This window comes from Lepus europaeus, chromosome 9 (assembly GCF_033115175.1).
Source record: "Lepus europaeus isolate LE1 chromosome 9, mLepTim1.pri, whole genome shotgun sequence".
In the NCBI taxonomy this organism is placed as follows: Eukaryota; Metazoa; Chordata; class Mammalia; order Lagomorpha; family Leporidae; genus Lepus; species Lepus europaeus.
Window position 1 is genome coordinate 87701382 of NC_084835.1, and position 72089 is coordinate 87773470.

Consider the following 72089-nt stretch of genomic DNA (forward strand, 5'->3'; position numbering starts at 1 on the left):
TCTGTTAAAGTGTAGAAACTCTGGGGTTGGAATTGTGTAGCAGTTATCATAGAGTTATCCATGTGATGCCTTCTACTACCTCTGCCACTAGTTCAACAAAAGAATTTGCTAAATCAATTACTGGATTTATCTTGACTTTAGGTCACCTCTTTTTGAGATGGGTGTAATAATTCATAGCCTACTAATCCAATGGAGTTACTTATAGAATCAAATTACATAAATACATGAAACTTTTTATTAAAAAGTATGAAAAATTTAAATGCATAAATATCTGTTCTAATTATGAATACTATTAGATTGTGATTTTTCTGAGGGCTGGAATTGTAGCATAATGGATAAATCTTCCACCTGCAATGCTGGCATTCTACATGGGTGGCAGTTTGAGTACTGGCTGCTCTACTTCCCATCCTTCTCCCTGCTAATGCGCCTGGAAAAACAACAGAGGACGGCCCAAGTACTTGCACCCTTGCACCCATGTGGGAGACTCAGAGAAACCTCCTAGTTCTTGACTTCAGATTAGCCCAGCTCTGGCTGTTGTGGCCATCTGGGGAGTGAATCAGTAGATGGAAGATCTGTCTCTGTCTCTGTCTCTCTGTGTAAGTCTGGCTTTCAAATAAATAAGCAAATCCTTTAAATTTTTTTTTGTGTGTTAGCTTTTCCATTATCTATTTCTAGAAAATACATACACATGATTTGACTCATGACTATTTTACTTTATGATGGTAAAAGAGCAATATGCCTTTAGTAGAAAACCTTATTTCAAAATTTGATACTTTTCCAGGGTATACGATACTCTCATAATGCTAGGCAGTGGCAGCAAGCTACACTTCTCAGAGAACTACTCGATTATGAGGATCAACAATCAATTCTCTAGGGAATGCTGTTTTTAAGCTGTAATGTTTGATAGGTTAGGTGTATTAAAAGTACTTTCACTGTATGACATTTTTACTTACGATGTGTTTATTCAGATATAATCCCATTGTAAGTCAAGGAATATCTGTATAATAAAAGTTATAATTTATTGCAATATAATTTAACTTGAAAATGTGTTAGGTGAAGCATGTTTACAAAACACATGATGTTTTTTAGTCTTTTAAAAAATCTTCTTAAAATATTTTATTATTTATTTGAGAGGTAGAGTTACAGAGAAAGGTTGAGACAGAGAGAAAGGTCTTCCATCCATTAGTTCACTTTCCAATTGGCTACAACAGTTGGAGCTAAGCTGAACCGAAGCCAGGAGCCAGGAGCTTCTTCTTGGTCTCCTAAGTAGGTGCAGGTGCCCAAGCATTGGGCCATCCTCTGCTGCTTTTCCAGGCCATAAGCAGAGAGCTGAATTGGAAGAGGGGCAGCCAGGACACTAACCGGAACCCATATGAGATGCCTATGCTGCAGGCAGATGCTTAGCCTACTAAGCTACAGTGCCTGCCCCAGTCATTTAGTCTTTATAAAGTAGATACTAAGACTCCACATAGTCTATTTAACTTCTTTTTCATAGAAATTTTTAATCATCACAAAATTATTCATATACTGAACAACAGGAAGTCACTAATTTACATTTATAAAATTTAGGACATGGGGCCGGCATTTTGGCATCATGGATTAAGTCACCCCCTATAGTGTCTGCAGCCTATATGGGGACCAAGGTAGAGCCCTGGCTGCTCCACTTCTGATCCAACTCCCTGCTAATGTACCTGGGAAAGCAGTAGAGGAAGTCCCAAGTGCTTGGGTCCTTGCACCCACATGGGAGATCTGGAAGAAGATCCTGGCTCCTGGATTTTGTCTGACCCAGCCCCAGCCATGGTGGCCATCTAGGGAATGAACCAGCAGATGGAAGACTTCGCTCTCTGTGTCCCTTTCTCTATAACTCTGCCTTTCAAACAAATAAAATAAATCCTAAAAAAAGATTTGGGACCTTTCCTTTGTTAGAATCCTGTTATCAAGGAGTATCTCCTCTATGTAATAAAGTAGCAAATTTCTACTATGAAACAAGTAAATTTTTTAAAGTTCTGGAGATATATGTATAAATATAAGATTAATATGTTAATGGTTTTGAAGTATGTAATTCAATGTCATTAATTCTATTCACAGTTCTGTATGACATTTACCCCTATTTCTAAAACTTCTATATCACCCTAAATAAAACTCTGTACTTATTAAATAACAACTTCTCACTCTTTTTACCCTTCATCCCTTAGTAACCTCTAATCTATATAATATGAATATATTTATTCTAAATATTTCATATAAATGCAGTCACAATATTTATTTGGCCTTTCATGTGTCAGAATTTGATGTTTAACATTTTGAGAAAATGTCAAACTCTTCTCTACACTAGCTGAACCATATTACATTGTCAACAGCAAGAACTCTAATATTTTCATATCCTTGTCAACACTTGGTATTTTCCACTTTTGTATTATTTTCTTTTTTATTATAGCCGTCCTAGTAGCTGGCAAGTAGTATGTAGTTTTGAACTACACTTTGCTGATGATTAGTGATCTTGACTGTGTTTTCTTGTGCTTTTTGGCCATTTGTATGGCTTCTTTTTCAGGAATATCTGTAACACAAGTCTTTTAAGAGGAACATTTTAGAAACTAGAAATGGAGATACATAGAGATACAGATATTATATTTTAAATGAAGGGAATGTCCGTCAGTGAGAAGAAATGGGCCAAGAAAGTAGTACAGTTAAAAAAGATTTTAACCTCCACCTCCCTGCTAATGCACCTGGGAAAACAGAGGAAGATGGCCGAAGGCCTTGGGCCCCTGCACTCACGTGGCGGATATGGATGAAGCTCCTAGCTCCTGGCTTTGGCCTGGCCCAGCCCTTTAGGGAGTGAACCAGTATGTGGAAGATCTGTCTCTCTCTCTCTGTAACTTTGCCTTTCAAATAAATAAATATATCTTTATTAAAAAAAAAGATTTTGACCATCATTTCAAGAAAAGAATGGCAAGAAAGTATACCCTTCAGAGATGCTGGAGATTATTTTAGTTGCAAAAATCAAAAAACATTTGTACAAATAGTCAAGTCAAAAGGAAAGGAGAATATTAAAAATGTATTTGGCCCAGACTTCTCCTCTCTGATGCTAAATTCTAAAGATAAAAGAATTAATACTATACTTCATAAATTCTCATAATTTATTTTGCATTTCAAATTATAATCTAGAAATATTCTAAAGTAATTAAAGACTAACATAATGAAAAATATTTTAAAATTTCTCTCAGTAACTACTAGATTAACTGAGCTTCTTCCAGGTTTCCCACGTGGGTGCAGGGGCCCAAGGACTTGGGCCATCCTCTGCTGCTTTCCCAGGTGCATTAGCAGGGAGCTGGATCGAAAGTGGAACAGCCAGGACTCAAACCAACACCCATAAGTGATCCTGGTGCTGCAGGCTGGGGCTTTAACTCACTGCACCACAGCGTGGTCACCTCTTTCTACATTTTTTAAATTTTCCAATTTTCTTTAAAAAAGTATAGATTACTTTATAAAGGAAAAAATCTATTAGAAACAGATATGCAATGTTAGTGAATTTCATCTGTCAGAATTTATCCACTGTTTATGGAATTTGTATTTTGTGTAGCTATCTTGCAGAAGCAATGTGAGTAGAAACAGGCTGACATTTTAGCGTTGCAGAGTAAGCTGCCGCCTGCGACATCAGCATCCCATATGGGCACTGGTTTAAAACAAGGCTGTTCCTCTTCCAATCCAGCTCCTTGCTGATGCACCCGAGAAAGTAGCAGAGGATAGCTCAAGTCCTTTAGCCTCTGAAGCAATGTGGGACACCCAGAAAAAGCTCCTGGCTCCTGACTTTGGCTTCGCCTAACTCTGGCTATTGAGGCCATTTGGAGAGTGAACCCATGGATAGAAGATCTCTCTCTGTCTCTCTTTAATGTTTTCTCTGTAGCTCTGTATTTCTAATAAATAAATAAATCTTTAAAAATAGTTGTTTCTTGAATTCTGCTACAAGTCTCATATTTTAATGTACAAGAACAGATGTACTGCTCATTTTAAATCACATAATGTTTAATATTTATTTTCAAAGATAAGACATGCAAATCAATAACATAATAAACTTTTATGATAGAGCAGTGTCATTTTGTTATGGTTATTTGTAACGACTCATCATACTTCTATTAGTTTTTCATGAATAACATGCAAATATATATTAATAGCTACAATTTCCAGTTTCATTATAATATCATTTCCAAAGTCATTTAGCTCATTGTCTAGAAATAGGAAGTTATCAAAGTTTGAACCTCCAGAACTTATGAATTATAACCAGAAAAAGCGGAGCAGTATTTGACCTGCAATTATTGCCTTGGACAAGACTCACACATTCACTCCTGCACATGCATTATTCGTGAGCCTGTAACTGGATGGTTCACTACCTATGCCAATTGCTTTTAAACAGTTTGATTCATCAAATGTATTCTGAAAAGAAGTTTCTTCCTAAAAAATTGAGAATTTAGCTCCAGTCAGTGCCTTTTTTTACCTGAAATTATGCAAACTTTCCATTTCTGATGACAATGAAAATGAAAATATGTCTAGAAAATGGTATGCTTCAGTCCTAAATAAATGTATATCTTTCAAATGACTGAAATAATTTTCTTTCTATTCAAACATGGACATATATACACACATAATTCTTAAAAGATGAAATCTTACCTAATGTGAGTTATGCAACATGAACTAAGAAAGTAAGAAATATCAGAATAACTTCCTATAGTTAATACCTTAAATATAAAATTTGCTACTAGTTTTTCTTACAGTCTTATTTATGATTATAAAATATTTATATTAGTCAGAGTGAACTCCTGGGCTTCCTAATTTATACTCACAAATATACCTTTGGGTAAATCTTCAAATATTTTTTGCTAATATACAGGGATTATTTCTGTATGTAGGAAGAATGCTGTGTAGGGGAATTGTCCAGGAATGGAAATTGTGCTACCAGCTGAAAGTAGTCAAAATCTTACCTTTCTGTTGCCAAAGTAGGATTTGGTTATACTTGCCCGTTCATGAGATGTATGTTGAAATACAATGACTTTCCAAACATCGGATAAGGCAGCATGTTTCCAGAAGGAATGAGACATTTTCTCTGTTCTTACAAAAACAAAAATCTAATGGACGAAATCACGTCATAAGCTGATATTTATTGTCCATCTAGTATGTGCCAGTCTTTGTTTTAAGTGACAGCCCAAAGGTAGGGCAGTGCTATTTGTCTCTGAAAGATGAAGAAGAGAAAGAATTTGAAGTGAGTCTCAAACGACAATAGGATGTCACCAGGTGAACTGGGGCAGAGGACATTTAATGGAAGAAACAACATGTGCAAATTCATATCTGTGTTAACACAAAGGAAAAATTCAAACCAACTGAATAGCTGTTATACAGAGAACTTGTGGCAAATAGGCAAGTCTGGGGCTGAGTATCCATAAGAGAAAGCTTGTGGAAAATTAAGAATTAATTCTCTTCTATGACAGCTATAATGAGTAATAGACTACTTTTATTATTCAATTAAATATTTAACATAATACAAGAAATGTATTATTTCATTGTTTCACAGAAAATGGATGATAAATAAGAACAAATATGAAGCAGTATCATATGCAAGTTCACTGAGCTAATCAAGAGTAGAGACTCCAGAATTGTTTTTGCTGTTGACCCACCACACATACAAGATTTCATATGGTGTGCTAAGGAGTTCTAGCTTAGATCTAGTAATTGTGCACTGTTTTTAACTAATCATCCCTTGGGTTCTGAATGCCCATCTTCTTTGATAAAGTCACTCATTCATTCAGATATAGTTCCAGGCCAATTACATACTAAGCATTATTGGTGATTTTGCATAGTCTATCATAGAAGATTGTTGTGCTTTCCACATAAGTGATGAAGCCATGATGGAAACATTTTTATTAAGGATTGATGTACAAAAGTAGCAGATGAAAACTCTGTCATGGAGGCAAAAACAGTGAGCTAGGAAAAGCATTACAAGAATTGAGACAATCTCTTTAAAAAATGTGTTGGGTTAGGAGGTATTTTGAGATTCCAACATGTATCCAAGGTGGTGAAAGAAAAAAAATAGATCAAGTATCTGTAACACAATAAGATTAAGACTATAAATTGGTTGGACCATGAGAAATATGGCAAAAGAGGTGGCTGGGGGCCATAATTTGAGTTGTCATGTATTCCAAGAGATCTTTACAAGGTACAAATTCAAACAACAGGTGCACCTTTTCTTTCTTTTATTGTCCACACACTCTTTGTTAAATTGCTTGCACAAAAAGTAAAATTTTTAGTATAATGTCCAGATTTCTGCTTCTCTTGAAAAATAAAAAGAGGGATCTCATGAGACCAAATTAATGGATAGTATTTTTATTTTTTTGCTGAAAATTAGTTTCCTTATTGAAATGAATGTGCACATTCTTAAACTGGGTCTTTCCTTTATGTTAATTGACTATTCTGTTGGTTTGTGCTTGCAAAACTTGATCTAGGATCTTGGATTGCTTCAAGATCACTCATGTTTCTCTCCATTTGGCCCCCAAATCTCCATACAACTATTTAAAACCTAGTGACTATTGATGGAATGCATTATAAATTGTGTCAACCCAGGGATCTCAGAGCTGATTTTCTAAAGAATGAAGGCCTCAGGTCAAAACTAGAAATAGAAGCAAGTAGAGGAGCTGGGATGCTGTGGTGGTAAATAAAATAACAGAAGTCTACTTGCATTTCAATGTTTTATTTCTCTTGTGTTCCTTAAAAATGGCTAACACAAAAATAGGTACAGAATATTATGTTAAATAAATAGAAACAACTTCTATAAAATTGTTTTCTAAAGTGTGTGCTAGTGGTATCAGATTCCATGACGTTGTCCCCAAGTAAAGAATTTTAGAGTAAACCAATAGTTTTGGAAATGTCATTTTCATGTTAAAATTTTGAATGCACATCAACTTATCAAAATATCTTAGAAGATATAACAATCAATTATCTGGCACAAACTGAGTTTCTTACAATCAAAACAATTCTCACACTACCTAGAGTTATCACAGGCCCCACAAATTATGAATAAAGTCCTTTAAGTCTGAAAGGAACTATCTAGAATTTTTATAGACCCCACAGGTAAAGGTCTAAGTCTCACAAGTTAGACTACAATTCAAATCCCAACACTAACTTTTGGGTGACCCCAAATTATCTGCCCTTCCTTCTAACAAACTGCCAGTTTTGGAATTCTGATTATATTCCATACTCAGGTTTGATAATTCCCTAAAATAACTCCCAGAACTAGGGAAAATTCTATAATCCAGATTACTGCTTTATTATAAAAGATAAATTAAGCAAATAGACACTTGAAAATATGCACAAGCCAAGCTGTGCGTACATACTTTTTATTATGTTACAGACATACTTCATAAAAGTCATATTTATTTAACTTGGTGTGTTTTGATAACCTTTATGCATTACATGAACAGATTTTTGGAAATGTTCATTTGCAGAATAGCAAGACACTTAATGGGAATACCCAAAAAAATGTGTTATCCTTTATAAAGTTAAGCAGGAATACAAACAAACTCTGGTTCTATCTCTGATACAACCAACTGGTTCTATGTAGCCAAATGTGTATGCTCAGTGCTTTCTGATATCCGATCACACCTAAAAGAAAAATTAGGTATTAAAAATACATTTTTCAGGGGTCAGCATTTGGAGCAGTAGCTGAAGTCACCACTTGGGTTGTCCACATCCCCTGCGTTCCTGGTTTGATCTCCCACTTCCCTATTGAGGCACTTTAGGTAAGCAGATTATTTGCTTTCCTGTGATAGTTTTGATGTTCTCTTTTGTAAAATGAAAGGCCAAACCTAGGAACCTGTACCACTCAGAGGGTGTGTGTTTGGAGTACAGAGTGAGTTATGACACCAGCAGAGGAAGGAAGCACCAGAATGGGTGGTTGATCCACATCACATGGATGCTCTATGTCCAGATGAGTTGTATTTAGAACCTACACCACTTTGATGAAGGTCACTGTTCTTTGCTCTGCTGCTCTAGTGGTGAGAGAGTCAGACACTGAATTGCTGTTGTAGGAAAACAACAATGACCTAGATCTTATCAGTTATGGAACTTTGGGGTTTTATCTGGCCACAATGCAGGCAAAGCCAAGAAGTCAATTACGATTATTGAATGTGTAGTATGATCTGAAAACTATGCTAGGAGATTTCAACTGCTACATCATTTAAGCCTCACAACAATTACATGGGTTATGTGCAATAAATTGTCCCTAATTTATTGGCAATAAAACTGAACCCTATTTAGTGGTAATCTACTCAAAACCAGACAGCCAATAAGCATTTAGCTTATGCTTAAACTCAGGATTATGTGACTTACAAGCTTGTGTACCATGTGTTGTGTTTCCCAGATAAAACATGTTGGGGCTTAGCCCAATTATATTCATTTGGAACCAGTAGTTCATAATTTTAGTCCTTTCATTTGGCTTTTCTAAACCTGTGAGGTTTTTGTTTTCCTTTGATGAACAGATTTGTTCATAAGGCAAAGCAACAGAGTACCTTATACATGTAGAAACAATTTTTAAAACAACACAAGCACACAGGAAAGTTGGTGCCACAAAACTTCATTTTACTTCACCAAAGTATTTATTTTTGTCTGTAATACATGAAAGTCTTCTAAATCCTTTACTTATGCTTTGAGCAAAAATGTTCACATCTCTTCTCCATACACACTAAAATTCAATAGAATTAGGTTTAAAAGCAGTGTATTCTTTGAGGCAAAATAAATTATAAGCAAGTCTTGCATATAGTAGCTAGGTAAATTGATTTCTTGGTACCAAATGTCCTTTCCCTGATTTGTTGATAAAATTTTAATGTTATACATTTTTGAACTATTAAATACATCCTCCAACCATGGAACTTTCAATGGTATTATGGTTTCTCCTTGTATCACTTATTTTGTTGAGACTTTCACATTATGTTCAAAATTGGGCAGATTATGGTGATGGGAAATAGAATATTAACTGTTACCAAAGGGACCTCATTGCATTATCTTTATTTGCTACTCTGAACATTAAATATAAGCATGAAAACCAATGAGGCTATCTTATATGTACTTTAAGGGAAATTGATTAATAGAACTTCAAAGCCTATTATAATTTGGATTTAATATCTAGATACTATTTTTTATGAATCTAGAAGTCTACAGAAAAATGCAAGAAGGCTGCTTTAGCAAATGAGATAAAATTACACTAAAATCTAGGTGGTGGTCAGGAGAGTTTAGTAGACAATGATAATCTCTGTGGGCCATGGCTGGGCAAAAATGATTGACAAAATAAGGGCAGTTTCATAATAAAGCAACATATACCAATCTGTGCATTCAGAGCTGTTAGTCATCTATTCAGATTTCCTTCCTGCTATTCTGTAAAGAATATGAAAGGCCAAATTATTTTGTGTTTGAAATAGCCTCTTAACTCAAAATGTACATATGCTGATATCTGTGTCATGAAAACTGACCAGCAGTGTCCTCCTCTCTGGTCTGCATCATTAAAATTCTTCTCACTTTCACTGTTTAATATGTACACAAGACAATGAATATGTACCAAATAAGTTTCTACCTTATTGTTGGTCTATTACTATTTTAAAAGACTAAGAACAATGATGAGTAATAGGAGTAAAGAGGTCAAATCAGAGTCTACATTTCTAAAACACGGGTGATCAAAAAGGTGTGATAAGATGGTAGGTGTTTGAGCTGCTATGAGGTTTCCAGAACTTCAGCTGACATCTACTATTTGTTTACTACTAACTAAAATTTTATTCTTAACCAAGTCAATTTAATCAAGAAAATTCATATTCTTAAAATTCATTGAATGTGTGTGCGTGTGTAATTTTCCTTGAATTTAAAATGGCAAAATCACAAATCAAAGGTAACAAAAATGAAGCAGTATTTCGAAAGTATGGGTCTTACCTGATGTCTATTCAAGCCCTGAAACTTAAGTCTACTCCAATTTTGTTAAAAAGGGATGCTCATTCGGATATGGTGACCCCTCCACCTCTCAATGAGACTTTTGTCTTCCCATAATCAGCAGGAATGAAGGAGAATCGAAAAGGGAATAACTCTCTAATTACGTGATTCAATGACATTTAATGCTTTATGCACATACCATTGGTAGGAATATGAATCTTGCATTGGAAGACGTGTCATGTTGTGTCAGCATGATGCGCTACAATAATGGTAAAAAATAGTTTTCAAGAAAAATAAAAGGAGATAACTATATTAAATTTTTTTAAAAAGATCAATGACTGTGATGTCCCTGGAAGATTATGATGAAGCCCTTATTCTAAACAGCGATTTTATTTTTCTTAAGCCTCTAGTGCACAATCATCTACATTTAATTTATATGACTTACTTCTTTCCTAGCAGTATAGTCTAGTTTGTGGAAAAACAATCTCCTACTTTCTTTGTTACCCCCTCAGAAACCAAGGCAGAATACAGAATAGAATATAAGCATACAGAATATTGATTGCAATCTACTGAAAAAGTAGCCACTAAACTGAACCATGTAATTGAAGATAACTTGAAAAAACCATTCAGTTGCCATCTAATCTTGACTCCCTTCATCTATGTGGTGCCAATGTCTAGCTAAAGCCCCTTAGATACAATTGAATTTACAACTAAGTTGGCTTCCCTGTCAAAGATGTAAAAGGGTCTGAATATACACAGGGATGGAGAATTTAACCAACACAAATGTGAGTTCTGCTGACATGGTTGACCCAACCTATTCACCTGATATCTTAGAATAAGCTTGTGTCTCCCCAACAGAGACATTTTTTTTTTGCCATTGAACAGCAGTAAAGTCATTCATGAATTTCTACAACTCATGCAATTCATTGACATGGAAATTTTTGTAAAATATCTACAGGTCACTCAACTTTTGAAATGTGCAATGGTTAATTGTATGTGTTAACTTCAGTGGACCAAAAAAAAAAAAAAAAATGGCCCAGATTGCTGTTAAAATATTTTTTAGGTGGACTTGAGAAAACCTTTCTAAAGGACATTAGCATATGAATCAGTAAACCAAGTCAAAGAAGATCACTAACACTATTGCCTGCATGCATCATCCAGTACTTTGAGGACCTGAATATGTTAAAAGGGCAGAGGAAGGATGAATTCTGTCTCTGTCTCTGTCTTCTTAAACAGGAACACCCATCTTTCCCTTGGACATCAGAGCTCCTTGTTCTCAGATCTTCTTTAATTTAATCACACCACCAGCTCTGTTATATCTCCAGCATACAGACAGCATTATATATTAAATATATATGCATATATATATGAATTATAGATATTGATGATATTGATTATGATAATGATGATGATGATATGAAGGTTCTGTTACTCGGGAGAACCCTAACCCTAATACAGAATTTACTAAATAAAGCAAAGAAACTTGCATTACTTAAAATGAGAATATAATTCTTAAGAGAATTACGTGGGGAAGAAGTAAACTAAGCAATGAGACCCAACTTCGTTGATAAGGAATCTCACTGTACAAGGAACATAATGAGATGGCTGATGATAAGGATATAAGTGTGTGTGGAAGGTAAGTATGGTCACTTGTGGAAAGAAGACAGTCTAGAGACAATAAACCTAGAACAAAAGTTACAGCGTATGCCCAGCCAAACTCAGTCTCCTGTTCGCTGGCTTCTGTATATTCTTGTGAGGAGCACCGTGAACTGCATCTGGCTTGACCAACAGATGAGAAAATGTAAGACTAAATGCTGGGGAATAACCCCACATATATGCATGCCTGCACAAAGATGTACTCACATACACACCACTGAATTGGACCTAGAAAAGCTTTCATGGATAAGTTAACAATGAAAAACCTTCAGCAGTCTTTGGTCCCTTTACTATCTTTGCATTCTACCCTTAACTGTGGAAAGGCAGCCTGCTTCCATTGTTCCTCTGTTTAAGTGAGATAAGATCCTCTCTCTGTACATATTTCCCCTTTATCTTCACAAGCCTTGTGTCTCAGCTTGTTCTTTGTGCTTAATGACTTTATTTCTGGCTTTGTTTTGCTTCTTCATATCTCTTTGGGTTATAAGATCTTTAATGATTTCAGGACTTTGTACTTTTTTTTTTCTTTCTCTCTTGGAGTCCTTTCTTTGTTCATTAATAACTGGTTGACTTAAAAAAAGAATGTGTCCCAGGAATATAAAAATCCTATTTTTTTCCTTCATTAGTTCAACTTTTTTAGAAACCAGTAAAACTAAAATTTATTTTTATAGATTGTTTTGGTTATTTAGTGCTATCTTTGCCTTCAAAGCCCTTCCCATCAACAACACAATTTCCTTCACCTAAGACTTAAATTGACAAATCTCTTTGTGCAAGATAATTTTATATTCAGTATCATCTGTTTCATAATTGGCACAATTTTGTCATATCACAACTTGGTGTCTTCAACTAATGACATTGGACTGCTTATTAATAATTTTCAATATTAATGACCCTGTGGGTTCTTGCCACATATTCAGAGAAGAATTCTGAATACTGGCTCAAATAGACCAGGCAACATGGTAAGTTTTTATGCTTTTTATTCAGTGAGAGAAATGTGCAGGAGAGTGAAGATTTTATTTAGGGGAGAAAGAGAGGTCTAGAAGCTAAGTTGGGTCTATACCAAGCAGAGAGCAGGCCACAAGTCACGTGGAGCAAACATGCAAGCAGGAGAGTAGAGAGTGGGTAGCCCGAAGGCTGCATGCCTGCAGGGCAACAAGGGGAGGGCCCACCTTGTTCCAGGTCTTTTATTTACTCCCAAAGGGAAAGTGGTTAGGTAGTCTGATTGGCAGGTGGGTGTTCAGGTGGGGTCAGGTATGGGCATGAGATCACACAGGAGGTATGGTCTCCAGCTTACAAACCTGATTTTATCCTATCTGCCTGCCTATATCACTAAGTCCAGTTGTGATATCATTATCAACCAGGAAAATAACAAGAAGTGGAATAAATTACACAAATGACAAATAATTCCAAATTTTGAGAAGTTAGCCAAAACACAAGGTTGCCATTGTAGAAATGACTGAATCAAAGGTCTTATATCAGAGTTTAAAGAATCAACACTTAGGCATGCTGACATTACAAAATCGAATCCAAGCAAAAAAAGACTTTCTTAAAGTCATTCTGTACTTCCAGAAATGTGCTCAGTGTATCAGGGATACAAATGAAGTTAAAGTGTACCATTTTTTATCCCCAAAGAGAGGTGAGATTTACAGACAAAAATCAAAAGGAGAATCAATACAAAGTCAATCTATTGAAGTGGGAACTGTGCAGCGGAAGGCTATATTAGGGAATTCAAGGAGGAGAGAGATTATCCTGTATGGTGACACCATCAGGGAAGTCATTGTTGTGTATTGGAAACAAATTGGCTTCTCGAATTCATGCAGATGTTTGAACTCTGAAATCATATGTTAAAAGTTGATGGATAACAGTAGAGATTTGGTGTGATTGTGGCCTGTTAGAAATGGGGCTCATGGGAGGTCATTGAGATATAGGGGTTCTGTCCTTGGAGGGCAGCTCTTCCAGGAGGATTAGTTATTTAAGTAGAGCTAACCTTAGCCTCTATCTCTGCTTCCTGGCTCACCCTGTGATTGTTTTTATGCCAATCTTTATCACACACTAGAGTAGTGGGCCCTCCCAGTCTTGAACTGTGAACTCCAAAGCATAAGCTGAAATAAACCTTTTCCTTCCCAAGAAATTCTTCTTAGGTATTGTAGTTAAAATAACAAAAGGCAGACCAATACAGCCATTATGAAAGGTAAAGGATACATTTAGAACAGAGTTACATGGAGAGGGCACTGTATTCACCTTCTAGTCTCTGAATTCCTTTTGTAGACATAATGAAGGAAAGAAGATGAATTAGTCACAATTATGATATAATATTTGACTTCAACCCCTCCATAGGCCAAGATCAAGAAACTTAAGTCTTATTAACTATCTTGTGTCTAAAAATATTAGAGTCACAATTAAGGTTTTTTTTTTTAATTATTTTGTAAAGATTTATTTATTTTTTTTGAAAGAGTCATTGACAGAAAAAAAAATAGCTTCCACCTGCTGGTACATTTCCTAAATGACTGAAAATGTCAAGGTGCAGGCCAAAACCAGGAGCCTGGAGCTCTTATCTGGGTCTCCCAAGTGGATGGCAGGAGCCCAAGTACTTGGGTCATCTGCTGTTGCTTTACCAGGCCAATAGCAGGGAGTTGCATTTGGTAGCCAAATAGCCAAGACTCAACCTGGTACTCTGACATGGCATGCTGACATCACAGACAAGGGCTTAACCAGCTGAACCAGAATGTCAGTCCATGTTATTTTTTATGATTAATTCTTTTTCAAAAAATGTATTAATATAAAGAGAACATATTTCATGTATTTCATAGATACAATTGGTAATTTTTAAAAGACTGAGTATGATCAACCAGAAATATATCATGCTTGCTTCAAGAATGCCAATAGAAACACAATTAATTCCTGCCTAGCACAAGCCATCCTCTTCCTGAGAAATAGATGCAGTTAGTCTTACAAGTACTTTGAAGACATGCTTAATGACAACCTATTTCCCTGAGAATATGATGTTTTCAAAATATATATTTTTAATATTCCTCCATGCTAACAAAATATTTCAGTAAAACCTTCCTCAAATAAAAAATTGTATTAATCAATAGCAATAGGTGTTTGCCCTAGGGATTAAGACACTGCTTTGGACACCTGCATCCCCTGTTAAAATGCCTTGGTTGGAGTCCAGGCTCCATTGTTGACACCAGCTTCCCTACCACCGTGTAGGAGATGTGGATTGGGTTTCAGTCTCCTGGCTTCAGCCTGATTCAGTGCCTGCTGTTGTAAATATTGGGGAGTGAACCAGTAGATGAGAGGGAGGTCTCTGTCTTTCTCTCTGTCTGTTCCTCTCAAACATTAATATATATAAACCCGTTTTTGAGTACTAATCAATGAGTTAAGTACATAATGTTGGATTAAGTGTTCTGTACATTTATGTATGTGACTTTGCATTATAAGGTAAAGATTTTTTGTTAACTAGTAAATATGTTCTTACCTTGAAGAAAAGAATTTCTTTATCAAGAAATTGGATTAATGTTGAAAATCTTTGAGCTAATATTATTAATGTGTGAGCTCTTGTACTGGAGTTTTATGAGGTTCTGTTCCTGGTATCCCCACTTTCTGATGATTATTGGTGGCACTCCTCAAATGCTCAGGTGTCAAAGGCTGGGAAGGGGCATTAACCATCACAGTAGCATGAATTGAAAAATTAAACCAAAAAGATGAAATTTGGCCATAATGAAAGCAAAGCATTCCTACAATCTTAACAATCCCCTAAGATGATCATTCAAATAACTAAAATGTTTAAAAATTCCATAATTTCAAAAATTTAAATGTTAGTTAATGATCTGCTCTCTGAAAATATCCCAAATAGGGAGTGTTAAACAATTTTGTACCAAGATGCTAGAATGTAGTGGGAAAACCACTATGATAAATCACAGAAGCCACAAACATTACTCACGTATTCCTTTTGCGCCCTGACACCTTCCAAGTCCAACCTGGAGCTCAAAGATGTGAAACATTTTGATCATGTAAACAGAGATTATCGAAAAAATAAAGCAAACAAACAGAATGTAGTAAGGATTAGTGCTGTGAACTTCTAATGACCCTCCCCTTGCCTTTCAGAGGACAATGACTAACAGTATATTATTCCCATGGATGTACCTCACCCATTCGTTGTTAGGAACTTCAGTAGTAGATTTCTTATATATTACCAGGTTTGTACAAAAGTAACCACATCCAAACCACCTACCTAAGCAATATTAGTAGTGTCCTTTTACTTCCTGATTAAAGTGAAAAGTGCTTTAAACATTCAGCATAAACACATCTGTTTATTTCTTTCTTAATTTGTGAGGCCACTTTGCTGGCAGAGACCAGAGTAGAAGAATCCAAGATGTATTGATCTCTTTCTTCATGACTATTTAATCGGTTAAAGTGTGCACCACTTGCAAGTGCCAAGATGCTGGTTACATTTTAATAAATGTCCTCTTTGGTCGATCAATACTTCTCAGCCCAAAAATAAATAAATAAATAAAAGTGCTGTTCTCTCATAAGTTAATGGGAAGAAAATCTTTTTACTATCGTCAGTCATCATGACAAACAAGAATATGAAAAGTGTTAATGAAATGACCAACTGTCTATAAAATAAAAGACTTGCAAGACAGTCTCCTTTCTTCCCTTAATTTGATGAAACAAAATGGAAAATTACACTAGTGCCTATCCAGCGTGAAATGATGTTAACAAGCAGAAAACAAATGCTATAATGAAGGACTTCTAGGATGTACTATGTATAGTCTTACTTGTAAAGAGGGAATTACTGGGCAGAGCTCTAGCCCTGAGCAACAACCCACCCCCTACTGAGGAGAATCACAGCTATCATCCTGTCCCTCGGGAAGTAGTGCCATTCGGCACAATACAACAAATTGATGTTCACAGCATAATAATTATCCATGTGCTGCAAACAATAGGCCACACAATTACCAACCAGGGCAATGCCCTACACAGGCAAAGTGAAGTTACTAAATGAAGTGATTGTATAGATAATTGAGGCAATAGCCCCACAAAAATGGATGCAGACAACTTGTTATTTATTGAACACTGTTTGGGAAAGAAGAGTTACAAATAACTGAATTTTCCAGAACACCAAAACTCACCATTTAAGCAAAAAATGTTTTATTTTCAAAATGAATTCACTGTGGATAGATGTCTTATTTAAAATATGCTATTAATTCTTTTTCCTTGTTAAACAGTATTTTCTGTGTTATTATATTTAACAGTTCTCCTGTTTAAACAAACAAACCTTTTGTTAAGCAAAGGTAGCTCAGAAAGTGTCTGGATTAAGAACTCAATCAGATTCATATAAAGCTTCCCCATTTCCTCCATTAAGGTGATATGAGGATATCTAAGTACACTTATAGAGTCATCATTCCAAAAACCTCAACACATCCCTACATAAATACTTCAAATGTGAAGCAATGAAGACCAAGCCAAAAGAATCCCTACTATCACATGGAATGCAATTATAGATTATAGATGTTTTAGATAGTTTAATGCTATTTTTGTTGAACTCTTTCTTCCTTACTAGCGATTTGATCATAGTGAGAAGAGACAATTGTGGGGCTGAAAAAGTAGCCTACTTTAGTGATTATGGCCTTGTCCTGAAGCTCAGATAGCCCTAATACAAACGTCATCCAGCGACGTAATTACTGTGTGTTTCTCGAAATCTCATTTAAATCTTTCTAGTAGCCTGAATTTTCATCTACAAAATAGAAGCAATATGAATTTTTATGTTTATAATTCTTATAAAGATTTTCCATGCAAAATATTTAATATTTTCATTGACTTTTTTAGGGCTTTATAAATATTAGCTATTGAAATAGGAAAATGTGGAAACAAAGAAACAGGGATAAAAAAATGAGTAAAGGAAGTTGATTTTGAGATCACCATGCCATTGGCATTCAAAGGGATATAAAATTACTATGGCTAGACCATCATATTACCTAATATAATCTATTCTTTATCAGTAATTGTCTGGTGGGATTTATCATTACCATTTCATAGATGAGCAAACTGAAGCTCAGAATAAAGAAATACTATAAGATAACATTCAAATATATCTTTTTTTTTTTTTTTTGACAGGCAGAGTTAGACAGTGAGAGAGAGAGAGAGACAGAGAAACGTCTTGCTTTTTCGTTGGTTCACCCCCCCAAAGTGGCCGCTACGGCCTGCGCTGCGCAGATCCGAAGCCAGGAGCCAGGCGCTTCCTCCTGGTCTCCCATGTGGGTTCAGGGACCCAAGCACTTGGGTCATCCTCCACTGCCCTCCTGGAAGAGGAGCAACCGGGACAGAACCAGCGCCCCATCTGGGACTAGAACCCTCGGAGTGCCGGTGCCGCAGGCGTCAAATATATCTTTTAAATATATTTTCTTTCAACTTTAAATTCATTGTGCTTTTCACCCTCTCACAGAGCCTACATGTGTGTTTTCCTTGCTACTAATCTCTCTTCTTCCTGACCCACTTTCTTCCTCCCCTGCTGTGTTTTGTGAACATTTCCTCCTTGTAAAATATTGAAATGAAGCAAAATTAAAATCCGATCTCTTTTCTTAGAGGTTGTACAGTCGACTGGGGGACAAGAGCATGTGAGAAGATGCATACTACAGGAAGAATTGACTTCTCCCATAGGGATATGAATGGACCACTGTTATTCCAGTACCTGAAATGTGTTCTCTCCATTTCTGGGCTCCCCAGTTCTGATATCCAGCCTTCCTTTCATTCTCAGTTCAGATTTTTTTCTCCTCTTCCATAATTATGCACCCACAGTAATTCTCCCTCACATGAGCCCATCTGTAATTTATAGTTTATACCTGAAGATCCTGTTAAGACACACAATATTCAGCTCTACCTCGAGAGTTTTAGATTTAGTATTCAGGTTAGTTCTAAGAACTTATGCTTTAACAAGTTCCCAGAATATCTTGCTCCTGCTACTCCTGGGAGCATTCATTGTGGACCCTTCATTATCATAGCAGTCCAGTATTCAGCAAACATTCTACCCTGGTCTTAGCTAATGTTTCTCTTGCATACATCCAATTCTTCTTCCTTGGACATGAGTTCCTTGAATCCATTTCTGTTTATTCTTTTTACTATCTTATAGATAATAGCACAGTATGCCAGTCAATAGTAAGTGTCCAGAAAAGATGCTTTACTTGATCAGTGGATGGGTGGATTGATTTACTGAGAACTCAGTGGCTGTTTCTCTCTCACCACTTTGGGACTCCACCCAAAGCAGCTATTTTCTGAACATGGATGTGAGTATAGATAAATATTTGTTTTATCATATCTTTCAAATAAGACCTCCCAAGTAAGGCTATTCACACACCCTTCCTCATGCTTATTTGCAGAGTAATACATAGTTGCCTTGGAAACACTCATTCTGAATATTATAAATTTTCTATAATGGAAAAATCTTGCCTTTACATTATAATTTACATTTTCCTCATTTTTGTGTTTTGCTGAGAATACATAATGAGATTCCAATGCTGATAAATGTCTTTTTTGAGGACACAATTATTGTGTTCATGCATTACTCTTTTTCCATAAACCCATTTTTTTCAGTCAAGTTTCTGAAGAAAATTATCTAATAAAAATATAACATTTTAACTAATTGTATTAAACTTGTGTTTCAATCTTCCTTCCCTATAGGTTCCATTACTTTTTTGCTAGTTCCTTTTTAAAATATTAGTTTTATTTTATTGTCCCTTTCCTCCATAAATCAGAGTTAAATTGTCATTTCCATGTTTCAGTTTGTGAAACAGCAGCATAAGCATTAGGCAATTTTTTGGGGAGATGTCACTAAATACTTACTAGCCTTAATTCAGAATATTTGCATTTTCTGCTAGATTCAGCAAAGTCTCTATCAGTTATTGTTACTGTTTACTCACCTTTGAGTTAGACTCTCCCAGAGTGCCAATTATGTCCTGAGAGCAAGACTACCTACCACAAGGTGAAGAACAAGTTTGACAATTATCCTATTAACGTGATGTATGTTTACATGTAGATGGCCAAGCCAGATAATTCAGTACAAATAACTCACCCAAAGGACTTATTATCTGGATTGGTTATCTACATAGATCAAATTAGATCTTAATAACTCCCAAATCTCCACTTTACTTTATGTCCTATAGATATAACCAAAGGTGATTCTACCTGTTCTGGCCTATGCATGTCACTTATCAATGTGTACAAAAGTGGAATCAACTTTCAGAGTTACTACATATTGACAGGATAATTCTTTCTTTAACTTTTATTTAATAAATATAAATTTCCAAAGTACAACTTTTGGATTATAGCGGCTTTTCCCCCCATAGCCTCCCTCCCACCTGCAACCATCCCATCTCCCAGTCCCTCTCCCAACCCATTCTTCATCAAGATTCATTTTCAATTATCTTTATATACAGAAGATCTATTTAGTATATACTAAGTAAAGATTTCAACAGTTTGCACCCACAAAGAAACACAAAGTATAAAGTACTGTTTGAGTACTAGTTATACCGTTACTTCACATAGTACAACACATTAAGGACAGAGATCCTACATGGGGAGTAAGTGCACAATGACTCCTGTTGTTGATTTAACAATTCAAATCCTTGTTTATGGCGTCAGGAGTCACCTGAGGCTCTTGTCATGAGTGTCCAAGGCTATGGAAACACTTTGAGTTTGCCAACTCTGATCTTATTTAGAAAAGGTCATAATCAAAGTGGAAGTTCTCTCCTCCCTTCAGAGAAAGGTACCTCCTTCTTTGATGGCCTGTTCTTTCTACTGGGATCTCACTCACAGAGATCTTTGATTTAGTTTGTTGTTGTTTTTTTTTTTTTTTTTTGCCAGAGTGTCTTAGCTTTCCATGCCTGAAATGCTCTCATGGGCTTTTTAGCCAGATCCGAATGCCTTAAGAGGTGATTCTGAGGCCAGAGTGCTGTTTAGGACATCTGCCATTCTGAGTCTGCTGTGTGTCCTGCTTCCCATATTGGATCGTTCTCTCCTTTTTAATTCTATCAGTTAGTATTAGCAGACACTAGTCTTGTTTATGAGATACCTTTGACACTTAATCCTATCATTATGATCAATTATGAACTGAAACTGATCACTTTGACTAATGAGATGGCATTGGTACATACCACCTTGATGGGATTGAATTGGAACCTCCTGTCACATTTCTAACTCTACCGTCAGGGGTAAGTCCAAGTGAGTATGTGCCAAACTGTTCATCTCCTCCCTCTCTTATTCCCACTCTTATATTTAACATGGATCATTTTTCAGTTAAATTTTTCAGTTAAATTTTAACAAATAAGAATAATTATGTGTTAATTAAAAAGTTCATCCAATGGTATTAAGTAGAATAAAAAAATACTAAAAGGAATAAAGTAGTAAGTTGTTCCTCTACAATCAGGACAAGGGCTGATCCAGTCATTGTTTCTCATAGTGGACAGGACAAGTCATGAACTATGAAGTTCAAGAACTCTATATCACAACTCTAAAATAACAACTAAGGGGTTATTATTACATTTACTCTACTTGAATCGTCAGGTATGTGTGTTTTGTTTGTATATCTATTATCTCTTTTTTGCATAATATGAACTCTGGGATTGGTTTAATATCTTTCTTCTGATCATTTATATACAGAAGCTTCAACTGGTCAATGAAATGTGTATTGTATTTGACCATGTCCTAGCTATGAGAATATAATGAAAGGAACATTGAATTAATCTAAGCATCCCCTTGTTAAAATTATTTAAACAGGTATCCTTTCTTTTAGAATTAATAATACCTAGATTTCTTAAAGATAAAGAAGATAATCTTCATGTATGGACCATTATAGCCTCTCTGAAATATGAGAGATAATAAATAATTAAAGAATCATGAACATATAGTACAGAGGTTAAACATGAATGCTGTAGGAAATAAGAAAATAACAATAATAAGGAAGACAATAATAAGATCACTAATTCACTACACTGAGATCACTAGAACTGAAATTTTGGTTCAAGCTCCTAGAAATGGTCCATTACATGCTTTATATATTTTTAATATTTTATCATACTTTAGAAAGTGCTTTGGAAATTTGTCATTAACATTATATCATAAATGCTTCCAAATATAACTGTGACTATAACAAACTTGTCATGCATTTGCCATTAGTCTATTTTTTCACCACCTCCATGCTCCTCATCCCTATGGAAAAGTCACTGTCTTTCTATTCAAGCTCTGGAACCCTGTGTTGTGTTTCTACCATCTGTGCACACTACTTGGATTGAACTCTTCTTGTGCCTTGAGTCCTGTTACTTGGATTCTGACACCATAGATTCTTTTCTCACTGCCTTGGGCTTGATGAACTATTCTGGGATGACTGCTTGAATAAATATCTTCTTCACCCAGCTCAGACTCTGACATTGGTGTCAAGCCACCTCCTCTGGTGGATGTCCCTCTCTCTTCTCTGGGGTCTGACTCCCCACATCGAGCTTCTCTTTCTCCTGCTTTCAGGTGCATGCACTATTTGAGCTCTGACATTCCCACTGAGATAGCAGTGACTTTCCAAGCCCTGAATGAAATTTTACCTCTTTCTGCCAAACCTGAAGGCTTTATGACTGAGATTGTTTTGGGAAGAGATAAAAAAGGGCAAGTTGAAAAAGACTAGGATGAAAAAAAAAAAAAGCTTTCTTTTCCTAAAAGAAACAAAAAAAGTTAACATTAATTAAGTATCCACTAAGAGCATGGCACTATTGCTGAGTATTTACCATGTTAGCTTATTCAAGTCAGGAAATGCCCCCCTCTAGAGCATGTATTGCAATTATTGCTATATTGATTCTATAACTGAATCTTAGAGACTTTGAAACTATTATCATAGTGTAACTATAATCCTAGAATTTGAACAGTACCCTATCTAATATCAAACTATGTTCTTAATTATAAGCAAGAATGCTTCTTTGTCTATAGTTCTTAACCCTTGGTCTCTAAATTGCTACTATAAAAGAAAAACAATATCAGTTTTTCAATATTAATTGTGTGGTTTTGCAAAATTAATAAAGCTAACAATTTTACTACTTCATCTTTATTGTATTATAATAATCATATTTAATTATTTCCTTTTTATTTTTGTTTTATCTTGTCTCCTAATGCATCTTATTTATTTTTAATTTTTATTTTGTCACTTAATCTTATTTATTTTATGCCCTTCTCTCTATTTTGCTATTTTACTTTTTAGTGTGTTTTCTCAAACACTGTTAGCTATTTACATAATATATTTTTATCATGTTTCTATAAATGGAAAACAAAAAGCACATAGAAAGAGTGCCTATGAGGTCATCAGAAGAACTAAGCAAGACGACACACATGCTACTCCTTGGCCAACTATTTCTGCTTCTCAACGTAGCACCCATTTTTTTCTCCATAGATGAATTACATGATTGATTGAAAAATCAATTCACAACAAAAGTATACCCTACAATAGTTAACTCCTATAGCAAATGACAAAGCCAAAACTTTTTTATTTCCCTAACATTGGGGTCAAATTTCAAGCAAATCATCTTAAGTATAAATCAAGCATAGCACAGACAACACAGACAACGATTTAAGCTTACTAGGATAAGTGTGGAAAGGTAAAAGGCCTGGAGGCCTACCTATTTTTTTTCCTAATTTCTTTGCTCTACACTAATATAAAATGTATATAATTCAGTTATTCTCAAATTTCAGCATATATCAGAATCATCTAGATAGGTTGTTAAAAACAGATTTCTAGGGGCAGCATTGCAGCGTAGTGAGTTACGCTACTACCAGTGATGCATGTATCCTTTTCAACTTCTGGTTCAAGTCCTGGCAACTCCACTTCTTATCCAGCTCTCTGCTAACATGCTTAGGAAAGCAGCAGAATATTGCCTAAATAGTTGGGCACCTGTACCTATGTGGGAGACCTAGATGAAGTCCCTGGCTCTTTGCTGTGGTGACATTCGGGGAGTGAACCAGTGGATGGAATATCTCTCTCTCTCTCTCTCTCTCTCTCTCTCTCTCTTTAATATAACTTTGCCTTTCAAATAAATAAATAAATAATTTTAAAAAGACAGATTCCTGGTCACTACCTTCAGGGATTTTAATTCAATATGGTCTAGGATAGGGCCCCAAAATCTACACTTTTGCTTAACTCTCATGTTTCTGTTACTGCAGAACAGGATTCAGAGTTTGAATAAAAATATCCACAATACTCAGAATGACAGAATCCTGTGGTATGTCTCTTGTTCTCTACTCTCTTCACTAAATTAAAAGACATAATAAATGTTTATTCTCAACTTTTTTACTATTCCCTAGTATTTAAAATATTTATCCTTAAGACTTCTGTTATGTGGCTGGGGAATAGAACTTTTTATTTTGCCATGTCCAAAGACTAAAGGGAAAATGATGCCTTGATTCAAAGTTTGACCTTGCTCATTGTCGATGCACCAATTTATTCATTTTCTATGACTAAGAAAAGAACTCTCACAACATGCATGTGCCAGTAATGGGCCTGAGATGGCAATATTTTAAAATAGAAAGAGGTTATGATATTTTTCTTAATTATTTAGGCTGCAAAATCACTGTGTATGACAGTTTTTATCAAAGGGGAAGTTTTCAATGTAAGGGCAAGTGTGAATGTATGTGCATATGCAAGACATGCATTCCAGTGGCTACCCAATATATTTTTTCTAAGAATTTTAAAGTTATGTCATTAGGGAATCTTTTTTTTTCCCTTTAATATTTATTTATTTGATTACAGAGACAGAGGAAGGGAGATCTTCAATCTGTTGGTTCACACTCTGGATGGCCACATTAGCTGGGGCAAGACTAGGCCCAAGTCAGGAGCCAGAAGCTTCACTGGGGTCTTCCACGTGGGTGGCAGGGGCCAAGCACTTGGGCCACCTTCAGCTACTTTTGTCAAGCCATTAGCAGGATGCGGGATACGAAATGGAACAGCCAGGCCATGAACCAGTGCCCTTATGGGATGCTGGCATCATAGTCAGGGGTTTCACCTGTGGGGCCGCAATGCAGATCCCTTTGAAAGGACTCTGAATAAAATGATAATATCCAGCTAAGAATATGCAACCATATATTAAAAACTGCCCAAAGTAGGTGGATTAATTTCCCTCAAGATTAAAGAACATTTGTACATGAGAGGACACACTTCCCAAAGCCAAGCAGACTGAAATTGGGAAGGCTCATATCCATAGACATGAGTTTAGTTTCTTCCAGCTCTTCTCTTAGATATTGAAAAGGTTAAAATTGGTTGTAACAACTGAGCATTTTCAGACAGTTACAAAGCTATTCTTAGGCAAATAAAAAATGAAAATGTGGCAAATATTGCATTCATTTAATTAAGAAAGATGCTAAAGTATTTTGAGATGTGATGACTTTGAACAGCCCTTGTCTCTACTGTTAAGGAACTGGACTGTTAAGGAATAGTGTTTTTTGTCTGTTTCTTCATTCTATTTGTTCAACTATTTACTTAGTGTACAGTTAATCTCAGTATAAAGTTAACTGAAAATAGTTCTTTGTAAAAATAATAATGAGAATAGGAGAGGGAAGGAGAGGGGAAAAGGGTGGGAGTGTAGGCATGGAAGGGAGGGTGGGTGGGGAGAATCACTATATTCCTAAATTTGTATATATGAAATGTATGGAGCTTGTAGACCCTAAATAAAATTTAAAGAACAAAAAAGAAAGTGGATAAAAGATATCATTGAGTGGGGCCGGCGCTGTGGCGTAGTGAGTAAAGCCACAGCCTATAGTGCAGGCATTCCATGTGGGCACCAGTTTAAGTCCTGGCTGTTCCACTTCCAATCCAGCTCTCTGCTATGGCCTGGGAAAGAAGTGGAAGATGGTCCAAGTCCTTGGGTCCCTGCACCTGCATGGGAGACCTGGAGGAAGCTCCTGGTTCCTGGCTTCAGATCTGATGGGTGCAGCTCTGGCCCTTGCAGTCAATTGGAGAGGGAACCAGCAGATGGAAGACAACTCTCTCTCTCTCTCCACCTTTCCTTCTCTCTCTCTGCAACTCTGACTTTCAAATAAATAAATAATTCTTTAAAAAAATAAAGATATCATTGAGTATTTAAAAAAAAAGATGATAAAGAGTTCAAATAGATACTTGAAAGACAGACATATAAGAGGGTACCTCAAGCAATTTGTGGAAAATAGATTTAAAAGAGAAGTTAATTTTAATTCAAAGAATTTTGAGTTCGATACATATGAAATTCCTTCATAAAATTCATGGAAAATGTATGTTATGAAAAATCTGTGCATAGATTTCAAAAATTTTACACCAAAACAAACCTTTTTTTGTTTCATTTTTCCCACACATTGAAGTACTCATACATAATCAACAGTACTAAATGAATTTGTTAGAAGATATAAAGCCCATTAATATTTTATGAGGACAGTGATATGTGATATTTATTCTTATGATTTTTATGGGATAGAATCAATTGTACCTTAACTTAGTAAAATTTATTTGTACTTCCATAAACAAGAATAATTTGCATTACTATCAGTTTTTAACAATTTTACTTCTTCATCCACAGAATTATAGCATAGTCTCTTCCATAGAAAGGCAGTGAAAGATACAAACACCTATAGATTCAGACCCCAGAAGGGTCCCTAGACAATGTCCAACACTCTAGAGAAATGAAATACACAAAATCTTGTTGCCTGTGTCTAAATCTTAGTGACTTTTTTTTTCTATCAGCAGAAACTTACTTTCCTTTAGTTGCATTGTCCTTAATTGTTCATAAAGATCATCACAGCTTTGTGTAAAGGCTCTAAAGGAAAATGGGACTGGGGAAGATGTCACAAAGTGAAATGTAACCTGCCCCACCCTCTATGCCTCTACCAGGAGTCTATTCTTGTAGCACAAACAAACCTGTGGAAGAGAAACCAACTCCATGAGTTTCAGACTGCTGTCAGTATCTGGACAGCCTTGGTGTACATATAAGCAGTTCAGGGGCTGATGCTGTGGCGTACTGGGTAAAGCTGCTGACCACAGTGCCAGCATCCCATGTAGGGCACTGGTTCGAGTCTCAGCTGCTGCTCCACTTCCAATCCAGCTGTCAGCTGTGACCTGGGAAAGCAGTGGAAGATAGCACAAGTCCCTGGGTTCCTGCACCCATGTGAGAGATCCAGAAAAAGCTCCTGGCTCCTGGCTTCGCATCAGCTCAGCTCCAACCATTGCGGCCATCTGGTGAGTGAACCAACAGGTGGAAGACCTCTCTCCGTCTCTCTCTCTGCCTCTGCATCTCTGTAGCTCTGCCTTTCAAATAAACAAATAAATCTTAAAAAAAAAGCAGTATAGTGGGTGGTTCCTGACAAGTGAGTCAACATTTTTTTAGAGGATAATGCTCTCACCAAAAGGCATGAATGACTAATATTTGAATTTTGAGTGAAAATAAACACTGGTGCTGGAGAGCCTTGGAGCAAGTCAGAGTTAGAAAGAAAATTCATGGGAGTGATGTGGTGTGGTATAGCCACCTGCTGAGATATTTAATCCTACTTTGCTCCCATGTCTACATACCTAACTAAAGAACCTGAGAAATCTTGAGAATATGGTACCACTCAGGTGGATACCAAGCCACATTGACCAGGAGCTGTTATGAAAACCTGCCTTGATTTCATACCTTCCTGCTAAAAGATGTTATCACCCTGCCATTTCTCTGAAGGAGATAGGGTGATGACCTGGAGAACAAAGCAGGCTGACAGGCCTGAAATGTGCCCTGGGTTTTGCTGTCGGAGAAGACATAGCTCAGAAAGTGACTCAAGAAAATACTGTCCCACATGGATGCTGATAACACGCAATCACTAAAAATCACTAAAGCATTAAGCTACCTTTGTCAGAAACCTTAGATCCTAGTTTTTTTTTTTTCTTTACTGATAAATGCTTTTATTAGCCACAATGATAATGGTGCCAATAATAATCTAGTTATTCAAGCATCTGGAATGATTCTTAATAATTTATGATTTCCATTTTTTGTATAAAATTCAGCACAATTCAGCCTAAAAAAGAGAAAAAAAAGAAGTTATACACAGAAAATGAATTATGCACCAAATTGTAAATATTCCATTTCTTTTGCTGATCTGAAACTCCCCAAAGAAATATGAACACTTGATTTAAAATTCAGCTGCAGTGACATTTCCTAGCTGGAAAGAATACTTGCACAAATTCACAAGAATTTGCAAAAAGATAACTTTTTTTGGTGGATACTAGTACATTCTAATGTGTTTTTAAAAACCATCCTGGGCTTATATTCCCCAAAATGAATAAAATATTTCTTAGTGGAAGCTTATTCTGTGGATAGACTTTTGCAATGTTTCAACAAGAAGGGAGTTTGCATTGCCATGGATAACCTCACGATAGCAGGGAGGCCTGTGGCAGCAGCTTCATACCCGGAGAGCAGTAAAAGTCATATAGGTGCTTACTACTAACTGTTAAAGACATCTTGGCCAAAATTGTGGTGTGTCACAACTGAGAACTATAAGCCCACTAAAATAAAAAAGGAAACTGGAAAACTCATCTGTTATGTGTTCAACTGGGTTTCTAAATACAAGAAGTCAAAGAGACTAAGCTCAGAGAAACACTGCTGACATATTACTAGTGACTATTTTTGTTTGTTTCTTTAAAACAGTCCTCAGCTATGGAAGGATTAGCTTCCACTCTTGACTGCAACGATATATGATGTGTGGGGAACCAAATATAGATAAACCAACTGTCCAAATACTTTGAACATAGGGAAGAATAAGCAGCAAGTGAAACTGAGCTGACATCCCTCTTTATTTTTATGTCACAACGTACAGATACACAAAGCACCCTAAATATCAGCACTGTACTGAATTGTTGATACGAATGATTTGATATTTTGCCCATCAGCAATAGATGCTTGGCTAATAACAGCTTACATTGATATTAAATTATTTAGCATTCATTCAGCAGATATTTATTAGCTATATATTTGATACATTATAGGTGTAGTATATGGCATTTTCTATGTGTAAACTGAAGATTGGAACTAGTTTTCTAGACTCTCGTATCATTAATCATAATTAGTTGTCACTCCAAAGGAAGTCTACAGATTCTTATGGTCAAATCACAGTGGCTTGTTAGAGTGGGTGTGCAGGGGTGGGTGTTTGGCCTGTGGTGTGCTGGCTGAGTCCAGAGTCTCACACTGGAGTGTCTGCATCCCACATATGGCTGTGACTCTGGCTTCACCTCTTCACTTCAGCTTCCTGCTAATGTAGATCATGTGGAGCAGCAGAAGGCGCGAATAGTTGGGCTCCTGCCACCTATCTGGGAGACTTGAATTCAGTTCTGAGCTCCATATCAGTACCTCCCAGTTCCAGCCACTACAAAAGTTTGGAGGTTGAATCAGTGAATGGAAACATCCTCTCCCAATCTCTCTCTCTCTCTCCCTTCCTCCCCCCTTCCCTCTCTCAAATTGGTAAATACATATTAAAGATGCATATTCTAAAGCTGTAATACAGAAGACACTATAGAATAATATCTGGGATAGGTACCTAATAATAAGTAATATTTAACAAGCACCCAAAATGACTTGCTTTTAGCAACTTCTTCCCTAAAGATGCCAGGACTCATGGGTTGATTGATTTATTTCAGTTATAGTATTACCTGATATAACCTTAAGTGCTGTTTTCATCTGGAACAGAAGCCTTGTCTGGCAGCACAAATTATAGGAAGACAGGACAGCAAACAGTGAGAGGCATCTCAGAGAAAGACGTCTGCGTCTGGAAGAAATATAAAGTTAGCCAGAGAGTGAAGACTACGAGAGAGAGTTCACTACAATGTAGACACAGACATGCGTGCCATAAGAGGTTGTGTCCTTCTCTGATTTGCATAAAATACCAATGTCGGCAAGTTTTATATTTTTATAACTGATTCACAAGGCAGATTTGTATCAGAATGTGACTGATGAAATTCACTTAAAATTCTCCTCTTCTTCTATTGCCTTTCCAAAGCTCTTCTTTTCTCCTTATCTGTGTAGTCCTGTCTCTAATGGATTACTAGTTCTCCAACAGCCCCTAGGAACACAAATATTGTAGTCTCTAATGGTAGTATAGGCACCTAGTGATCACCCACTGAGGGATGACACATCAGCTCTGTCATTGAACTCTCAGTCCCTCTAAAACAAGTCTGCACAGGCTGTTGCCTACCTATCTACCATGAAGACATACCCAGCTACCCAGCTCTTCAGATTTGTGGCCAAAATAGTCTTACACCTATACTGCTTACTTCAATTTGGACTGTTTTGAAACTTACTGCATCTCATCTGTAAGATTGGGCTGTGACAGGAATGAAAACTCTCATGTGACCTTTGTTTTCTATGCATTAACGTGTGTTCCTCAGTGCAGTCAAATCAAGTTTTTCCATATTATCCATTCACCCACGGTGAGATGGCATATTGAATGACCCTAAAGAATGAACTAATTAATTCTAACAGGGGAAATAAATCAATCCTTACCTTTTTTGTTTTTGTTATTATTTATAAGAAAATAATTGACCTCTTCTTCCAATTTTTGAATAGTTTAGTTGTGCTTGAAAACTTCAGAAAAGCAAAAGAGTGGTCAACCAAAATAAAACTTGCATGCAGATTTTCATCCTTTTCTGATTCTAATACTTTACATAATATGTCATTGTTAGATAACACAGAGTATTTATTACATGGCAAGATGGTATGCAACACATGCATGTGTACTTTCCAATGAAATGCTGGCATGATTGTTATTGACATTGTAACCAAATACCTATCATCACAGAAGTGCTGAAAGTACAAAGCCCTTTTTTGTCCCATGAAGTATATCTAACAATTATTTCTCTTTCTTTCCCTCTCTCCCTCTCCCTCTCCCTCTCCCTCTCCCTCTCTCTCTCTCTCTCTCTCTCTCTCTCTCTCTCTCACACACACACACACACACACACACACACACTCCTCTTCCTCTACCCTCTGGTCACCCTTCCTCTTTGGTCTTTGGTTTATCAATATATAAAGTAGTAAATGTGATGACTCCTCCATATATCTGCTTTTCAGATTTTATTCACCTCTGACCTATAATGGTCCAATTTAGCTCAAGTACTTTTATTTATGCTATTCCCTAGACCTATACATTTTGATCAAAGAAATGACACTCGCTGTTCAGTGCCTTCAGAGAGCACTTTGCAGGTACCATCCGTTCAGAAAAAGCAGTCACCCAATACATGAGATTGTGACAAGGTATAATGTAATGGTAGTTATGCGAACCTCCAATAAACCAGTGCTACTTCACAGATTACTTGGAGAGAAAGTCTCTTAGCGTGCTTGAAGAAGTATGAAATGAATTTCATTTCCTTCTCATTTGCCTTGCTTCTGAAAGGTTTCATGCAAGATATGTGACCAACTATTATAGTACTAATCCATCCATGACAGAGCTCAATTTTCTCTGAGAATTTACTTCTGAATGGGCTTCCGAAATACTTGAAAGCTCAAAATTAAAGTACACTGAACAGAGCAGCCACTGAGCTGTGGACAACTGTCAGTCAAGAAAACCAGTTGGAACAAAATGTAAATTAGATTTTATTTTATTTTATTTTATTTTTTTAACGCGATCTACAATGATGAGGTGGTAAAGTTTTATAGCCCATTTCCAAACAAGAACAATAAGAAGGGAAGTGGTGAGAACTGTTGTTGTGAGCTTTTCTCATTACTACAAATGAAAATGGGAGCTTGTGTTGTGGAAATTCTACAAGTGAAGTGCAAACACTGTGGTTTGTTGCATGCACCCTTTGTTCTGGTGGGTGAGGAAGTGGGATGAGGAAACTCTACGCCTGTCCCTTGAGATGATGTGTATAAAACAACTAACACTGCATGTGGCATTCAGGTGTTCAAGAAGTAGCAAGGGCAGCAAAGGAAGTTTTGTTTCATTGAAACAGTAGGACTTTAAAAAATTTAACATTTTTTGATTCCAGAAATTTGGGAAGTTAGGGATCCACTAAACAAAATTGGGAAAATGTGGCTGACATAATTTTTAATGTATGGGGAAAAGTTCCTAAGCTACTAAGACAAAAACTTCCAGTTAGTTCCTCCCATGTATTCAAGTCTAATTGAAGTATAATGAAGATAGAAAAAAGTCAGTAAATCTTGTTTCATTTAAAATTTGTATGTGTGATTGAAAGTCAGAGGGACACTGACAGAAAGAGACCTTCCATCTACTGACTGACTCTTCAAAGGCTTGCACCAGCCAAATCTGGGCTAGGACAAAGTCAGGAAGCTCAATCTTTGTTTCCCGCATGGATAATAGGAACCCAAGTACCTGAGGTTTCACCCGCTGTCTCTCAGAGTGATGTAGGCAGGCAGATAAGATAAAATTGACTGGGTTTGTGAGCTGGAAGACCACTCCTTCACCATGCCCCTGTGTGATCTCATTCCCCTACCTGACCCCACCTGTATGTCCATCTGCCCATCAGGCTATGTAACCACCCCCCTTTGGAAGTGAATAAAAGTTGGAACACGGTGGGCCCCTCCCTTTTTTGCCCTTGCTGCCCATACCTTCGGGGTGTGTGGCCTTTCCGGCACTAGCTCCCTGTTTTCCTGCCTGCATGCTTGCTGCATGTGGCTTGCTCCTGGCCTGCTCTCTGCTTGGTATGGACCCAACTTAATTTCTAGACTTTGCTTTCTCCCCTAAATAAAGCCTTCACCTTCCTATGCATCTCTCTCACTGGATAAGAAGCTTAAAAACTTAACATGTTGTCTGGTCTATCTGAGCCAGTATTTAGAATTCTCTGAATATGTGACAAGAACCCACGAGCTTATTGATATTGAAAAAATATTAATAAGAAAAACGGTATTAACAGTGTGCAATAGCAGGAAGCTATGGTCGAGAGAAGCTGGGACTTGATCATAGGCACTCTGACATGAGAGGATGGTCCCCAAGTGGCGACTTAAACACTGTGCCCAAAACCTACCCCTAAAGCCCATTTCTTGATCTGAAAATTCAACCTTCTAGTAACAATGTGGGGGAAGAAGGATAGAGATGAATGCTTTTAAGAAGTTCCCATTTTCTAATGTAAGCAACAAAGTCAGTATCAGGCAGCTATTGCAAATGGAAAATATGTTTTCACTGACACAACAGAGATTCAATGAACACATTCACGTGACAATAAACCCAAATAACCCAAATAGTACCTATCTGAATTAGATACTTCTTGAGTGTTTTTATATTTGTTCTTTTTGAGAGACTTGGGCCTAACATTTAAGTAGTGGAGATGTAAGTGACAACCAAGCACGTGTATTTCTAATAATAACTTTATAAGAAATAGCACTCATCATGTAAGAAGAGTTTATTCAAGGGAGTGTTGTATTAGTAACACAGAAATAGAGTAAACCTGAGTGTGATGATACCCAACAGGGGAATGAAATGAGGCTCAGTGTAAGATACCAGGGAGGGTTACCAGCACACTGCATTCTGCTACTTCTCCATGGTTCTGTTCTCTGTTTTGTTTATTTGCTTGCTTGTTTGTTTGTTTTGTATAAATAGGGAAATTTGTTTTCCTGGACCAAAAGCTCAAATAAGGAATAGAATGATTGTTCAGAATTTCACAAAGCTCTAATCATTCCCTTCATACAGGGTCTAATAGATGAGTACTCAAAATAGGTCAATGATTTTCCAGGTCAAGAACTTTCCCTCCTGGAAGATAGGAGTTGAACAGGAATACTGCAAAATTATCTCTCTATATATCTCTCCAAGATGACATTTTCTTGTATTTGCCTAAGACTCCAACTCAATCTTTGGAAGTTCTCTTTGTTCACTACTTGAACTAAAGATATGCCACAACAAATTCATCTGCATAGGTTTCTGTGTTCCCACCCAGGAACACAAACTAGAGAGATGGAAGTCTTACATAAGAAGAACCAAAAAAAAAAAAAAAAAAAAAAAAAGGAGGGATCTTGGGTCATGAATCACAGCAAGAAGTACCATTCACCAAACATCTGCATTAGACACTCACAAGAAGAAATTAACTTTTATTATATTAGCCTGTGATGCTTAGGCTTAACACAATTTTTCAATGTCTACCCTGAGTAATAGATCAGAAAAGCAAATATTATTCCTGCTTTGATTATGGATACCAACACTGAGACTTAGAAGATACCATACTTCTTTACTCCAATCTCATTTTCTTCTTTTTCTTATGGAAGTCCTCATACATTGGAACCAAATAGTAATAACAGATAAGAAGGGAGACCTACAACATGAAAATCTCAGTTAATGCTGTATGTACATCAAATTCATAACATTCTGGAAGGTGTACAGTGAAGTTATTACCATTTAGCAAGTAAGAAAATTGAGAAAGAGATGTAAAATAATTTGTCAAAGTCCAACCATTTAGGTAAGTGCTGGAATTGGAATTAAAACTCAGGCTACATATATCCACATCCACTTACACCTCCAGACAATAGGGGCTTTAGTCTTTGTAGTAGCTGGTCAACATAGTGAAAGGGCAGAAGGGGAAATACATCTAACCTGCACATCTGCTTCCTGATTATAATTTTATTTGACTTTTAATATTTGTATGTACTGATTGAAATATACCAGTGACTTTCCTGAGATCTGCCAATTTGCAGTAAGCAGAGAACTTTTTCAGACATGAGTGCAGGGGAATGCATGATTGATATGCAACATCAGTGGACTTACCTGCACCTTGTTTTGAGTTGTGGTGCAAAGATCTTAATTGCCATCATGTTAGTAACATTATAGAAGCAATCTCTCAGCTGCAATGTCTGAGAATGTATTCTTTTTTACTCCTTTCCATTGTAATGAGAGAGAATGGACCAAAGACAGGCTCTCATCCCACCAGGTCAAAAGAACCAGTGTTAGCAATACAACTCTTCAAAATAGGGAAAGAAAAAAGACAGGAAAATAGTAATAAATAAATATGTTTTGCTTCATTCATTTTTCCTGTATTCTCTCTTGAAACCACTGCAGCCAGTGGTCTTTGATGTCATTCTGTGCCTTTCCTTCACCCTTTCCTTTTTATCCACTTCTTTCTCCTTCCTCTCCTGTTAGTAAAATACTTTATCCTTGATCTAAGTAGCATTGTATTAAGAGTAAGATATTGAGAAATCAGAAACGTTGTCTTAGAATAACTATTGCCACCATCTTTATTTTTTGAATTTTTTAAAACTAATTTTGTACTACTCTTATTTTTTAAGATTTGCTTATTTATTTATTGAAAGAAAGAGTTATAGAGAGAGAAAGAGAAAGAGAAACAGAGACAAAGACACAGCGTGAGATCTCCTATCTACTGGTTCTCCCCCCTAAATGGCTACAGTGGCCAGTGCTAGGCCAGCCAGAGGGCAAGAGCAAGAAGCTTCATCTGGGTCTCCAGCGTTGGTGTCAGGGGCTCAAATAATTGGGTCATTTTTTGCTGTTTTCCTAGGCACATTAGCAGGGAGCTCAATCATAATGGAGTCATGGGAACTTGAACCAGAATCCACATAGAATGCTGACATCAAAGGTAGAAGCTTAACCCACTATGCTCTAACACTGGCCCCCAATATCTCTGTTGTTGAGAATGCCTCTTAAATTGCATGAGTCTCAATTTCTTCAGAGATAATTAAATCAGTGATAATTGATTCAGTCCAGTTACTCATTTAAAAACAAAAAGATTTATTTGTTTATTTGAAAGAGTTACACAGAGAGAAGGAGAGGCAGAGAGAGAGAGAGAAGTCTTCCATCTACTGGTTCACTCCCCAACTGGCCGCAACAGCCAGAGCTGCGCCGATCTGAAGCCAAGAGCCAGGAGCTTCTTTGGGTCTCCCATGCTGGTGCAGGGGCCCAAGAACTTGGGCCATTTTCTACTGCTTTCCCAGTCCATAGCAGAAAGCTGGATTGGAAGTGGAGCAGCCAGGTCTCGAACCAACGCCCATATGGGATTCCCAGCACAGCAGGCAGCAGCTTTACCTGCTATGCCACAGCACTGGATCCCAGATACTCTAAATTAAAACTATGAATAATGATTATAATATTAAAATACGTTGAATTTGGGTCTGGCATCGTGGCACAGCCAGTAAAGCTGCCATCTGAAACTCCAGCATCCCATCAGGGTACCAGTTCTTATACAGGTGGCCCCACTTCTGATTCAGCTCCCTGCTATGTGCTTGGGAAACCAGCGAAAATGGCCTAATTCCTTGGGCTCCTACATCCATGTGGGAGAACCAGAGGAAGCTATTGGCTCTGGACTGCAGACCAGAGACTGGCCCAGCTCCAACCATTGAGGCCATTTGGGGAGTGAACCAGCAAAAGGAAGCACTCACTCTCTCTTTCTCTCTCTCTCTCTCTCCCTCTCTTTCTGTAAACTCTTTCAAATAAATAAATGAATATTTTTTTAAAATGTTGAATTTATACACATTTAAGTTTTAGTTAAAAAAAAAACTGTTAACTTCCATTGACATCTCATACCAAACACTGTATGAGAACACATTACCATTCTTTCCTTCGCCTTGTGTATACCCAGTGCCCCATGTGGAATGCTTGTCTGTCTGTCTATCTACGTACCATTATCTAATCTATCAACAACCATCTGTCTATCACATTTTTGTAACTTACCTACTCTGTCTTTTCTTTATTTTGTCATTAGCTCTTTCCAGATCAATTAAAGAACTATGCCATATTACTTATCTCCAAGCTCACAGCACATATTTGTACTGCCTACTTGGCAATACATATTATTATGACATATATAACATTCTATTTTGATTTTGCATTGTTAGAAAATTTGAAAATGCATTTAAATTTTTGGAGATGTTAAAAATTTTATTTATGTTTGGTTGATACAAGCATATAATTAGGAACACCTTCTTATATCCACACAAGTATCTAGCAAAGAACTTTGAACATAATATCTGTCCCTAAAATGTCTAATTTTTAATAGTGGCAAAAATGATGCAGTGTTGACAATCCCATTACCCAGCAGGTGCTGTAGTTGGTTGATGTTTATGACCTTAATCAGGAGTCGTCTGTGTTTCTTTAAGAAGGATATTCAAAAAGACTAAGTGAGCTAAGTCAAAATCCTACTGATACTGATTATAATGTTCACCATTTGCACAGAATTTCCTGGAATTCCCTTAGTGTTTCCAGAGGTATCCAGACATTTTGTCTTCTTGGATGTAGATGACTGAGGACTGAGAAGATGAGGGAAACCAAGGAATTCTGACACAGATTTACCATCAATCGTCTGTTGCCCACTTAATTATGGTTTGGCTACCTGTTACCCTCTCATTTAGCCCCTGTAATTATGGCAGCGTAGAACAACATGGAATTCTGTACTGTCAGCTACAGGAAGTAAAAATTAAGCATGAATATTTTTCATCTGCCAAGTAAGTATTCTTATTCCATGGGCATAGTATTTTTTGTATTTAAAATGACAGATCCTGTCACAAAGGGTCTTAAAATTATATTGAAAAGATACCTGTATTACAGCAGAGGTTAAAAAACTCATTTATTTATAAGACTCTTAGGTCCTGGAGAGGTCTTCTGCCTCCTTCTCCCTGAAGACAGTTAATATCATTGAAAATAAAAAAGCTGTTATATTATAAGACAAGGTACAGTGGTATTAAAAACAAACACAGGCGGGATGGTGCCAGCAATGTACTCCAATGCTACTAAACTGTTGTCTCTAATTGGAAAAAAAAGGTGTAGGTGATAGTTTTTTGTTTTTCATGTTTCTGGTTTTGTTTCTTCCAGCTATTTTTGCACACAGATCCAATTCGTTAAGTTACACAAAATAAAGTAGGCAGCATTTCATGGAGTAGCCAATTTCAGGAAAAATAAAACCACCCAAGGAGTAGATGAAGGATGTGAACTGATCATGAAGCCAGCTGGAAGGACAGCATGTCTTACCTACACTACAGAGGCGCTTGCAACTTTCAAAAGGCAAGGAGCAATAAACCCAAAGAGCTGGTGAAAATGAAAGGGGAGAGTTATTCATTCCCCTGCAAACAGTGTGGCCTTTTATTGCCTTCATCCCTGAAGCTTTGGAGCTTAGTGAGGAACTCAGACACTGATCTGCACCTGTTGAGCACACAGTCCTTCAGTGTGATGCAGAAGCATTTTTGCCTCACCTCAGAATGCACTGGGGATTCCTCCACAGGATTCCATGGATCTTAGGCCTGAGCTACTAACTCACCAAGTGAGACCAATGGTAGCTAGTGCTGCCAAAGCAAAGACCGTGGACTAAATGGGTCTCAGAACTTGAGTGGGGCTAGAACCAACTCCCACAGAATCGTGAGTTTGTCAAGAGTCATGTGCAAACCCATTAGCAAACTCGTCCAGAGAAAAGAATGTCAAGCCGAAAAGCAATTCAGTGAGAAATGTTAGCATTCTGCCTGAGAATACAACTGGTAGGAGAACATAGTATGTCTAAGTCCTTAAGCAGCACAGAATTCCATTTAACTTTTCTTCCATAAGCCCGGGGAGAAACTGCTGGAGGGTGCTCTATAATTCCTCTGCTCCAGGGATTCTCGACCTCAAACCAAGTTTTCAGCTTCATTCATTCTGCTTGCTTATATCTGAAGTAAAGGTAAATTATATCAGGATTTTGATCAGACAAGACCACCTTGGATCAGTAGGTGTGTTCAGAAAGATTTTCACGCACTGCTATAGAATAGGTATTGCTCAAAGTGCTAGGGAGGGGCCGGCGGTGTGGCAAAGAGGGTGAAGCCACTGCCTGAAGTGCTGGCATCCCATATGGGCACAGGTTCTAGTCCCGGCTGCTCCACTTCCAATCCACCTTTCTGCTATGGCCTGGGAAAACAGTGGAAGATGGCCCTTTGGGCCCCTGCACCGCATGGGAGACCCAGAAGGGGCTCTTGGCTCCTGGCTTCGGATAGGCACAGCTCCGGCAGCTGTGAAGCAGCAGATAGAAGACCTCTCTTTCTGTCTCTCCCTCTCTATGTCTGTAACTCGTACCTCTCAAATAAATAAATAAATTTTTAAAAAGATTCTTCATAGAGAATCCACTGTCTATACTCTCAAAACGCCTAAAATGAAGAAAGAAAGGAATGACACACATTGAAGAGTCTACAAGCAATCAAGGTATGCAAGGGACTGCAAATGTTTATAAGAGGAGTGATACATTATTTTATTTAAAATATAATTTTTTGGTTTTGATCTCAATTATCTGAAGAAAAAGTGCTGGATTGTATTCTATTTCAATGCAAATCTAGTTATAAGCATACATTAATACATTTTTTTTCTAATTCTAAAAGAATATAATACAGGGAACCAGCATTCTGACGTAGCAGGTAAAGCCTGTGACTGTGGTGGGGGCATCCCATGTAGGTTGCATTTCATGTCCTGGCTGCTCAGCTTCAAATCCAGTTCCCATCTAATGTGCCTGGGAATATTGCAGAGGACCCGAGTGCTCTGGTGCCTGTGCCTACATGGGAGACCTGAACGAAGCTCCTGACTCCTGGCTTCAGCCTGACCCAGGCCTGGCCAATGCATCCATTTGGGGTGTAGACCAGCAGATGAAGGATCCTTTTTCTGTCCATTGCTCCCTCTTTCTGTAACTCTGCCTTTTGAACAAGTAAATGAATCTTAGGGAAAAAAAAAAAAAGAATGTGATTTAACCAAATTGTGTTCATTATTTAGGAATTTTTGGAGTTGGAGAACAATGCTTATTGATGCCATCATTCTGAAATGTTTTTGGTTTTTTTTGCAGTTTTCATGGTTTTATTTAAATATAAATAAAACTTACATGTGAACTGTCCATTCTGTTTCTTCACTGCACATCTTTGCACTGGGACTGATCAGTCTGCCACCAGAGCTACTCTTCCGTGATGGTTTTGCAGTTCACAGAGGAGTCTTAGGAGCAATCCCAACACATCAGAAGCACCACCAGCTGGTTGACATTATGAACTAGGAACTTCCAGAAGATATTAGGCTTTGTTTTCTTATTGCTCTCATAGCCAATGTTGGGCATCAAAATCTGTACCCCGAATCTTCTCCACACTCTGTTGTCAGTACCTCTGGGTTTCACCCATTAATGCTTAATCTTGTCACATCGGTCTGAGTAGTGCTGGATGGACTTCTGCGTCCTCTTTTTGAAAATCTTGGGCTGTACAAGGTATCGGAGGGAAGCCATGATGCAGAGTAGACAATTCTAAAGGCAGCATCAAGGAAAAGAAGGGCTGAAATGCATTCTTTTTCTTTTCTTTTTTTTTAATATTTTATTTATTTTGAAGTCAGAGTTACACAGAGGGAGAAGGAGAGGCAGGAGAGAGAGGTCTTCCATCAGCTGATTCACTCTGCAATTGGCCTCAACAGCCGGAGCTGCACCGATCCTAAGCCAGGAGCCAGGAGCTTCTCTGAGGTCTCCCACGCATGTGCTGGGGTCCAAAGAATTTACCCGCTACACCAAAGTACTGGCCCCTGAAGTGTATTCTTTCAACTGTGGAAATAATTCCTCAAAAAGAAGTGCTAAAGAAGTTGTCATTAAAAAGGGATAAAATGTTTATTTTCAGAGATCTGGGATGATAAGTCATACAAGGCCAGACTGTTCACAATTCATTAGGTCACATTTGGAACAGGAAGATAGAGCTGATATAGGGTTTGTGGTTTCAGTCATGATAAAGCTATTTCTAAAAGTTCTCCTTCATTATCCGTGTTGGCCATTAAGAAGGATTTCTTAAGGTCATACATGGACATTTACACATCACCTAATATCTAGATTACTGGTAAAAAACTTTGTGAACAATCCTGTGACAATTATTAACACACGAAATTGTAGAAGATGTCTATTTTCTTCTCTCAAAATGGCTGCTAGTGAGTGACATAATCTTAATACAACCAGGTTTCTTCTTCCTTCATAGTTCGATACTATCACCAATGTTTTTTTTCACACATTTGAGTGTGAATGAGATCAGATTTCTTTTTTTATCTTCTATTTAATAAATATAAATTTACAAAGTACAGCTTATGAATTATAATGGCTTCCCCCCATAACTTCCCTCCCACCTGCACCCATCCCATCTCCTGCTCCCTCTCCCATTCCATTCGCATCAAGATTCATTTTCAATTATCTTTATATACAGAAGATCAATTTAGTATAAATTAAGTAAAGATTTCAAGAGTTTGCCTCCACACAGAAACACAAAGTGTGAAATATTGTTTGAGTACTAGTTATAGTGTTAATTCACATTGTACAACACATTAAGGACAGAGATCCTACATGGGGAGTAAGTGCACAGTGACTCCTGTTGTTGACTTAGCAAATTGACACTCTTGTTTATGGCGTCAGTAATCACCCTAGGCTCGTGTCATGAGTTTCCAAGGCTATGGAAGCCTTTTGAGTTCACGGACTCAGATCTTATTTAAACGAGGTCATAGTCAAAGTGGAAGTTCTCTCCTCCCTTCAGAGAAAGGTACCTCCTTCATTGATGGCCCGTTCTTTCCACTGGGGTCTCACTCACAGAGATCTTACATATACGTTTCTTTTATTATTGTTTTTTTTTTTTTTTTTCCCCCAGAGTGTCTTGGCTTTCCATGCCTGAAATACTCTCATGGGCTCTTCAGCCAGATCCAAATGCCTTAAGGGACGATTCTGAGGCCAGAGTGCTGTTTAGGACATCTCCCATTCTATGAGTCTGCTATGTATCCAGCTTCCCTTGTTGGATCGTTCTCTCATTCTTAATTCTATCAGATAGTATTAGCAGACACTAGTCTTGTTTATGTGATCTCTTTGACTCTTAGACCTATCATTATGATCAATTGTGAACTGAAATTGGTCACTTGGACTAGTGATATGGCATTGGTACATGCCACCTTGATGGGATTGAATTGGAATCCCAAGCACGTTTCTAACTCTACCGTTTGGGGCAACTCAGATTGAGCATGTCCCAAACTGTATATCTCCTCCCTCTCTAATTCCCACTCTTATATTTAACAGGGATCACTTTTCAGTTAAAATTTAAACACCTAAGAATAATTGTGTGTTAATTACAGAGTTCAACCAATAGTATTAAGTAGGACAAAAAATACTAAAAGGGATAAAGTATTAGTTGTTCATCAACAGTCAGAACAAGAGCTGGTCAAGTCACTGTTTCTCATAGTGTCCATTTCACTTCAACAGGTTTCCTTTTTTGGTGCTCGGTCAGTTGTCAGCGATCAGGGAGAACATATGGTACTTGTCCTTTTGGGACTGGCTTATTTCACTCAGCATGTTGTGTTCCAGATTCCTCCATTTTGTTGCAAATGACCGGATTTCATTGTTTTTGACTGCTGTATAGTATTCTATAGAGTACATGTCCCATAAATTCTTTATCTAGTCTACTGTTGATGGGCATGTAGGTTGATTCCAGGTCTTAGCTATTGTGAATTGAGCTGCAATAAACATTAATGTGCAGACAGCTTTTTTGTTTGCCAATTTAATTTCCTTTGGGTAAATTCCAAGGAGTGGGATGGCTGGGTTGTATGGTAGGGTTATATTCAGGTTTCTGAGGAATCTCCAGACTGACTTCCATAGTGGCTTAACCAGTTTGCATTCCCACCAACAGTGGGTTAGTGTCCCTTTTTCCCCACATCCTCGCCAGCATCTGTTGTTGGTAGATTTCTGTATATGAGCCATTCTAACCGGGATGAGGTGAAACCTCACTGTGGTTTTGATTTCAATTTCCCTGATTGCTAGTGATCTTGAACATTTTTTCATGTGTCTGTTGGCCATTTGGATTTCCTCTTTTGAAAAATGTTTATTGAGGTCCTTGGCCCATCTCTTACGTGGGTTGCTTGTTTTGATGTTGTGAAGTTTCTTTATCTCTTTGTAGATTCTGGTAATCAACCCTTTATCTGTCACATAGTTTGAAAATATTTTTTCCCATTCTGTTGGTTGACTCTTCACTTTCCTTACTGATTCTTTTGCCGTACAAAAACTTCTCAACACCCTCAACATCATGAAGATGAAAACTCAACATCATGAAGATGAAAACTCTAAGCAAATTGGGTATAGAAGGAACATTCCTCAATACAATCAAAGCAATTTATGAAAAACCCACAGCCAGCATCCTATTGAATTGGGAAAAGTTGGAAGCATTTCCACTGAGATCTGGTACCCGACAGGGATGCCCACTCTCACCACTGCTCTTCAATATAGTTCTGGAAGTTTTAGCCAGAGCCATTAGGCAAGAAAAAGAAATTAAAGGGATACATATTGGGAAGGAAGAAGTCAAACTATCCCTCTTTGAAGATGATATGATTCTGTACTTAGGGGACCCAAAGAACTCTACTAAGAGACCATTGGAACTCAGAAGAGTTTGGAAAAGTAGCAGGATATAAAATCAACGTACAAAAATCAACAGCCTTTGTATATAAAGGCAATGCCATGGCTGAGAAAGAACTTCTAAGATCAATCCCATTCATAATAGCCACAAAAACAATCAAATACCTTGGCAAAAACTTAACCAAGGATGTTAAAGATCTCTACGATGAGAATTACAAAATCTTAAAGAAAGAAATCGAAGAGGATACCAAAAACTGGAAAAATCTTCCATGCTCATAGATTGGAAGAATCAACATCATCAAAATTTCCATTGTCCCAAAAGCAATTTATACATTCAATGCGATACCAATCAAAATACCAATGACATTTTTCTCAGATCTGGAAAAAATGATGCTGAAATTCATATGGAGATACAGGAGACCTCGAATAGCTAAAGCAATCTTGTACAACAAAAACAAAGCCGCTGGAGGCATCACAATACCAGATTTCAGGACATATTACAGGGCAGTTGTTATCAAAACAGCGTGGTACTGGTACAGAAACAGATGGATAGACCAATGGAACAGAATAAAAATCCCAGAAATCAATCCAAACATCTACAGCCAACTTATATTTGATCAAGGATCTAAAACCAATTCCTGGAACAAGGACAGTCTATTCAACAAATGGTGCTGGGAAAACTGGATTTCCACATGCAGAAGCATGAAGGAAGACCCCTACCTTACACCTTACACAAAAATCCACTCAACATGGACTAAAGATCTAAATCTACGACCCGACACCATCAAATTATTAGAGAACATTGGAGAAACCCTGCAAGATATAGGCACCCGCAAAGACTTCTTGGAAAGGACCCTGGAAGCACAAGCAGTCAAAGCCAAAATTAACAATTGGGATTGCATCAAATTGAGAAGTTTCTGAGATCAGATTTCTAATTGGAAGTTTCACTAGTAAGAATTCCAGTTTCCTATTCAGTTTGCGCAGATCTCAGATTTTTGTGTAATCTCCCGTTATGACCGTAATATCATGCAAATCACATATTTTGTTGCTTCTAAGATTTTGTCTGCCAGAGCTGTGGTGTGGCAGATAAAGCCGCTGCCTGCAGCACAAGCATCCCATATGGGCACTGGTTCGAGTTCTGGCTGCTCTACTTCTGATTCAGCTCTCTGCTATGGCCTGGGAAAAGCAGTGGAATATGGTGCAAGAATTTGGGCCCCTGCACTGCATGGGAGACCCTGAAGAAGCTCCTGGCTCCTGGTCTCAGATCAGCTCAGCTCTGGCTATTAATGGCCATTTGCAGAGGGAAAACCACTTTATCTCTCTCTTTTTCTCTCTCTCTTACTCTCTCTCTCTTTCTCTCTCTCTCTCTCTCTTTCAGCCTCTGCCTCTCTATAACCTTGCCTTTCAAGTAAATAAACAAATCTTTAAAAAAAAAAAAAAAAGGTCTTACATCTAGACACATGTTGGCCAGCATGTTGGAGAGCCCACAACTGTGAACCAGTGTGGGTATTTCAGACTCGTGGGGTCATACAGATCTGCTGGATCTGGGTCCGGGGAGTCCTAGTGATGAATTGAGCCTGACCCTGCCAAGGTAGAGAATCCCCGAGGAGCCACAAATCAGAATGCTTCATGGAACCACCACCCGACCCTGGCCTTCAAGTTTCACCGTAGCATAATTGTTGCAGCTGAATCCCTGATGACAGCAGGTGCTTACATTACCTCCCATACAGTGAAGAAGGGATAAATATCAGCACATACCTGCTGGGCATCATGGCATTGGGTGCAGTGGATTGTAACTTCTGGGAGTGACTGTTGGCTCAGCAATGTCAAAATAAGGAAGATGTCTCAGTAGCAGCTGCCTCCAAGCTGCTTGCCAACATGGTATATCAAAGGTATGGGGCTGTCCATGGTCACCATGATCTGTGTCGGGGATAACAGATGCCCAGGCCTCTAATACATGCGCAATGAAGGAAACTGGATCTTGGGAGCCACCTTCTCAGTAGGGTTTGGCTCTGTGTATGTCTATGGGATCAAGGATGGGGGATAGTTTTATGATCTAGAAGTCTGGCCCACCAAACCATGTACCAAGTTACCTACAGAAATGCCTACTCAGGAGGTGCTGTCAGCCTCTACCATGTGCCTGAAGATGGCTGGATCCATGTCACCAGTGACAACGGAGCTGAACCATACGGCAAGTATAGTGGATCCAACCCCTTAAGGCAGGTATAGCTGGGTAGTTACATTTCTTCGGGTGACTATCACTGGTACTATGAATACAGTGTCCCTTCCTATAGAGGAAGTGTCCACAATTGTATCAATGCCTTTTGAAAGTTCTGGAACATTGATCTCTGTATGTTATCAGTTAGTGCGTTGCTGAAGAAGTTAACTATTTGTTTTATTTTCTTGGGCATTAACATTACACTAACCACTTGCTAAGGAAAAAGAAAGAAAAGAATAGCCGGCCCTGCGGCTCACTAGGCTAATCCTCCGCCTTGCGGCGCCGGCACACCGGGTTCTAGTCCCGGTCGGGGCACCGATCCTGTCCCGGTTGCCCCTCTTCCAGGCCAGCTCTCTGCTGTGGCCAGGGAGTGCAGTGGAGGATGGCCCAAGTACTTGGGCCCTGCACCCCATGGGAGACCAGGAGACCTGGCTCCTGCCATCGGAACAGCGCGGTGCACCAGCCGCAGCACGCCTCCCGCAGCGGCCATTGGAGGGTGAACCAGCAGCAGAAAGGAAGACCTTTCTCTCTGTCTCTCTCTCACTGTCCACTCTGCCTGTCAAAAAAAAAAAAAAAAAAAAGAAAGAAAGAAAAGATTTTACCTCTTGTGGCAGACAATATTTTTATTTTACCCAATCACTCTACAGAGGAATTGCTGAGATTTTTTATTTACACCTCTAGAGGCTGTACTTCGGTAATGGGGCCAAAAATGGTGCTAGAGATGTCTTTGGAAGCAGGAAGTAATCAGTCTTGTGGGGAGAAAGGGGTTCAGGGCTGGTATGTACATGGCATGGCATGGCATGGCTTCATGCACAATGGGTTTGCTTAACTTTTCAGTGCATTCCAGTGACCACAATATGGACTCTTTGTGACATGGAAGGCACTCTGTTAGATGCCATGTTGGGATTAAGGCTCAAACAAGAAGAAAACCTGATTCTTATCAATCAGTTTTGTCCAGTGAATTGAGAAATAGCCAGACTTTAAAACAACCAGTAACAAACCTCTCTCAAATGCATAGGGAATTATGATTTGTACCCAAAGTTATAAAAAAAATTATGGTTGGAGGCCGAGGGAGATAAAAATTCCAAAGGTGATAATTTTATCAGACAGTGAAAAATATTAGGTAAATTCACTTCCTATAGTGGAAGCTAACCTATAGTTAAAAGGGGAAGTATAGAGGCTATAGGCAATAATTGGGATGCTTAGCCTAAATGGTCCCAGAATTCTGAATGTTTTGAAATATCCTAAAAATGTGTTAATTTTTATTCCACTATTTGGTGACCCAAATAAGTAGCATCATCCATGACTGACTTGATTATACAAATACTCTGTGTATTCAGATTAATTGCTTTGTGAGTTTTGTTTCCTGGGGATGCATATTTCTGTTTTTAATAGTCTATATCTAAGCTATCCCAGGGATGCTATATTGTGTCAAAACCACTGAGTAGAATGGTTTATTGCTCTCCAAGAGACACTCCCCTCAGGTTTAGCTATTCTTTCTCACTGAATCTAAATATATAAAAGTGTCTTTAACATTTAATATGTGCTAAGGGTGAGCCACAGTTCAATCAAGCAAATGGTCAGAGATCAATTTGACTCAGAGTTCAGATGCTTGGATAACAAAGCTGGCAATTGCATAGTCTCTCCCTCCCTCTTCCTCTTGCTCTCTTTTTAAACTTCCTTTAGAGAACAAATGAGATAAATTGCTATCTGACCCATTGCTTGGGGATAAACATTAAATGGTTTATCTGGGCAACCCAATCACCTCCAGCCAGAGTGCAGAATTGGCCTAAATAATGAAGGTGTGTGTCATTCATCTCTTTGTCTGGCTGCTGGTAACCTTGACAGGAATGAGTGGCGACGTGCTGATTTGTATACACTCAATAATTCAAGGTGTTTGCTTATCTTTCCTTGTCAGATGCCGCTCATCCCCAAGTCCATGTCGCCATCTAATTAGCCATTTTTTTCCTTTGCTTTTTCACATAAAGCTTTCTTATTCCATGAATTTAATTTACAACATCATGCTTTTATCAAATGTCACACTTATTTCATCGGTTAATGTGTTTATTAGTTTTTTATTCTTATCCTTGATATGTCCTCCCTCCCATTTCTGATTCTCCCTCCATGAAATAATTGGTTTGAGTTTTCTTTTTAAAAATATAAATCAAGCATTTATACTGAAAACATTATTCCTCAGCTATGTTTATTGAAATCAGATGATATCTGGTTTTGCCTCTGAATACTTTCTGTGTCATATTCTCATCAACTTTTCTGGGATTTTGCTCTCCTAATAGAACCTAGTATTTTCTCCTCTGTTCGAGTTCTTGCAAATGTGAATACTAGAGCTTCATATCAGTGTTTCTGATCCTCTTTCTGAGCCATCAGAAATTCTTGGGTTTGTCTCCACACAGTGACTCTTCTTAACCAATAAAATACAAGCAGAAACAGTAGAAATATTTAAATATTTTTCTCCTGAGCAATTCTCTTTCCTGCCTCAATCACCATGAGACAGTGCAAATTGGAGCTGTTACATGAAGAGTAACTGCTCAGGAGAGAATAAGTGTTGTGGGAAACATTGGTAAGTGAAAAATTAACTATTCCATTAAGCTGAAGAAATTTAGGGGTTGTCTCTTTTATGGCATACCTTAGCAACACCTTGTTAGTATGCTCTCTTTGCAATGATTCTGAAAAAGTATTTATTTAGTAGCATTCTATCAGTTCTAAGTGCTGTGTGCCCAACATGAGGTGGTACCACAGAGAAGTATAATCATATGTGAGGTTTTAATCTCAGTAGAGAGACAAGACTAACAGATACAAAAGAACTGGACAGAAAACCAGGTGAGTGCGTGACTAAACAATTCATTGCAGCATATGGTTTCCAAGTACTATAGGAATGGAAAAAAATATAAGGTTTCCAAAGAAAAATGCACCAGCAGAGTATAGGAAAGAAGGCATTCTAGGGGCTGGAAAAGGTAAAAGCTAAAAGCAAGTAAGACAACAGATGAGCTAATATGAAGGAGTAGAAGGGTGAGAAATGATGTTAGGTGAAAGACCGGCTCCTTGCACTAGGTAAAGGCATCTCCTAAAATCTTCATTGTTCTCAATTTCTTTCTAATGAACACCCTTTTTCTAGAAATGAGCTGTGAAGAATTAAAGACCAAGGAATAAGTTTTTGTCACCTCACCATCAGCATCAGTAATACCTCAGTTATAAAATGCTTCTGTTCCTATAGAGCCAAATATGCTGTGGCCTGAATTCAGAAGGTCCTAGATATCTTGCAAATACAAAAAAAAAAAAAAAAAAAAAAAAAAAACAACAACAACAACAACAAAACAAAACCTCACTAAGGCCGCCACACAAACTGCCCACTGGGCCTGCCTTCTGCCTCCTGGGAATTTAGTCTATCTAGAAAACATGCATGCCATTGACAGGCTAACTACAGACATTCATGACATCAACTATGAATTATTTTTTAACACTCAGTGATCATAACAAACCCACCACTTGCACCCCAGACCCCTGTCTTCCCAAGGATCTCTCCTGAGCGGAGGATCAGCTGTAACCCCTCCTTTGCTTGGATTCTTTCCTTTTGAAATCTAACACTGCTTTCTCTAGAATCCCATGACCTTTTGGACAACAGTTGGCAATGTTAAATAAGACAAATCACATACCCCAAATCTAGCAGAGTTATAGCTTTGAGACCCTTGAATGACTTGGAAAATTTATTTTCTTCAAAACTAAAGAAATGGCTCTAGCAATGAGCTTCCTTTCTCATTTGCATGGCATAACAGAGAGGATAGTTGCATGTACAACAATTTGGACCAGCTAATTCAAAGGAAAACAAAATGAAAAATCAGAAGAATTTCAGTACAGAAACTTCACAAATGGGCAATTGGAGTAACAGGTGTATCACCTTATCTTTTCCATCTACATTTTTAAAGAAAAATAGCCAGATTTGATTTTGGCCTCTTATCTGTCCTGGTCAAATCCTATGTTGTTCACATCTTGCAGGGGACATTAATGTTTTGTAAGGAAATTCACTTCCTCATTTAGAAATAGCCCCATAATGAACTTTAAAAAATATCCTGGGAGGGCCGATGCTGTGGCTCATTTGTTTAATGCTCCGCCTGCTGCACTGGCATCCCATATGGGCAGCGGGTTCTAGTCCAGGTTGCTCCTCTTCCAGTTCAGCTCTCTGTTGTGGCCCGGGAAGGCAGTGGAGGATGGCCCAAGTGCTTGGGTTCCTGCACCCGCATGGGAGACCAGGAGGAAGCGCCTGGCTCCTGGCTTCATGTTGGTGTAGCTCTGGCCGTAGCGGCCATTTGGGGGGTGAACCAACGGAAGGAAGACCTTTCTCTCTCTCACTGTCTAACTCTATCTGTCAAAATAAATAAATAAAAAATATCCTGGGAATGTGGTTGGGGGCTACAAGTGTATTGAAAGTACCTTGTTATTTCTTCATTAATCTCTCCTGAGGGCCACAATGACTTAATTCTATGGTCCAACCAAGAGAAGATATTTGTTCCTCACTGTCTCTATTTTATTTTTCACCCTAATTACTCCTGATCACCACCTACATACATCCTGCACATGTGTCAAAACTCACATATATTAGCAGGAAAAGAAGCCATCCCTAGCCTCTGTCAAGACATCTTTAATTGGAGTGATGTTTTTGTATGTCCAGCATTCAATTCCTCAAAATTCATTCAAAGGACTGACTTTGTTTTACAAGATGCTTTTGATCAGCTGGCCACAGGCCTGCTGTTTGATCCAAGCCAGTGACCCAAGTCTCAAGTGCTCCATCTATTAGACCTGCATAATCATCCAGCTAAGTTGTGCATTGTCCATTTTAATTAAGGGTGTGCTACACCCATTAGAGAAAGTTTATGAACCAGAGACTGAACTTATCTGTGCATGTACCAATCTCACAAATGGAGCTTTAGCACCTCCAAAAGAGTAAGAATAATAATAAAAATAACAATAATAATAATGAGGGCTGTGTCTCCTTGAATACCAACCTCCTGCTAAGTGCCCTTTCTCTGTTTGAATTTCTTGCTAATTCAATGCCATTAAAATAGATTCTCTTAAAGACTGTTCTGTCAAACACAAAAAAGAGAGATATATAGACTGTGGGATTTAATTATCACTGCTCTATATCTCCAAATGTGAGTTTTTCTGAGTAATAATTGCTCAAGTTTGTCTTCAAAAGGCATTTTAATAGTGCTAATACTAGTAAATATTGCTCATTTTGATACTGATGTGCTGTTTTAATGGTTCCCATGGTTTCTAAAAGTCATTTCTTATCGTTTTACTGTAGAAAGAATCTTACTTTAATTATGTCATAATTGTTTGGAAGCCATCGAATCTTAATTAATGCCAATGGCTTCAAGGCACAAACCAAATGTAGTTTATATTCATGTTTGTTTCTTCATTTCTTCCTGCCCAAGAACAGGCCCCCCATGAGCTTTTTCCAAGAGCAGCCTTGGATGTTTTAAGAAGTCTGGTGATGTCATTCCTTTATTTTTCTAAGTCAGATTTTCTCAGCTTCACCTGAGATTTTAAAGGTTAATATGGAATCGACATTCAATCTTCACAGGGAAATCTTTATCTTGAGAATACAGTTGTTCACTTTCCTATGAAAGCCAAAATCTCTCATTGCTCCTTAGGGTGAACAGGATGAGCTCCAAATGTATTCCCTTGGAATTCCATGACTGCCTCCACCCTGCTGCACTTCCTCCTCCTAAAAAGCACCTACAGTTAAAACATCACCACCATCACCACCTTGCTCTATCAATTCTTTTTTTTTTTTTTAATCAATACATTTGCCCACTGACTTTCCTCCACATTGGCCCTACATTTGCCCACTGACTTTCCTCCACAATGGCCCTACCTCATCCCATTTCAATCTCACAATGTTTCTTGCCATGTCAAACCAAAGCATAGGTGATTACTGCATCCCATTTAGCTCCAAGAGTCAAAGATTGACTTCATTTGTTACCATGGCTCTTTTTTCTCTTAAAATTACTTCCAAAAAAGACCTTCTCTTAAGAGCCTTTAGATTTTTCATATTGTAGTCATAAGAATTTGTCTGAAACAGATAATCCTTAAATATTGATTTAGTGATTGCCTATGAACTTTCACTTTAGGACCTAGCAGTATCTCGAAAGGTATAACCAGAAAACACATCAGTGTGTGAAACCAAAGAAACAGCATAACAGTTCATTCTCTTGGAACCAGAGAGCTAGAAGTGACTTAAAGAGTTTATATTGATTGTCATTGATTAGAAAAGCCCAAATTAGTGATGCTCCAAATCCTGAAACATGTTGATCACCAGCACAATGCGACAAATGGAAAATTTCACACAATTAAACTATTTAATGCATAAAATCAATAACATATTATATGAAATTTCCTTGAGGTAATGTGTATAAGGTGTACATTGAACATAAAAAAAATTATGTTCAGATTTTACTTGAGTGGTGAACAAGTTCTAGAATTAGGCAGTATTACAGATGAAGATGATTCGGAATGCCCCACCCACAAAGAGGTTATGTCTGCAGCCAGAGAAAATGAAGAGACATAGAGTAATGTGATTGGCTACTATCAACATTTACCTTTTATGGGCATGATATGATGAGACATTTATCTTATATGAACATGGTCTGATCAGTTGGCAGCTTGTGAATGGCTGAAACTCAATGACTATGATTGGCTGGCTGAGACTCATTTGATTGGTTAACAAGGATAAAGTCTTAGGTTACAATTTGTTTAACACATCAAACTAGATTGCAATGTATAGAGATGTTGTCTGCTTTGAACTAAACTTTATCACTCAAGTACAGAGTCAAGTTTAGGTTACACTAATTTTAGGTGAATATCAGAAAATTAAATATATTTTCTAATCTTCCATAAATAGTAGCAAAGCATATGTGCAACAAGTAGTAGAGTATGTATCCAAAAAGACCACAGGCTTCCTGCCTCAAAGTGCTAAAGTTTTCCCCTGTAATCTTCAAAAGCGTCATATCAGTCACTTCCATTAGCTATCTCAAGTATCTATCTTACTGTCTTACTCAAAGTTCCATTATGCATTTTAGCCAGTAGGCAACAATAGCTATGCAGAAAGCATTACCGATCTAACATCTCATTTTCTCTTTAGTTTCAATCTCCTACACAAACTGAGATTCAAATAACAACAATTCATTTATCTGAATTGATTTACAAAAGACTTTAGATTTTGACTAAAACGGGAGGGAATTTGTGCATGTATCCCTGGGGAGTGAGTAGGAGCAAGTGGGGAGAGAAAAACAGAGAAGACAGTGTGAGTTCTGTCCTTGGTTCAGTTCCACAACCTGATGCCTGAGGGTAGCCAGTAAAGTTACTGATTTCACATGAGGAACCAGCAGTCCTGTGGAGGTCAAGATGAGAAATGTTGATGAAGTGTGGCAGAGAGGGCAATAGCCTCATTCTCTTGGAAGTCAGCCCAGACAGAGAACTGTACACTTTAGTAGCTTTGGCAGTGGCAGGAGGTATCCCAACCATCCCAGACATGGCACTGCCTGGAATAGACTTAGTAGTCAGGGTAGGGCTAAGGCTTCCTCAGCTTTTTTTCAAACAGAATATAGATGTTGGGTGACATAAAATAAGAAAGGTATTAAGGGATGTAGCAGAGGCCACTTAGTATAATAGCAGACTGAGAAGAGCAGTGAAATATCCTTAGAAGACCTGTAGGTGTAATTCAGAAGATATTTTCAGGAGGCTGGAGTTCCACAAATTTCTGATTCAACTACAGTGATGACTTTCTTTTCACAATTTCAAGAGACTCGTGGTGTTTGCATTAATGCCCTCAAAGGGACTGAAGAGTTGGACTAGACACTGAGATAACAGAAGTGATCAACTGTTTTCTTTGATGTTCCTGATTATCTTTGTTAATGTTATAGCAAAGTTAATGGTTACTGTAAGGAAAAGGGTGCAGATCGGTGCTGCCTCACATGGGGCATCAAATATAAGAAAAAAAGGGTGCAGAAGAGAGAGGAGGCAAGGTATTAATTTGCAGCCAGACCGAATTTATTCAGAGAAAAAGAAAATCCACAGATGTGGGTGAAAACCACTGGTGTGTCCATAGACTGAACATGTGGCAGAGGGCCCTGACCCCAGGGGCTGGGCTTTTTTATATTTTAGGTGGGCTGGGATGGGGGTGGGAGTAGGAAGCAGCAGCAGGGGGGAGTGAATTCCTCCATACCGGTCTTTCAAGTTTGGTCCACTGGTTTCCAAACCTGGGGAAGAATGCAGGGGGTGGCTTGAGGAACACTACGTGGTGTGAGGCTGAGCTGGTCTCTTGAAAGAAGGCAGGGGTAACAAAGAACTTAAAATGATTGAGGCTTCTGTCCTTGTTCCATCAGTTACCTCCATGTGCCTCTTGAGGATATGTCAGCCTGCCCATTCTGCAGGTGGGCAGCAGTACCAGAACACAGGAGTGTCCTGAAGTTCTAAAAGAGTAATTTTATCATCATGCCCTTCGCTTCCACTGCTGTATTTGCAATCCTCAAACAAACATTTCACTTATGATGAATTAAAGATTTTGAAAATAGAAAGACTAAGTCATAATTGCTGTAATCACTATAAGTCACTGGCTAGGATCGCTGTTGAAAACCATTGGTACATAAGATAGCTTTTGAAACAAACAACTTTGGGGGGCAGGTATATGAGAATTATTATGAGCACATTTCTGGACTGTTATCTTTCCTCATGTTTACCATCCATTATCTGCCTTTGTTCTGGTTCACGCTAGTCTTTTTATAATCCTTTTTTAAAAATACAAAATCAATACGACTTTAATTACAAAAAGCCTGTGGTGCCTCTTGAAAAACAGGACAAACAAAAAAGGACATTTTGAAAAGGGACTGGTGATCTAAGAAGCGTGACCTCAGGCCATTCTATTTCTAAGGGGTGATGTTGTTGATCTGTTGGTCCCATTATAATGATTTACACATCCCTATCTGGCACCTTTTGTTCTCCAGCGAGCTTTGTGTATGGTGAATGGAGAATTGCATACCAACCAGGGGTTTGACATTTACAATGCTTTGTAGCATAAGATAGAGTCACATCTGGGCGAACATTGTCCCTGGTGGTTAGCGGCTCATATCATCTGTGCGTAGTCTGGCTGGCAAAATGATGAGCCCTCATTAGAAATGTCCCATTTACTCCCAGAGAGAAATAAAAGCATCAACTAATCTGAAGTGAACATTTTCCGCGTGGGTATATGTGTCTGTTCAATTTGGGTGCTGGCTTTTTTGAGGGACATTCGGCAGGTTGTTTTCCTTTTGAATACTATTTATTTCAATAGCTTGAATTAATGTGACCAGAACAATGTAGGTAACCTAATTCTTGATCACGTGCCTCAGCCTGATCTGAGGGACATTATACAAAATAGTTGGATGAAACTCTTGGGCTGATATTTAATGTGGAGATATTTATAAAAACTTCCTTCACTGCTTGACACAGCATCAGGCTTATGAAGATCTGGTGATATTTTTCCAGAAAATGAAAAATCAGCAGGCATCCCCTGAATAATTAGACTTTTTACTTATTCGTTTATGCATTTATCTATGTTAAACCTACAATAAATCAAGTACCTGGTTCTTAATTAATCTTGGGTTGGCTATTAAAAAGGTAAGAGACATAGTAACCTATCTAAAGCAGTGTAGATGACTTCACAACAAACACTGTAGGTATTAATCTCGCCTTTGAATTATTTCCATGACTGTTAGCTAATCAAACTGACTTAGTGTCTTGTTGAGTAGAAATCAAGACCTTCATGAAAACTAATTGTCATAATAAGTAATTTTTTAATTATTTATTTCCTTATTTATCTTATTTATTTGAAAAGTAAAGACAGAGAAAGAGAGCCAGAGAGACAAAGATCTTTCATCCACTAGTGTACAACCTAAATGATTGTTACTGTCAACACTGAGCTAAGAGGAAACCAGGAGCACAGAACTCAATCCAGGTCTCCCACGTGGGTGACAGGGATGAAATTACTTGAGTCATCATGTTTTACCTCTCAAGAGCACATCAAGAAGATGGAACAGAAATGGAGCCAGGGCTCAGGCACTTTAGTATGAGGTTCAGACATCCCAGGCAGCATCTTAACCCCTATGATAAACAACTACCCCAACAGTAATTTTTACTTGCAGTAAATAAGGAGAAGATGGGAAATCATTTCCACAGTGGTGATTCCTTGAGGGAGAGAAAGTAGGTGCCTCTTATTTGGGGTAGGGAATGAATATTCAGAAGGAGTTTTGTGATTGATGTAGAAATGGGTATAAGCAGGAGCACGCACAGGTTGAGGAGGGCATTAAAACAAATGTGATTTTTGGACCTTTCTTGGCCCATATGCACAGGTGTCACTCTTAAGGTAAGGTTTGGACCTATTCAAGGTGACTAGGAATTGCATCTCTTCCTGAAATACCACTGAAAAACAACGCTGAAAGATTACAGGTGCTTTGGAAATTTTAGCGTTTTGAAATAGAAATGAATCATGAAAAAGTTTTGAGCTGCTCAAGGCATTAGTCAGTGACACCATGATTTTCTATCTTCTTAATTTCTCATTCTTTATGCCTTTATTTTGAGGAATTGTGAGTAATTTTTTTAGTCACTTTATATCCTTTTTGGAACAAGGTGATATAAATACCTAAAACAAATAAAATAGAGCAAAATGAGATGAAACTGGTTTCTGACCTCAAGGAGCCCATAAATCACTTGTGGGAATGGTATAAACTTAGAGAAAAATAAAGATATAAGGAGGCCTAAACTAAGTGCCAATACATTTTGTACACATAAAGCAATAGTACCTGAGAGGATGAGAGATTAATCTGGGTTGGAGGACTCGGGGGAAATTAATAGATGGGATGGGATTCCCTTCTAAATCTTGGATTCCTAGTCAGTTTTACAATATTGAGTGGGACATGAAAACAGGGGCATGAAACTACACATGCCGTACATGAGTTAGGGGGTGAACTCCTTGTTAGGCAGATTAGAAAAGCTAAAGGTCTCAAATATTCAAAACATTGTATAATTCTTATGAATGATGTTGGGGTTTGAATGTATTTCCTAAAATTTATGTTGAAATTTAATCCCCAGTGGAATAGTATTGGAAGGTGAGGCCTCTAGGAAGTGATTATCTAAGGGCTCTGTCTTCATGAATGGCATAAGAGGTTGCTGGAGTGAGTTTGTCCCTTTGTCCTACTGTCTTCTGCCATATGAGGACACTGCGTTCCTTCACTTCAGAAGATGAAGTGTCATCTTGGAATTAGACATCAGACTCCTTCGCTGGATAACTGAGCTCGCTGACACCACGGTCTTGGACTTCCTGGCTTCCAGAATTATGAGAAAGAAATTTCTGTTGTTTTATAGTTTTCTAGTCTGTATGTTGTTGTTGCAGCACAAAACAGACTAAGACGCATGATCTTTACTCAGATCCTCCGATTTTAGACACAATTTCGCCTTTTTTAAATTTTCTCAGTTCATAACAGAATAGAAGCAGGAGGAACTTTGATAACAGGAAGTGACCACCACATAAGAGAGGGGATGAGAAAGGTGAAACCCAGAGGAAACATTATGCAGTCCAGCAGTCCAGGACTCTCCCTGTGGGGCAAATACACCTCACAACCTAGGATCCCTGAAAGCAGCATGTTATCCAAGTATCAATATCTGATCTGCAAGAAATGGGTTTACATGCTATTAAATCGATTTTAGCTAAGAAGATAGGTCATATGTGCTATATTGACAAACCGTAGATAGAACAATTAGAAAATTACTGTAGGCAGATAATCAATATTCCTCAATCCTCAATTCCACCAGTGCTTCAGCAACTGTGTTTAACAACCACGAACATAAAACACTTCCAGTGCCAATGTTCCATATTTTTATCTCTCATGTGCATGGTGATTTCATTTACAGATTGCTCTTTTAGATCCTGGATGTTCCTTTTTGTAATTCTGCAGCCCTGGTCTCAGTTCTCTGTTGATGGGGACAGGAGCAAGGCTAGGATTTGGGTCATCAGCTTACTTCTACCCTCCAGGACTGACTCATTATTGTTTAATCAAGCCTTCTTTCTACCTTCTGTTCCTTATGCATTTCTGTAAGCACACAATGGTGTAACAATTGACCACTAGATTTAACAAGTCAGTGGGAGACTTGAGAAGAACAACTTTGAGTGTGTAAGAGATGATTAACTGCTGAAAATGGCAGAAAGCACCTGTGCATAAAAGACACAAAAGCAGGAAAACAGACAGTATTTGGAAAAGCTTTGCTCCAAATGAATGAGAGAAATGGAACCAAAACTAGAGCGAGGTGTAGTTTCATAGGAAGCTTTCTATTACTGCTATTTTTGTTACTTTCATTATTATAATATGTCTTTTTTTTTAAGTTTTATGTATTTATTTGAAAGTCAGATTTTCACAGAGAGAGAAGGAGAGGCAGAGAGAGAGATAGGTCTTCCATCCCCTGGTTCACTCACTCCCCTGATGGTCCCAGTGGCCGGAGCTACACCTATCCGAAGCCAGGAGCCAGAAGCTTCTTCCGGGTCTCCCACATGGTGCAGGGGCCCAAGGACTTGGACCATCTTCTACTGCTTTCCCAAGCCAAAGCAGAGTGCTGGATCTGAAGTGGAGCTGCCACTCTTGAACTGGCGCCCATATGGGATGCCGGCACTGCAGGTGGTGGCTTTACCCACTATGCCACAGTGCCAGCCCCATAATATGTCTTAAAATTGATGAGAATGATGCAGTAACAGGAGAAAATTGGTGGTACAGAAATGACGTATTTGAATTAGTGAAAGAGATCAAGTAACAAGCAGGGGAGCAAAACACAAAGCTACAGAAACATGTGGACAAGGAGCAGCCAGGATAAAATCTCACTATCAGACTACTATCCTGCTTATCCTGAGTTCTCTCAGACTGACAAGGGTTCTCACCTACATGGCAGATGCCAAAGTGGTCACATAACAGCAATAGGGATCATAATTGGACCCCACACATCTTGAGATTCTAGTTAACACAAGTTGATCAGGTTAATTTTATTGGTAAAAAAGTCTATTTCTAAGAAGGAAAAAAATGAGGAAATACAGCAAGCTAGAATGAAAAAGCAAAGGAGATTAATGGGCTCGTTTTCTCCTGTTTTGTAAATACTATTTGAAATCTAACCCAAACAATTCAGAATGAAAATAAACCAGAGCACTGAAAATGCTCACTGGCAATTCTGTTGTCAGTTCAGGACTAATCCCTTGCCATTATCAATGAGGGTCAAGGCACTTCATAGACAGGAAGAGTAGAGAGAGAAGAAAGAAAAAAGAAAGGGAGCACTGAGGACAGAAGAAGATTGGAAGAATTCAGAAAGAGTAAATTAGAAAGGAATGTAGAGAGAAGAGAAAGCATAAACAGTGCTTTCAGCTGTAAATGACTAGCATTCCTTTGTCCACACAAATATCAACCAGAGTACCAATATGTACTTAGATGAACATGGAATAGCATCCTAGCCTCACAGAATTAGGCAATGCTTTGATCTGGAATCTCGCTTCACAGATATAATCACTACACAAAATAAAGACAAAAGAATAATGTTGGTATTTTTTAATGGACTCTGCCTTTGAGTTTGGCTCAGAGACAATGGCCTGTGGTTGCATCTGATTATAATTCATCTCCATAGGGGCAGAGAGAGCTGTTGTAAATGTCTGAAAAATTATGAGCTTCTTTAGAAAGACTAACTCTGTGATTATAATGACATTTGGCATTTGCACATTTTATAATCTTTCTCATTTGAAAATCATAGAGCTATGTTTATATTATAACTAGATTCTTGTGTGTTGCTTAGGGGTATAAAGCTGTGAGGTTTTTTTTTTTTTTTTTTTTTTTTTTTTCCTTTTGGACTGAAGGCCATGATTTGGAATATTGTCATCAGGATAGCTAAAACTCCCTAATAGGAAGGCAGTTTCACAATTTTATGAACTGTATGAGTTCAAGCTCACGAAACAGGTCAAAGGAACAGGATAAGTCTTTAGGGGACCACAGACTGTGTTTATAAGTTATTCTCAATGTAACCCCAGAGCCCAGAGATTATCCCATTTCCCATTCCCTACTGCCAAGCAGGGTCCAATAGAGCATGAGTTAAGAAACAATGAGAGGCTCCTCATTCTGAGAATATCTTCTCAGTAGCTACTAGAGAGTCATGCTTTACCCATTAAATGAAGATGAGGCCCTGAAAGGCCCTATTTGTGTGTGCTCACATCAAGACAGCATGGCCTAGTCCAAAGAATTTGCTTCAATTGCTTTGTAGGAAACTGAGAAGATAATGGGCACAGAACAGATTTCAAATCTCTGTGTGTGAGGTCACGAGGAGAGGAATGCCCCAAATGCATTGGGGGCAGATGAGAACCAAAAAGAACTATGAAGTTTCTGGACACCAAAGGAAGAGATGAAATAAACAGGATCAGGAATGAGGCTGGTAACCATCTCTGACCACTCACTAAGACAAGGGACTCTCATGTAGTAATGGTTCAGTTGCATTTTCCTGCAAAATTTTCACAGAGAATAAACAGACTAAGGGGGGAGATAAAATATTGTGTCATAGAAAGCAGAGCGGGAAATTTCCATCTCCATTTATCTAGATCATTGGCATCTTTTCTCCATTTGAGGTTGAATTTTGGTTAATTTTACCAGTTGGTGTCAGAACATTTCCAATTCCATTTCTGTTTCTGCCTTAGCTTGGATCTCTGAACCCAAGATGTAAGGGTGACAGAGAAAATACAAGAAACCAAGCTAAATTTAAAAAGTATATATATACATACATTTTTATATATATATATGTACATACAAATATATAGATGTGCACACATATTATTCATATGTAATATTTTAGAGAAACTTGATGAAATAATATAATTTTTATTTGAAATTTGAACATAACTAATGGCCTATACTTTTACTGGTTAAATCTAGCAATCCTAACAGAACTACATCCCAACAGTACAAATGAGACCACAAAACTGGTCCATCTGAAGGATAAAAAGACACTCTTGGGTAGTATTTTGACTTGTACTCTGCTGATAGTCTCTGATCTTTCATAGGCCAGGCTCTGTTCATCAGAGCTGCCTCCTGTTCTAAACTGACTCTCCCAGGGATGCCTGCTCTGCTAGTACTGAGACCCTTGGCCTCTTCATTAGGGGATCATTCAACTCCTCAACTTGGGCTTACCATACTGGTCCTGTGCTGTTGACCACTAAATAGAGCAAAGGATTTAAATGAATAGGGAAGAAAAGACTGGGGGCTTCTAGAAGTCTTGATTTGCTCCCTCAGATATTCGAAGACAATATCCTTAGCTCACAAAGTTGTTAGGATGGCAAAGCTCTTGCAAGTTCTAATGAGACAAAAAATAATATCCTATGACTATTACTCTGATGTAAAATAAATATTGACAATTTATTCAGTGGAGAAGAGATGTAGAAAGAGATTGATATGTAGTTACTTACTTGCTGTACAATTTAGCCCCCTAAATCCCAAGACCATGAAAGCTATTTTTTCCTTCTTGTCATCCTACCTTCATCTCCCCTTGAGAATGACCCGATTTACCTGGTTCACAGGGTAAAGCAGGGTTTTGGCAATCAGGAAATGTCTTTGCTATTCAAAATTGCTGTAGCCGCTGCATTTCAGGCACATTCTCAGTGAACATGTTCCTGGTCAAGTTCAAAAAAGGAGCCATACCTTCATTTGTGGGATGCTGTGCTGAAGTCAGACTTCAGAAGCATGGCTTTTTGCAGCCTCCTGGGATTTAGCTGGGCTTGAATCGCCTGTGACCTCTGTGCCCTTACAACATCACAGAAAACACCATCACAGTGCCCACTAATTGGTCACCTTGATGTCAGTCACAGAACAGAGATCAAGGACAGAGCTGGTCCTGGAAAGTGAACTACACACACTCTCGGAGGTGGTCTCTACAGGTCAGGCTAGCATCCTGCTGAGAGCACAGTGCGAGGGAACCTTACCCCAGGACTACTTGAAACATGGCTGTGCTGCACATGAACAAAGGACAGGTGGCCCCAGGAGTGACCCTTTCCTGGCCACCCACAAAGTCCAAATTGTCAGCCTTTCACACCTATTATGCTTCCATTATCTGAGGAAAACACTAAGTGCCACGCTCCACATCTAACACATACAAAGCAGGCTCTTGAAATTAGTTTCTGCTTATTGAGTTTAAAAATGATTAAGATTATTTTATTTTTAAGGCAGCAAATCAATCATGGCTTGCTGGAGTGTTACATGCAGAGTGCATTTGAGAAGCTCACAGTAATAATAATCACAATTTTTTAGAACCCAAATGCAATGTGTTTTTGTGAATAACAGAATAGTAGGAAGAATAGGAAGAAATGGAAGGAATAAATTGAGTACATCTTTTTTTTAATTCTCTTGATTTAAAAACATCTGTAAGTTACCATTCTTATTCTTTGAAACCAGACATTTTAGATGGTAGGAGTGATTGGGATTAAGTAGAAATCCTAAAATTCTAATCAAAAAGGAAAGGGAGAGAGAACAAGAGCAAGAGCAAAAGAAACAGCAATAACCAGTGCCAAGGGTAAGGTTTATTAAAAATGTTTTATTCTGCAGTTTAATTTACCAAATGAAATATTTCCCCTTAGATAGTATGAGCTCTTTCATTAAGTATATTGTTCATCCTCTGCTCCCAACATCAGGTCCAAGAGTCTCTGGAAAGACTTACTTGTCTGTCATTCACACGGGGCTAATATTGCTGCAAGTTGAAGACAAGTACTGTAACAATGGAGACATTGTGATCATTTAATGATCCAGACCTCCATTGTCATAACAGGCACCTACATGGAATTTCTGAGGATAGAATCCACTGAAAACTGTGAGGGACCAAAGTCTGTAATATAAATGAAAAAGTGCCTGTTTCATAAATAGACCCAGGAGAAGTTCCTAGGACCTCTATTTGTCTTTTAAAGAGAAGTAATTTAATGAAGGCTAAACCTTTAGGAACTGACCCCGATTTGGTATGATTTCCTTTCCAGAAATTTCATGTACTAGGAGTAAATGGGAACCAGACTGTAGAAGAGGGTAGCCATTCAGCAAACAGATCCAGCTATTGAGTAGAACACTCAGATTGTCACATGCCATTAGAAGAGCGAAGCCATTAATTCCCTATAGGAATTGTGGCTCTGTTGTATGTATTACTGATTCATAGGGGGAACAGTAATATATTTTCAAAAAAGAACATTTTAAAGGAGATTCTGTTCCATGGAAAATTTGAAGCAGGTGGGATCTGGTATTGGATTAAAGTGCTCACTAAACAAACTAAAGGGAAATCATTTTGTAATAGAGGAACTAGAGAGAAGAATGGAGTTCCTGGTATTCTAAAGAATAAGAGTAAGTGAAAGTATTGAATTTTTTGATTTCTCCAACTTTTGCTTTTTGTGGCCAATTATTAAACTTCAGTGAGCTATTTACACAAAAATAACTAGACCAAAGGTAGAAACAGCAGTCTGGAAATAGTTGTGCCTGCCTTTATTAACTCAGAGCTGCACAAAGAATCAGAGACAGTTTACATGTACCAATAAAAGACAGGTTGGGGTGGACTTTGGCCTGGTGTTTTAGACTCCACTGTTTGAGATGCCCACATGCCATGTCAAAGTGCCTGCGTTTGAGATCTAGCCCTACTCCGGATTCCAGCTTCCTGCTAAGAATGCACATCCTGGGAGGCAGCAGGTCATAGTTCACTTAGTTCGTGCTTGCCACCAATATAGTGTTTTGGGAAATGGGGTCTCTATGAGTTTGTTCCAAATTCTTGTATTAGTGCAAGGGAAGAATTCAAAGCAGAGACAAAGACAGGTGCACTGAAGGAAGATTTCTTTAAAGGGGGTAGTCCACATTCAGACACGAAGGCAGACAACCTCTCTCCGTAAAGATATAATGCAGGCTACCCCCATTGAATTTGGGATTGTAAGGTAGGGAGCCATGCACTAATTAAGTATTCAAGTTGTGCAGAGTTTGGGTGCAAGCTTTAGCACCTGTAATGATCTCCAGGAAGGTGTCATGGCATCTCCACATGGGGCTGCCTCTTACTTAATCATTATGGAATCTTACACATGACAGAAAGTGATGTTCAGGTGGATGATGGGGAATGGGCGTGTGGAGCCTGCAGCCATGCTGGATTGGCACAGAAGAGGATGGGATGTTAAGCAGGGCTGTCCTGGGCATAGGGACAGCTGACAGCCTTTCAGCTCCCTTCCTGTCCACATCAGTGGGAGACTAGGGTTGGACTCCCAGTTCCTGGTTTTAGGATCGTCCAGCCTAGGCTGGTTTGGGTAATGAAACAGTAGATGGGAACTCTGTGCGTCTGTGTGTGTGTGTGTGTATCTCCTTCTCTCTGTCGGGCCCTGAGTACTTCTCTGTTCATTGAATAAAGTCAGTACATGTACATTTCTAAAAGAAGAAAAAGAAACTAGGAGCAAGAAGTCAGGGGACAAGCTTGAAGTATACATCTCTTGTCTAGGACATGGAACAGACTACAAGGATATTTACTTAGATAGCTGGGCTTACTTGCCTAACTAGTTTAACTAGCTTTTGAACTAACTTTCGTTTTCTTTATTCTGTGATAGCAGAGCTAAGCAGAGACTAGGGGATAAAGAGACACTAGAGAAATCTTACTGTGGTATGACTCTATTACAAAGGGGACCTGCAGTATCTACCCTAATAAATGCTTAGGTAAGTCCCTACTGCTGTGGGAAGGAACACAAGGAGCCCTGAGCTAAGCTCTTGTTTCTCATGCAAGAGGACTTTGAGGGCTCATCTTTTCAAATGTGAACTCCACAGGGTAATCAGTCATCCCCATGGTAACCTAGCAACTTTTAATTGTCTTTAATTAAGGGGCCACAGAGCTAATCAGCTACACTTCTAGCACATTAATGAGGGAAGTAAGAAGTGCAAAATGTTACCAGAGGTAGAGGGTGCTCCTGTAAACCAGGGCTCCTGCCAGAATCCTAAGGAAAAATGGGGGCAGATGGGACATCTTTTCCAGATTCAGGAGAAGAAAAAAAAAATTTTTTTTTTGACAGGCAGAGTGGATAGTGAGAGAGAGAGAGAGACAGAAAGAAAGGTCTTCCTTTTTCACCCTCCAATGGCCGCTGCGGCCGGCGCATCACGCTGATCCGAAGCCAGGAGCCAGGTGCTTCTCCTGGTCTCCCATGCAGGTGCAGGGCCCAAGCACTTGGGCCATCCTCCACTGCCTTCCCGGGCCATAGCAGAGAGCTGGCCTGGAAGAGGGGCAACCGGGATAGAATCCAGCGCCCCAACTGGGACTAGAACCCGGTGTGCTGGCGCCGCAAGGCAGATTAGCCTGTTGAGCCATGGCGCCAGCTAAGAAAAATTTTTTAAATCAAATGATACCTGGGGCAAGATGGGGGGAAAGCAGACATATGATAAGTAAGTAAAAGAATAAGTAGAATCTTCCTGTCTAAATTAAACAAATAGGTTATCTTGTGAATCTGGAATTTAAAAATATTCTTAGTTTAAACCAAGAAAGAAGAAAAAGTCAAAAAGTTAAATAAAGCTAAAAACGGAGACTTAGGACCTCACTGAAAGTCATGTAATGAATTGTGAAGTAAGATTGGACCAATGTGGTTTGTCAGTCCTTTTTAAACATTGTCTCCTTCAAGTAACTTTCCCTGACTACTCTACTGCATTTTACTCTTCTTTAACAATTTTATTTATTTCCAATTTTGCGTTTTGTTTTTTATTTGAAAAGCAGAGAGAGGGAGAGAGAGAGGGAGAGAGAGAGAGAGAAAGAGAGAGAGATAGTTTTCATCCACTGGTTTACTGCTCAAATGCCTGAAACAGAAGGGTTGGGCTAGGCTTGGGCCAGGCTAAAATCAGGAACCTGGGACTCCATCTGGGTCTCTCACCTCGGGTGACAGGGATCCAAGTACTTGAACCATCACCTGCTACCTCTCAAGATGCACATTAGCAGGAAATTCTATCAGCAGCCAAGGAACCACAACTCTAACCAGGAACTGCTATATGTGCTATAGGCATCCCACATGACAACTTAACTGCTATATCAAACACTCCAATCATTCTATGCTTTTTTTTTTTTTTTTTCACAGCATAGCAACAGAAAAAGAGGAAGAGACAAAGAGAAAGAGAGAAAGAGCTGTTACATCTGCTGGTTTACTCTCCAAATAGCTAGGTTGAAACAACGAGCCAGAAATTTCATTTTGACCTCTACATGGCCAGAGGCCCAAGCACTTAGGGTCATTTTCTGCTCCATTCCCAGGCACATTAGTAGGGTGCTGGATCAGAAATGGAGTAGCCAGGACTCAAACTGGCATTTTGATATAGGATGTTGGCATTGCATGTGGCTCCTTAACTACTGCATCACAACACCCAGTGGTTTTGATATTTTGTAATACTTAACTATTGTATTTCCTGAACTCAGTTTTAATCTAATTATGAATGATCATACACGAGTGTTCCTATGAAGTGATAAGTCATTGAGATGCTTTAAGAAGTGATTCTATACCTATTTCCATGGTTGGTTACCACCTTATCCCTGGTATGTTTTGTTGTTGTGCAGCATATGAGAGATAAGTTCTTTTTTAGCTGAAGAAGTTGGGCACTAAATCCCAGCTCACACCTTGCCTCCCCAAGTGCCATGGCTCGGGCTTGCTCTGGATTCATTGTTCTTTCCATCGTGACAAATGGAAAGAAATAAGTCACATGTATCTTCTCAGTTCTTTTGAATATACTATAGGCAAGCAAATATTTTGTCAGAATTCAGAAAAAGTAACTTCAACCTAAAGACTAGAGTTTTGAAATTGGGGGGAAGGGTATAATTTCACTGAATTTGCAAAAATGTATATGTTTTGGAACTATTTCTTTTTCATGCACAGTGTTATTATACAATTTTTCTTTTTTTTCTCCCCCCTGAGAGAAGGGAGAGAGCTCCAATCTGCTGGTTTACTTCCCAAATACACACAACTTCCAAGGCTAAGTCAGAGGTGAAAGTGGAGTTGGGAAATTCATTCCAGGTCTCCCACATGAATGGTGGGAATCTAAATACTTGAACCATCACCACTGCCTCCCAGGTGGCAGAAAATTGGAATCCAGAGCCTGAGCCAAGATTCAAGCACTGTTATTTCAGTGTGGGATGCACAGGTGCCCCAAACAAATGGGCTGAATATCTGCTCTTTATTATACTATCTTTTTTTTTTCTTCTTTTTTGACAGGCAGAATTGGACAGACAGAGAGAGAGAGAGAGAGAAAGGTCTTCCTTCCTTCCATTTGTTCATCCCCCCAAATGGCTGCTACGGCCAGCGCTGTAGCGATCTGAAGCCAGAAGCCAGGTGCCTCCTCCTGATCTCCCATGCGGTGCAGGGCCCAAGCACTTGGCCATCCTCCACTGCCTTCCCGGGCCACAACAGAGAGCTGGACTGGAAGAGGAGCCACCGAGACAGAATCCGGCGCCCCGACCGAGACTAGAACCCGGGGTGCCGGAGCCACAGGCGGAGGATTAGCCAAGAGAGATACTAATTCTTGCCCCACTCACGGTTTTCTGCAGGCTTTCAAATCCTCAGAACCCAGAAAGATATCAGGTTTTCCACCAGGGGCTGTTTCTTCTGGGTCTTAGCTTCTGATTCCTCCGAGTCCTTCTGTGTTCTACCAAGACCAATCCCTACCAGCCCGGCCTTTACAACTGAACTACAGGCCCTGCCCTGGCAGCCAATCACATCAAGTAGACTTTCCTCTTTCCATAAACTTCTGTTGCTATATGCTGACATGTTAATCCACTTGTTGTTTCTATCCCCTGACTAGCAGAGGCTTTTTGTTTCATTAACTAATGAACTCCCAGTATCTAGAGAACTTAGCCCCAAACAGGGTTCAATAAATATTTGTATAATCATAAAGACAAAGTTGGGATTTGAGCATATAAGTAATGATCTCAGATATAGTCCCATGGTAGAAATGAGACAGGATTCCCACTTTCCAATACCACCTGCCTGTATAGCCTTCAAGGAAGAAAGACCATCTTTTGGTATAGGCAATGAAAATAAAACTTCTCATGACAAACTTTGCAACGTTGAGCCTGTCTTTAAACTAAAATTCTGACAAATGTGAAAGAAGCCATGAAGTTATTAAGAGTGAGTTCACTGTTTTTGTGGTTGATAATCTCTAAATACATCAATTCATCCACTACTCTATATATCCTTAATGTTCAACATTGTAAACAGTTTCTTTTTCTGCTTTCCTTCTTCAGAGAGGTTAGTAAATGAAAGATACAGAGGATAGACAGACTGATATATAGACAGATGGATGCATAGATAGGTAGCGATAATACTTAAACTGTACCATTGTTGGTCTCCTTATCTCTAAGTCCAAGCACCTCCACTTTTTTCCATTCTAGTACCTTCAAAATAGCCACACACCTTCCAGATATGTAATTAAATCTATTTTTTAGAATTCTTTTATATTTTTTATTTGAAAGTCAGAGTTACAGAAACAGGGAGAAGAATCTTTGCTGATTCATTCCCTAGATGGCCTCAACAGCGGGGGCCATGAGCCCAAGCCATGAGCCTAAAATGTCATCTGAATTTCCTATATGGGTGATACAGGCCCAAGTATTCAGGCCATCTTCTGCTGCACTAACATGGCATTGAATTGAAAGTGAGGCAGGCAGTGGCTTAATCCAGTACACCACAACACCAGCCCATTCTGAATTCTTTACATAAACATAAAGCTGATTTTAACCTGGCAGGACAATTAATGCGATAGGAAAGGACCAAAATGAATTTTATTTTCCAAAGAAGATAACTTTTTGCATTCATTTCCTCTCTATTTTTTGCACTTCACAATTCTATGAAGAAAGGGATATTCTTTTTTCTATAAGGAATAGCCTCTCTTTCATGCATTGAAAAATGTCATTTTTAAGTGTTTCATTGGGATAGTTTGATAACTTTTTAGGCTGCATTCTATGCATAGACCTGTGTCATTCCAGGTGGCTTGAATCTGAAAAAAGGAAAAAAAAATAATTATGTACCCCACTGTCACAAAGACTATTGCTAGTGTTTTTAGCAAAATGCAATGCAAATTCATAACAATGGCAATGGTAATGGCCCTAGGTATTTGGTACTATCTGTTTTCCTGTTGTTTTTATGTCTAATTCCTGTTTATCTAGAAAACATGTTTTTCTTAAAAAGATTCTATATACTAGTACAAATTATGAAAGTCCAAGTTTTTTTTTTTTTTTAAATTCCCTTTCCTACTTTCCCAGTTAATTAAATTGAAATGGGGATTCTGCTGTTTGCAGCTTTAAAAAATAGCCAATTGGAATTTAATTGGTATATTTTTTCTTTAGTATTCATGCCCTGAAGCTAAATTAATGATCAGTTGTAAGCACTTCAGCTAAGAGACTATTATGACTTTTAAATGAAATTAAACCTAGGACCATATCATGGATAAAATAACTACTAAGATAAGAGTGACAACTGTACTATAAATAACAAAGAGTTAACACATGTCTCTGTGTTCTTTCTCTCTCTCTCTTTTTTTTTTTACTTTTCTTTTTCTTTTTTGTAAACAATTACAAAGAGACAGGAGGCTCAAGTGTATTCTAGGACTAGTAGCTGTTGTAAATCAAATTAATTACTTTTGCCCAAAACTGTCCTCAGTGGAGGATTTTGGGCCACTGAACTGCTAATATATCCTTAGTTAATCACTGTCCTATAATGCCATCCCCTTGATAGAAGGGATGAACCAGAGCAATGGCAATCTTTTCACCTCCCCTAAAGTCCCTACAAGACCTTGATTTATAGGGTGAATGCACTATGTATCATTTAGCCAAAGATTTGTCCACTCTTGTGAAGCCTCTCTTCTTTGGGAGCAGAATAGAACACATAGAATTTGATGTGGGAGGTGACCTTTATCTGTCTCTCTTTTAGTTGTATCTCTGCTTCCAGTACCTTGTGAATTTCTGTCTTTAACTGGATTTTCAAACATCTTTGATCGACATTATGTCTATCAAGACTTTTGACAATCCCATCTCTTTTATCAAGAACAGTTTATCGCAAACAGCCCATTTTTGTCCTGTTCACAGGGACACAGATGTTCAAAGGCAAGGCTATAGGGAAAGCAGTTCACTGATGGAAGAAAATATGCCGATTACAACTCATCCCTGCAATCACCTCAGTCTTCAAATACATGCAGCCATCATTTCCAGAAGCAAGAGGAGGATCTAGACAAAAACTACAGCACACACTGATTTGCTACTGATAATAGAAATTAAATTACATTTCATTTACTTATAATAGTCTTAGTTTTTTCATTAAGAAATGTTAAAGGTAAAAGAAAAGCCTTCTCTGATTAAATATTAACTGATTATAGGAATGATTAAAATATACTTTGAATATTTCTATTTGAATACAAGCACCCCACATCCATGTACATGTATATCTGAGATCTGAGTATACTGAAACATTTACCAACCTCCATCCCCAGGAACCAGCATGGCTCTCTGAGCTCTGCACTCCCTCGGATAGACTGTAGAATTGCTGTCTAAGCTCTGCCATTTCAGGAGTAAATTCCTTCCTGGCAGATCTTTTTCTCAGAGCAGGTCTCATAAGATAGCTCAATAGGTACCATAGGAGTAGAGTTCTAGGGACCTCTGAGAGCAGCTAGAGGTAGGAACCAACTGTAATGATTTCACTCCCTTTCCTGGAAAATGTGATGACTCACTTTTTAGGGCCTACATTTTGACCCCCTAAACATTGGACTCATTCTGTGGTCTGCAACTTTTCTTCTATTCAGAATATTATAGTTAAAACTCTGAAATTGTGGGCTGGTGCTGTGGTTTAGTGGGTAAAGCCACTGCCTGTGACACTGGCATCCTGTATGGGTGCTTGCTGGAGTCCTGGCTGCTCCATTTCTGATCCAGCTCCCTGTTGATGCATCTGGGAAAGTGGCGAAGGACAGTCCAAGTGCTTTTTGTCTGTCTGTTTGTTAGTTTGAAATCACTCTTTTTTTTTTCTTTTTTAAAGATTTATTTTATTTATTTGAAAGAGTTACAGAGAAAGGTAGAGACAGGTAGAGAGGTCATTATCTGCTGATTCACTCTTCAAATGGCTGCAATGGCCAGAGCTACGCTGATCCAAAGCCAGGAGCCAGGAGCTTCTTCCAGGTCTCCCAGACGGGTGCAGGGGCCCAAGGACTTGAGCCATCTTCTACTGCTTTTCATGGCCATCCAAAACAGACAGCTGGATTGGAAGAGGAGCAGCCAGGACACGAACCCATGCATATATGGGATGCAGGCTCTGCTGACCAGGGCTTTAACCCATTGTGCCACAGTGCCGGTCCCAGCGCAAGTTCTTGAGCCCTTGTACTTACAAGGGAGACCTGGAAGAAGCTACTGGCTCCTTGCTTTGGACTGACCCAGCCCTGACTTTTGCAGCCATCTGGGGAGAATGGAAGATTCTCTCTCTTTCTCTCTCTCTCTCCCACTTCCCTCCTACTCCCATAACTCCATCTTTCAAATAAATAAAACAAATCTTTAAAAAAAAATCAGAAATTGCAGGGCCAGGGTTTATTAGGGAATAACCTGATATCATGTCATTAAATGTAGCAACATCAAAAATTTTTGAAATTACTAGGAATTCTTAAGCCTGGTTTTAGGTCTTGTGTTCATTATATGCCTTTCTCTCTATTCTACAGGGCTAATGTCTGCAATATGAGTGCTGAAACAAAGGAAAACTCTTTTGCTTAACAATATATAATTTAAAACCTTAGCAATTGTTTTGGTCAGTTCTTTGCAATCTGCAAGGTAATTTTTTTCAATTTATTTGGAATTAGTCAAGTGCAGTGTTGAAAAAGCAGAGTGAATTGATGCTAAATAGTTTTTGGAAGATGTAATTGTCTGATGATTTGTAAATAGCCAAGCTTATCAAAAAAGTAATTTAAATGTTATGCTGACAATTTTGTTCAGTTTGGTGTACTCTGTAAACTGGGGAATCCAATATTTTCCCCCATTAGCATGAGAATTCTCTATGCTTGGCTAAATAATCTGAGAGCCTAAGGAGGTCCAGAGTTTTGGAATGAGAACTTTTAATAATTTCTTACCCACATAAGTATCACTCACAGGATAATAATGTCCAAATGCTTTTTCATAACTAAGTTTTATGCACGGTTTAATGGTGGAATATTTTCTACTATGTCCTACTAATGTCTACCTTGAAAGAAAGAACAGCATTGTTTGGTCTGTCTCTACCATCCCCGATCCCTTCTTGTACCTCTGTGCTTTTTCACGTGAACTCTCCAAAGTGGCCATGGTTTATCAGATGAAAGAGCTTTGATAAACTCCTTCCTAGAAACATGTAAAGGGTTTGATCATTTTAATTAATTATTTCATTCATCATAGTGGTAAAATATTTTTAAACAGTTATTTACAAGATGAGGTGTTTGATAAGTACTTCAAGTACTTCACAAAAATCTTTTTTTTTTCAACTTCACAGCAACTCTGAAGTAGGTATTTTATCCCTAAATACCTTACCACATCTAGGGATTTGTCAGATGAAGCAATTAAGATTTAGACTTAATTTTCCATGGTCATATTTTTAATAAGTCAACAAGCTCAGACTCAAAATGTACAAATTGTCTGACCTCAGGAATTAACCACCATATTGCATTCCCTAAATAAATAAATTAATAATGTAGTTAGACAAATAATAGTTCATTGTCAGGCTCTGGGAAAGAAACATCTTGAATAAAACTCTGAAAAGTAGACATGTGTGCCTTTTATATGGCAAGCCTAATTTCATATCCACGGTGAATTCCAGTAATATTTAAATCAGACTTAAGGAAAACAGTCTGGAAGGATGTAAAGTTTCTACTATAGATCATTTTACATAACAAT

General features: G+C 38.2%; 1 pseudogene; it reads left to right on the forward strand.

Moving 5' to 3' along the window:
- The first annotated feature begins 27993 nt into the window (after nt 1-27993).
- LOC133766353 (proteasome subunit beta type-5-like) lies at nt 27994-51711 on the forward strand (annotated as a pseudogene).
- Nucleotides 51712-72089: the final 20378 nt, after the last annotated feature.